Here is a 72089-nt window from a genome sequence, read left to right as displayed (position 1 = left end):
ATGTGTGAAACAAGGAATTTTGTCGAAATGGAGCGAAATGAAGAGGATAAGGGGCTTCTAAATTCTTGGGGAAATTTTGGGGAGTAGGGAGGGATGTTAGGAAGTAGGGGAAAGTGGAATCTCATAGATTGAGTGAGGGGAAGGGGTCCAAAAGGGCAAAACACAGGCCAAACCTAGAAAATTGCCACGTTGTAGCTAAAAACTAGGGTTTGTGAAAAAATGAGGAATTTGGGGGATCTGAGTATTGGGAAGTGTTTGATAAGGTACTTTAAGGATAGGGGAAGGTGTATGAACATCGGGATATGAGTTTTTCCGATTATTTAGCCGCCCAAGAGAAATTGCCTTCAAAACCCTAGGAGAGGGAAATGACCTTACCTAGGCACAACTGAAGCATGAATGAGTTGTAAAAAGACTCATTAGACACTGAGATGATAATGACAACCCTATGAATGATGATAAACTCAGCTGGATGGTGACATGGACCGACATTTTGACAACTTTAGAAGGAGTTAAAGCAAACCCTAGACCTAATGCCTAGTGACCAAATTTTGCTTGAAAACTCTTTGAAATGACAAAATTTGACCGTGACACTTCAAAATCACTTTGTAAGAGCACGTTTGATCACTGGAGGAAGGCTGGAAAGACTGACACTAACAGAGGTGAAGACATGAAACACCGAGAGCACACCCATCACTCAACAGCGTAGTAGCTCGACACAGACACCACAGCCATCCAGTACATGCCAGCAGTGTCATGTCGAGTTGTGTCATGAGTTGTTTCAGCCACATCACTACTGTGGGCCATACTTGTTGCAAACAAATGTAATTTAATGTGAAAGTCCAAGAGACACACATATGAAGTTGAAGATTCATGTAAGTCGAAGAGTCACAGGAAGTCAAACAGTCATGAAGGAACTCGAAGAGTGACAAGGGTCAGCTATTCTCCTTGGTTATATATACCCCCTCATTCTATAAGCAAAGGACTTTTCACCTTGGCTCCTCCCACATAGACTTGAGAGTTTGTAGTTTGTTCTTTGAGGAGCGAGGAGTGGCTCCAATGTCCCACTACTAGGGCTAGTGATGTATAGTGTACAGATGTGTCTTGGAACTTTTTCTTAATTCAGAAGCCTATCTCAGGACAACATGTTTTCACGCATGTTTTTTATTTGTTTGTAAGACTATTCTTTAAACATTTGTAATGCGTGTTTGGTTAACCTGTACTAAGATAGTTGAACTAATTTTTTTATTTTAGTACTTACATTTTTGAAGATGTGTTGTATTGTTTATCACTGATGTCTCGTCTGTGTGGACTACTCCGTCGAACATTAGACAAACCATCCTTGTGTTTTCTTGGTTTTAACGACTATCACCCTTGTGTGGACTAATCTATTGGATGGCGTACGTTTTTTTCATTGAAATTTGGTTTTAATGACTACCGCATCTGCTATGGACTATTCCCCTAGATGTTGGATAGACCCTTGTTGTTTTTGCGTGTGTCTCTCCCTAGGTGGTACTACTACCTCTCATCTAGAGGCTCACTTTTACCCTCTCCCTTATAGTAAGAGAACCTGGACACAAAGTTACAATACGCACTCACCAAGCATACTCACCTCACTTTCTTGAAGTTATAAGAATAACACTTTAATGTGCTGAATAATAAGAGTTAAGGAAAATATCTCAGATAATGGTAACGAGCCATCGTACTAGATGGAGCCCCTACACTAAACAGTGTGAGATCTAGTTGGGAATTCATACTAGGGAGATCTCCTGAATATTGGTGAGACCAACACCATCATCATTTCTGGCACTAAAAGGAGGGTCACCAGTAGCTTATGGTTGAATTTCCTCCCAACCCCACTTATCCATCATCTAGCTAATGCAGTAACATGAACTCCCTCTCTCACATGAGCAACTCTGAATTTGGTTACTCCTCGCCTCCCAGACCCAAACAGGAAATTTCATATCATCACATCCATGTTTTCCATCTTGTCACCTGTCAGTTTGCTAAAGTTGTTGGACTGGTTCCAAGAGTACACACTCTTCCCTCTTTGCAAAGGAAGAAAAATACTACACCCATAGGAGTGGTAGTCTCGTCTGTTTAAGAAGTAATCCTCTCCACTCTTGAAGAGTTGGCAGTAGTTGTTGAGAACGAAGAGGAACCTCTTGTTTTCATAGAAGGAGAAGAACTTAACAACTTAATATTGGGCTCAGGTTTTGGCAAAGGCAGCAGAGGGGAAGGTAGTGAAGGAGGTGGAGGTGGAGACGAACCAATAGATTCAAAGGTTGAACTGTCAGATTTAGAAGAAGAAGAGGAGGATGGAATAAAGGACAATATGGTTGATAAAAATCTAGAATGGATGACACAGGGCCCATTGGCACGCCCGGGCGCCTTGCATAAGATGCCAAGACACGCAGAGAAGTTGTTAACGAAGTATGACCCTGATAGAACAGTGAAGGCAAAAGACCATTTAGACACGTTCTACCTACATTTGCAGACACTTGAGGTATGTTATGAAGACATTGCATGTATATTATTTCCATGTACCTTGGATGGCAGAGTATTTGTATGGTAACATAGCCTTCCTATCAACTCCATTTAGAACTGGGGGATGTTCAAGAGAATTTTCCTTGAGAAATTTGTTGAGACAAAACCCCCCCATGTTGTTAAAAGAGTTGGATAGTCTCAAGATGGCGCAGAAAGAAAAAAGCGAAGGATTTTAACTATAGGTTTAACCATATCCTGAACAAGTTCACTGCAGACACTAAACCTCATGACTCCATCACAGTCGACTACTACACGTCTGCATTGCCAACTAGTATTGCATAGTTCGTCAAGTGAGTTGCGAAACTAACACTTTCAGAAAATTGCCAAGAAGAAATTGATGTGGAGAAAGACATACGCACAATTGGAGGTCTCGGGCTCTTGTGAGTAAGGTAATGGAAAAGGAAGCCAGATAAATTGACACCCTTACTCATCTTCTCAAGGCCTTGACAACCGAAGTAGAAGAACTTAAGCAATGGATGACTAAGACAACAGTGAGATGCAGACCTCCCAAATTTGCGCAGAGGAAGAATGTAACATCAGGTAGCAGTATTAGTCACCCAGCTAAATCTGCGCAGAGCTCCAATGTTGTGTTCCAAGTGGACCAGATTGTGAAGGATAACTTCTGTGTGATCCACGAAGAACGAAATTCTGAGAAGTCTTGTCCATAATGGAACCGAGTTATGGGAACTATGGCTTCAAGGCTAAATGATCATTTTAAAGCCAGTGAGAAGGTTCAGTGAGAAGATGAAGATGAAGAAGAGGATGTTGCATTTAATGAAGCTCCAAGCTTTGGGCATGTAGTTAACATGTATCAATGTCTTAATGTTTCCCAGAATAAAACAACCACTGAGAAGGAGCCCCCAAAGCATAATAGTTGATACAACTTGAGAAGTCAAGGGGCTCCCATTGTGATTGAGATACCAAAAGAAAATTTAAGCAACTACTCAGAACAGTTGATCCATCGGCATCATCAACACATAAAACATAAAGCAAGTCCAGGGAGATAGCTACAACGAAAGATATGTCCGTGAGCAGCAAACTCCAAAACACTCCACCGGACAATACAAACACAAGTATTCCCCCAGACAACTCGATGAGTCTTCCTGCTTTGAATTACAATATTGTTGAAGATATGAAAAGGACTCATGCAAACATTTCTCTGTATGAGTTAACCAAGCTCACAGGTCAGTGGGATATTCTTTTACATGCACTAGGGAAAACCTCCACAGACAATGTTTCCTCTTCCAGCAAGGGACCAAGCAAGTCTCTCAGATCACTCGCATATGTACTCAATGCGCTTCACATGGAAGAATCGAACTCACTTTTCCCACCATTTCTGTTATCATTCGAAATATTTAACTTCAATGTCCACAACTGTTTGGTTGACTCGAGCGCATAAGTCAATATCATACCACTTTCTATTGTTAAACAAATCAATGTGCAATGGAGCAACACAATTGCACAAATCATCCAACTTGACCGAACATGTGTACCATCCATTGGTGAACCTTGGGATGTGATCATCTGGTTATCATCAGATGAGCGAGTTCACCAGTACATTAACATTGTGATTATGGACATCTCGAAAGAATATGGCGTATTTCTCAGTAGAGACTGGTCCAGCAAGTTACAAGGATATTTTTCTACAGACTGGTCACACTTATGGCTTCCATACCAGGGAAGAAACAACCAGATCTGGGTGTTTTCGGAGAGATATATGAAACATAACGTTACTCCCTTGGATGGTCAAAATGAACCATTAGCTTTCGTAGAACTTCTATTCGGCAATTTCTTTATGGAAATGCAATTCGGGTGTTATCTTGCACAATCGAGCCCCACCCCACCAGATACACAGTTGGGTCTCCTTCTTTGCCCGACTGGTGGAAATGAAACTTGTACAGTACATTGTAACAGTGGTAGCAGTAGTGTTAGCAGTACTAGCATGGCAAGTGGTCCTTATACATGTGATTACTCTAAAATTTCCCTAGGGTTGTCATGAAAGAAATAATAGAGGTAACCACAAACCTACTTTTGAGATTAGGATCTAGCCTTCCTAATGCTCATAGAGGGCTCTCTCTTTATTATTTAGCTTTGTTGAGTTAATTGATTTTAGGCTAGTTATTTAAGCTTTATTTGGTTTTGAATTTGATTTGGTGGTGGAAACACTGACTTAGATGGATAGAGGGATGTCTTTTACCATTGGGCTATGGGGTCAAGTGTCAAGAAAACGGGACTGAATCAAGTTCTAAAGACAGTGTTCCCAGGGCAAGGTAGCTAAGTAAATTCAAATCTTTTGGGCTGGAAGGTAAAGTGGTTTTCAATCGGGGTCAAGGAGTAGTTAAGGATTCCTCAGACCAGATAATGAGGGAAATGATAGAGGTCAATCGAAACTAGGGAGCAATGAAGGATTCCCTACTCTGGATATCAGAAGAAAACATTAAAATGAATAATTGTTCAAGACAGAGTGTACTTAAACAAATTCTGTAATAATATTCCAGTGTTTTCATTCAATTTAGATAACATGTAAGTATGTGAAACACTTAAGAAGATAATAATTCGACAAACATAAAATACTTCACTAAAGTGGCCCAACACATGAATCCTGTAATGCAAATCCTTTATTACTCAGTCTAGTCTGTTGACTTGAAAAGTGGTACAATGAACCCTTAGGTTTCAGATCAATAAAATTATAGATATGTTTAGCAATCCATCTAATACTTCGAATTATGAAGTATTTATACAAAAATTATTACAAAATATCCTAAACTGACTTAATATTTATTCAAGGAAGAGGAAATATCTTCATGCAAGAAGATAGAGAGAGATATGTAATTGATGCAAGTTGTCCCTCTTTTATCATTTGCAGTTGGCTCTTCTTTGATATTATGCTGCTTTTTCTCTTTTGTTGTTTGTCTTCCACGCTGACTGTTCTTTTACTTTGCCATTTGACAGATACTCTTTGACTTAGTTGAACTGCTTCTTTTCTTTCAATTCTCTATATCCATTGTTTACCTTGCATTTTCACATTAAAGCATTTAATTTTTCCCAAGTCTCTGTATCTGGTAATTTAATATTTACCATTCTTCTGTAGACTTCATCAGCTTCTATGTATTTTTCAAAGGTGAGCTTGTTTACAAAAAGATGTTTTACCTCATGCTGGAGGTAAAAGAGGTTCTCAAAAGTTTGGTAAAGAACCTTTCCTGTAGGCATCCCTTTCATAGAGGAACTATTGGCTTTCTCCTTTGCCACTTCTCTGATTCTCTTGTCTTAGTCTTCATGTGGCATTAACCTGACATTTATTACCAATGGATTAGGCAAACCTTTCTACCTCAAAGCATCAAATTTGATCATGAACCTGCCTATAGCTAGCTCCATGGTTTGGCATTTGTCCTCAAGCTGCATAATCAAGTTCCTCTTAGTGATTACCTTCTTCACTTCTAGTATAGTGCCAGTTCTGTCAGCTATGCAAAGCTCCTACCATTCATATTTATTCTTTGAGTTAAGGAATTGGATTATTCTTGAGGCTTCTTCTGGAATATTTCCAAGTTCAACCTTAACCCTTTGAATTGCTTCACCAGCCTCTTTGATTAAATCATTTTGTTCAAATATAACATGTATAGATGGCCAAATATCATTGACAGAGTCAATGATATTGGCCCATAGCTGCTTTTTTGCTTGGGAAAGTGGCTCCCATTAGTGTCACTCTTTCCAGCCTTCCTCCAGTGATCAAACGTGCTCTTACAAAGTGATTTTAAGGTGTCAAGGTCAAATTTTATCATTTCAGTGAGTCTTCAAGTAAAATTTGATCACTAGGCATTAGGTCTAGGATTTGCTTTCACTCCTTTCAAAGTTGTCCAAATGTCGGCCAATGTCACTATTCAGCTGAGTCTACCATCATTCAGAGGGTTGTCAGGTTCCAATGGGTCATTTTACACCTTGTTCATGCTTCAGTTGCGCCTAGGTAAGGTCATTTCCCTCTCCTAGGGTTTTGAAGGCAATTCCTCTTGGACGATCAAATCATCGGCAAAACTTATATCCTGATGTTCATACACCTTCCCCTATCCTTAATGTACCTTATTAAACACTTCCCATCAGTGATATTCTCCAAATTCCTCATTTTCACACAAACCCTAATTTCTTGCTACAAACCCTATTTTCTAGGCTAGGCCTGTGTTTTTCCCTTTTGGACCCCTTCCCCTCACTCAATTTTAGAGATTACACTTTCCCCTACTTCCTAACATCCTTCCCTACTTCCCAAAATTTCCTCAAGAATTTAGAGGCTCCTTATCCCCTTCATTTCGCTTCATTTCGACAAATCTCTTGTTCCACACGTCGGGGTATGTTTTACTCAAATGATGTTTCTGAGAAAGGAAAGATGAATTTGGAAACACTGAGAGAGGTTTTTGTCCAAAACAGGCCAAGGAAGAAAAACCTCCTTCACTTTTTACACAGGTGTCATGGTTTTATAGAAATGTTAAAAATACAATTTCCTTAGGAGAATTGATGCACCTCTGAAGTGACCTTGGGAAAATCAAGTTTTCTCCTAGCTTGGTCGGCCAAATGACTTTCTTGATGAGTCAAATGATAACTAGACACAAATATATTTCCAATGAGCTATCATGATCTCAATTTTAAGTTGAGGAAGGCATTCAAAAGTTGATTGCAACAACACTCTGCCTTGAGGCAGCCTCATTTGGCACATTTTGACCAGTCTTGGGAGATTTGATTTTTGATAGGTAAAATGAACTCCAAATTGAAAAATTCTAGTTGGGTTGGAAACTAGACTCAAATACCTTTCCAACAAGCTATCCTGCACCCAATTTGGACATGAGGAATGCCTCCAAAAGTCACCTATTAAAAGGCATGGCGCACTGGGAGAAATTTTCCAGTGTAAATTTACACTGGCGCAACGCACTGGAGAGGCGTCGTGCATTGGGCTAAAAGGCCTGAAATTCATTGAAATCTTCCTCCAAATTTCAAATTATTCATTCCACAAGTAGGTATAGCCTCCATTTTTGTGTTTCATCCAAGTTTTTGCTAGGGTATGGTGGTTGATGGATGGTGAATGCCAAAACAAAATCTCAAACCCTACCATGTTAAAATCTTCATGTGAAAAGTGTTGTTTAGGGTTTCAAAAATTGTTTGCCACCAAGCTCACTCTTTTCCATCACTTTATTTTCTCCTTGATTCCATTTTTTCCCTTGATGTCATTGTTCCCTATCCCCTAAAATTACTAAACCTCTATCCCAAATTCCCTTTCCCAAATTTCTAAATGTAAAACTCCAAATCCTAACCCTACCATACCCTATTACTCTCTCTTTCCCATACCATTTGAAAAATTCCTAAATCCCCAAACCTCACATTCCTAAAACACAATCAAGTGACTATCCTCACATTGCAGACTTCACTTGATTGAACCATATCCTTACCCTCACTCCATTATACCTACTGTTCCATATTCCTCATAGCCCCTCATTTCCCTTTGGCATATTTGGCACTTGGAGACAAAGACATCAAGCCTTCATTTCTCATTTTCAACAAATCAAACATACACTTGACATACACCTTGCAGCACCATGGAGATGGACACTGACACATCATATGACCAAGACAACGACTCTACAACTAAAACTCCATACACCAGGAGGGTACTGAGGAGGCGCAAAACACATGATCGGCCCCAAGTCTTGACCGAAGCTTCTTTGGCTGAGAATGGCACTTGATGGGGGACCTACAGCCCAAATTTCAAGAAATTTGGAGCATTTTTGACATTTTGAAATTTTTTGCACTAAAAAACAGAGTTTTTCTCCCTGTGCACCGTGCCACCTGGCGCGCGCTTTTGCTAGGGAGCTCCAAATGGAAAAAAATTTATATTTTTGGATTTGGCATGAAAAATCATGACTTCTGGTGCATGTCCAAGAAGTTTGGGCAAGTTTTGAGTCACCAGGAGGTCAAAAACACTCAAAAAATGACCTCTCTGCTCCTATTTTGACACACAGGAAGCAGTCTTGGGAGATTGAAGTTTTGGAGGGGCAAATGACACCCAAATTCAGAAATTCCACTTGGGTTGGAAAGTAGACAGGCAGGGATTTCTAACAAGTACACTTGGGCTCAATTTGAACTTCAGGAAGTGCCTCAAACTCAGCCTCAAAGTGGCGCGACACACAGAGGATTTTTGCTCAATTTTTCACCTTCCAACTCAGAAATTCGGCCAGTTTGACTAGTTTTGCTTTGTGATGTAATTTTTGATCTATCTTGATGTAATTGGATAAACATGATGTAATTTTGGCACTTATTTACTTATTCTAGAGGATTCATTCACTAAAAAGTGAAAATTTAATGAATGAATCAGTTTCCTACCTTATAGAGGCAAGTTGTTTTGATTGCCTAGATTTTAGTGCTTTGTTTAGAATTGGTTGAAACAGCTCCTAGAAGGATGAGCTCGACCCCTAGAGGCAAGGGAATGGGTTTGGCTAGTCTATATCATGTAATTCCTAAGTCACTTTTAGGGTTGGACACTAGGGATTGCTTTGGCATATCATTGTACATTTTATCTCTGCATTTTTTGCTAAGGAAAGACCAGGGTTTTACAGCACTGTTTGGGATCCATGTGGCTTTATGTTTTGATGGTGTTTTTCTCTAAGTAATTGTAAGTTCATTAGTGCTATGTGTATCATTTTCCTGTCTCTTATTTTGAATTTGAACAAATGAGTTATTAAGGTAGAATCCATTAACTGCTATGCTCTGCCTTTGAATTTGTTTAAATTTCCATGTTTTCATCTATTTAAGGAGAATTCTTGAGACTCTCTTGCTCTCCTTAGCTCCTCACCAGTTTGATCTATCCATTCATCCACTTTAAAGCATCAAAATGATTTCCTTCCTTTCCCCAATCAGAACTCTGCAGAAACTGTGCCTCATCCCCGAGCCCAATTTGCCTTTCCCTGTTTCCAACACAAAACCCCCAAAAACTCAAAACAAACCCTTGTACTTCATACCTAGCCTAAAATTAGCTTTTATTTCAGTCATCTCGAGCCCCATCGCTTGTATTTTGTCGAGATCGACCCAGAGAGAGCCCTCTCCTGTCCTCGTAGGGCTAGCTACGAGGCTGAGCGTGGTTTGATGTGGACCTAGAACCTTGCCTTTTCAGCCTGAGGCAAATCTAGGCTGTAACAGCTCCTTCAATTTTAATTCCTTTCTAAGTTCCTTATCCTCTCAGTCAACCTGTTTGACTTCTATACTTCATTTTTGTGCATGATTTGATCCAGTTTCTTTTCATCCTCTAGAATTTGTATCTGTTCTTTAAGCCTATTTATTTCAGTGGTCTGAAGGGACATGTCCTCCATGGCTTTGACTAATTTACTTGCTTCATCACTTGGATGAGTTGATGTTGTTGTTGAACCTGTTGTTGATGTAGTTGTTGATGCAGTTGGAAGTGCTATAGCTACTGGAGCTATTGGGGCCAATGAAGCTACCAAAGTGGAAGGAACTGTTGTAGTGACTGTAGGGATAGCAGTGGCAGTAGTTGTCTCAATGATGGCTTGTTTCAGCTATACTAAATTGTCCAATTCATTCTCCATTTCTTTCAATTGAGCATTTAGTTGAAGAATGAGATCCATCATTTCATCCTACTAGGTTTGGCTCTCTAGGACCTCCTTGGTCTATGGATGTTCATAGGAGGTGTTATCACCCCAAGAAACTCACCTAGGTTGTATATCAGTGATGCTCAGGAACATTAAAAATTCAACGGTTTTGTTGGATAAATGGAAGATGTGCAGCACCTTTAAGCCAGATAACCACTCCTACTATGATTTACCCCAGACATGGGTGAAGACCCCCAAACTACAAGGCTTTCAACCACCAAATACTCATAGCTTAAAGTAAAAGTGATGATGGAGAAGACTGATTGCACCAGCAGATGCACAAGGCTTTGTGATGGCCAGCTGCAACCAGTTAGTAGGTCTGCAAGACTACTATTCCATATACAGAGAGGATGACAGCTCTCTGATATTAGAACAATAGCAACTTGCAAGCAATTTTTAATGAACCACTAATTTTAACATAGAGGTGGGATGACAGCCCCTCGAATGCCAAATATTCACATCACATCAACTAAATGCAAAGCAGGCAGAGCCTAGAACATAGAAGAAGTGAAAAGCGAGTAGCTGATAGCAAAAGAAGCTTGTATTAATGGAAATCAAGACCAGAAGCTGCAGGTCTCATAGTATTAACAGTCTCCAGAAGTTAAAAGGCTACAATAAGCTCTCATTCATCAAACACTCATCAATCTGATTACATTTTTGTTCTGAGTATATATAGTGTTACAATACAAAACATCTCTGTCAAACCATGCGTGGAGGAGCCCATAAATGGCCACCAACCATATTCATATTCAGAAATGAGCCTCTGATATAAATCTGTCTGAGTTTTAAATAGATTAGACCCTCTCTGGCTCTCTGCGGTCCTTCTTGGGCAAGTGGAAAGAAATATGGGTGAAACCCATAACCATTGAATGCTCTGTCTGGATCTGTGGCGTCCTCTCTCCTCCTCGGCCATACTGCTGATTAAATGCTGCTACTGAATCATTGAACGACTCCAATATGACTGCTCTGGCTTTTAAACAGGGAAACGCTGCCCAAACTATTCATTCCCGCCCATCACTGCTTCCATGTTGACTTTTTAAAGGTTTCAGGCATAGTTTTATTCACTATCGGGTCCACCTATTGGCTTGCAATGCACGTTTAAACAAGCCCTCCTTTGTTTTTTAACATTTGACCAATACATGAAAAACTGCCGCAAAACCACGAAAAATGGCTTTGGCGGATTTGAAAAATATATTTGGCCTTTAGAACCCTTTCAGATCCGAAATCCCATCGCAATCGGCGCTTGCCAACATCCTTTATATTTCCTCATATTTCACCATACACAGAAAACGCGCTCGAAACCATTGAAAATGGCTCAAGCGCGGACTTGAAATTTTATGAAATGGGGTGTTGTGCATATATCGGGTCCGGCCCATCGGCCCGCACCATAACTTATGTTAAAGCCCCGCCCCCTTGAAAGTGCCGATGCGATATCGGCGATCGTTGCGGACCCGAAATAATATAAAGTGCAGCGTTGTATGGCCGTCCGGTCCGGCCCATCGGCGATCGCTCATCGGCGAAGTCTTGTGCCCCAATCGCTGCGGACCCGATATTTTATGAAAAGGAATTAACACCACCATCAAGTCCGGCTCATCGGATCGGAACATATATATGCAACAGGCCCTGCCCCTTGGAAAGCGCTGATGCGATATGCCGATGTGATATTGGCGATCGCTCATCGGCGATACCACATCGCTGTCGCTGCCACTGCCATTCTCCGATCTGCAATATGCCGACGCGATCTGGACCGTTGATCGGCTAGATCCAACGGTTGAGATTGATGCGGATTCATAAGCCTGCAATCTTGGTTTTTATGTGGTTTTTTGGGTATTTTCACCTTTCGATAGTGTAATTCTGCCCTCCAAAGGACTCTCCTCTTGCAATTTTTTTGATTGGTGGAAGGCCTTTATGCACAATTTGAGGATTTGAACAACAAACATGGGTTTTGGGCATGATTATAGGCATATTTGCGGCCTTTGAGAGCATTTTGAATCCTTTTTTGATTCTTTTGCATAACAAAGCTAACAGGAGGTAATTTTAACTGCTTCTTCAACGCAGCAATATCCTCATTTTTCTTCTTTATGAGCTTTTTTGCTGCCTTGATGTCATTTGGATTATATCCAATCTCAATCACCAAGTCCTGTAGTACCTTGATTTTGTTATCCTTGGCCTGTGAGGATTCCTTTTCTAGCTTAAACTATGATATGATGTTGTCTAGATAACTTTGAAGTTTCTGCACAGTTATTTCTTTGTTAGTCATTGTCGAGTAAATCATTTCACCTACCTTCTTATGAAATTCAATTTGATCAATAGGGTGAACATCCCTGGCCAAAACTTCAAAATCTGATCTCCTATAATCTGCTAATGTTTTAGGCTGTTGGACAGTAAGCTGCAAAAAGGTCATTTGCATTTTGCTAGTTTTAATGTCAAAAGTTGACATCAACCTCTTCTGATTACCAGGAGTCTGTTTGAAGTATTGGGCATATGTTTCAGCCTTCAATGCCTCATTCCTCAACTTTATTTCTTTGTACTTCTCTTTTATATCTTTCTCTTTATCCACTAGTTTGCTGGATGAAGAGACTTCAATAATAAGTTGTTTTTCAATAATTTGAGTATTTCAAGTGGAAGGTTGATGAGTTTCCTCTGAAACTGCTGGAGTTGTATTCTTTTTAACCACTATGTCAGTATCAGTGATTTCAACTGTCTCAATGGTCTCTTCTTCCTCATTTATAGGATTAAGCTTGGCCTTCTTCATGTACATGATTTCAAACCTATCATCTATAGTATCCATTTTAGAGCTAGAACCTTCCTCCCTGGTTCTTTTTACATTTATGTCTTGCATGGATGGAGTCTATAGAATGGGACTAATACCCATTTGTTCCTGTAGGGTTGGAATCTACAAGGGAACTAGTATCTATCTGCGTTTCCACATATATTAAGGTATTTTCCTACCACTCTAACTGGTTGGCATATTTTTCAATGTGTGGCCTGGACTCATGCATAAAAGGGTTTAATTTGAATTTGAGCTTGAATTTGTTTATGACTCCATTAGGGTCATACTGCCACATGAAACTGCTACTAAACTTCATTTGTTGTAAAATTTTATCTGCTTCTTGTCTAGCTTCCTTATTATCACAAATAAAATGGCTCGGCTAGTTTTTGATCTTGAATTGTGTTTTCTTCCTAGCTGACAGAAAATTGACCTCATTTGAATTTATGAACTGCTTGAAATATTCTAATGCAAATATTCTCATGGGGAGATATCTAGGCATCTTGTAGGGAGTGAGTTGGCATCCATATATCCTGATTTAAATGTGGTACTGGTACATATACTAGTCTCCTACTCTATTGTTTTTAGACAACTGCAAAACTCTTTTTATCTCATCACTAATCCTGGGTTGATTGCTACTAGTTAGCATATTTACAACTGGATGAACAAAGGAATCAATGAACTCGTTATAACTAAAAACAATGGAATATTTTTGGATCAATGGTGTCCAAAAGATGACAGGTCTTGGTTGGCCCTTAGTGTCCAATTTTTGGATGCTAACTGGAAACTTGTCTGACTGAAAATATAGGAACATGTGGAAAAATACTAAAGAGTATTTGAATACTCTTTCATTTAGCAATATGATTAATTTATCACGGATTTTGTCTGCCAAGAACTGGGCAAAATTGAAAATTGCAACTAGAGGCTTGCCTAGGCAAAAAATAGAGAGGAAAGCAAGTATAGGTTCATCTACAAATTCATCAGTAATATACCCAACGATACAAGACAGCATGGTTATAATTTGTCTTTCCCTCTCAAAGAAAATGGTGGCAGAGTATGGAGGATTGTCTGCAGGAGTATGAGACTCTTCTAGGATGAATATCTGAAATATTTGAGCCCTCTTGGGAAGGACCAGCTTTATGTAAATTTCAAGTAGGTTTTCAATGGAAAATGGGGTTTTATTTGGGCTTGGTTGGACTTGCAGCATTTGATTTATTGACTCTGCAGTAATGGTGACTAAAATGTGTTGGTCAAGCGAGACTATGGCTCTTTGACTTAGGATATAGCAAGCTTGGCAGAAATGGAAGATTTCTGGGAACAGGTATACCTGTGGAAACAAGTATTTGGGCAAATTTGATTCCCATAGGTGAATGTCATCATTCTGGTTAAGGAATTTATCTTTACTCTAGCAGTGGAATTTTAATAGATGGCTAAAGGTGGATGTGTCTTTAATTTGGAAATATATGTCGACCGATGGGAGGTGGTCAATGTCCAGGTGAGGGGTTTCTCATTTAGAATGCTCTGGGAAGCCATAATTTGGTTTATTATATTTGAATTACTCTTTCTTTGGCTTTAGGAGTAGGATTAAAAGCTCTGGAACAGCGGGAAGGGTGAATATAGTCAACATGAAAGGGTTTCTTTGGATGCACAGTGGGTTTCTTTAGTTTGGCAAGGTTTTTTAATTTCATTTAATTAACCTTATATAAATAGTGTGCAAAGCTTAATTACAGGGCCATTCTAGTTCTTTCAAGAATACCTAGAAAAACGACAATTAGGTGCACAGACAAAGTTCTGTGGTAGCAGCAGAGGTTTCTGAAGATTGAATTGTATGTGTGCTACTTCAATTTGGAGTCGGCAGGGTCTTCAAGTTGCAAATGGGTAGAAAACGGTTGAGCAGGGTTCTCGGGGTGTTGGAATTGGTTAATAGAGGTATTTGCAACGAAAATGAGTGAAAAGAGTGAAAAGGGGGCTTTTTTGGTCTTTAACCAATAGTGGTTAAATTTAGGCGCAGGATTAATAAATGAACAATGGGCAGTTTCATTTTACCTGGGAGGTGGTTTTATGCAATATCACACCGGTTTTGGGTGGAGGGCGGTATTTTTTGAGAGCATGCGATACAACGTGGTGTTGCCACGTAGCGAAACAGTGATCGGCCAAAACCGCAAATCTCACATGTTTTTGGGATTTTAACTATTGGACGATGGGAGTACGCGATATGGATATGGGCCATTGGATCTAGGAGGGTTTGATCGGAGGGCTATTGCGCGGCAGAGTTACAAGGGCAGAGTTGGGATGTGGTTGGCGGGGCCCGGGGATAAATAATGCGACGGGTTTAATACATTCAAAGGTTTAGTGAGGGTCGGGGAATTATAACGTGGGGGGTTAAATACATAAAGCGGGACTATAGGTTAGGGAATAACTTAGGATAAAGGGGTTTTAGTGGGTTTTTAAGGAAAAAGGGAAATTAATAAAGGGGAGGGTATTATTTGTGATGGGAATGGTTTTCACACTAGGGAAAAGAGGTTTTGGGAAGGGGAAATGGGATGAAATAAGGGGGAAAGTGAAATGAAGGGGAGGGGATATTTTTACAAGGGGAAATGAAAGGAAATGGTGCTTAGAAATGAAGAAGGGGAAAAAGCATTAGGGAAAGAAAGGTAATGAAGGGATAATGAAGAAGGGGAAAATTAATAAAGGGTTTAGTGAAATGAGGGGAAATTAGTGAATAAGCTTTAGTGAATGTCCTTTGCCTTTGATAATTCCTCCTGCACATAAAACATAGGATTAAGCATGATGAAGGTGCATTTGAGTTGGCAACCTTGTATATTTCCAAAACTTCTTCTACCTACCCTTTATTTACCCTATCATTTTCTCTTCATTCATTGGGTACATTTGAACTTCTGGCCCTTTATTTCTTTTTCTTTGATAAGAAAACTATCTAATTCTAACCTTATAGCTTCCGATGGGTCAGATTAAACTGATGAGCTCATTATTATTCTCTACCTAACTACTGATCTGCCAAGATTAAGCAGTTTGGCTAAATCTTTATTCTCTATCTATCAACATGAAATTTAAAGCATGAATGAATCAAGATTAAACTATTTGACCATCATGGATTGTGGCATTTTTTACAAGCTGCACACAATATTATTTTGCAAAGTAAAGTAAAAAGGAGTGGCATTTGAATTTACACACTTTCATGGTCTATTCTTATCTCTTTTTGGGGTTCATATTTTATATCTTTTTGATCTTTTTCTTTCTTTTGGTCCTTTGATTATTCTTTTATGACTTCACCCTCTTTACATTTTTTATTTTAATACGGGAAAAAAATTTGCAGAAAGCAAAAGTATTTACAATATTACTAGACTAATCATAGTCAATTCTAAATTATGAATCCTATTATTATAGGACCCTAACAATGGCTCCACATGGGGATGGCATTTCCCGGTGAAATGTCAAGAACTTTAAGATCAGTAGCCTTTGAAACTTTGACTGTGGTTGCCTTGTAACTCCTTCTCTGTGACCTACTTTATTCATACCTATGATGCTACATCTTTCAAAGCTTAGGGCCTTCTCTTTGGGGTTCAACCTCAAAAGATAATCATCCAATTCAATCTAAATTTTGCAATGTTATGTACAATGAGCAAAGTAAACAAATGAACTAATGTTAATCTGGGGAGAAGTAATGCTTCATCATTCTACCATTGACTGGTCCACCTGGTAGATCTGTTCCATCTAGTTGCCTCAAGAAAAATGCATTGTTACCTCTGTAACCATAAATTATATAAGGGTCTTGCCATATGAAATCAAATTTACCATGTTTACCCTTTTCTTCTCTTCTAGAATCCCATTTGAGTACTTTGTCACCTATGTAAAAATCATCATCTTTGGTTTTCTTATCAAAAAACTTTTTGATTTTATCTTGGATCACTTGGGATTTTACATAGAATTCATCCCTAGTTTGTTGCAAATGTATTGTCTGATTTATCCTCCTTTGGATATCATTTGATTCTACTTGCAATTCTTGAATCATTTTCATCACTGGTACTCCTAAAGAGGATGGAAAAACAACATCCATTCCACATAGTAGTTGATAAGGAGATGTACAAATGGACTTTTTGGTAGTTAGTCTGTCTGCCCATAAGGCATTAACCAACTTTTTGTTCCAGGTCTTCTTATTAACTTCTAATAGTTTCTTGATGATATTATCAAGCATTTTGTTTGGAGATTCTGCAAGTCCATTACCTTGAGGGTAATAGGCAGTGGAATGGCCAAGGGTAATGTGATTTGTTACAAAAGTGCACCATTTCTTGGATTTGAAAGTAGCTGCATTATTAGTAATGATATTTTGTGGGCATCCAAACCTAGAAAGGATGTTGTTCTCAAGGAATGAAATGATGACAAAGTTTGTGGCTTGTCTAGAAGGGATGGCTTCTATCCATTTAGTAAAGAAGTCAGTGGCTGTCAAAATCCATTTATGTTGGGCTGAGGAGGATGGGGGAATTTCTCCAATCAAGTCCAAACCCCATTGTTGAAAAGGAATTTGTGTGGAGATGGGTTTGAGAGGTAATGGTAAGAGTTTCTTTTTGCCTTCAAATATTTGGCACTTGTGACATGAGGTCACAAATTTCTTGATATATACAAAAAGGGTGGGCCAGTAAAAACCTGCCCTTAAAATCTTATCAGCAGTTGTTTTCCAGTATAGGTGTCCTCCACAATCTCCTGCATGAAATTCTTGCATAACTTTGTCAGTTTCATCTTTTAATAAACAATTCAACAAAATTCCACCATTATTCTTCCAAAATAAAGCATTGTCTATGATACAATATTTCATTAATTTGATTTTCAAGAATATACCTCTAGTTCTAGATAACCCAGAAGGAGCTTGTAAATTTAGTAAAACAAATATGATATCTACATACCAGGGTGAATCTATGAAAGCTTCACTGATCTGTGGAGTCGCCATCTCTTCCTGATCATCTAGGGCAACAATGAAATTTATATATAAGGCTTGACAATTCGATTCAGCCATGAGTTTAGCTAAACCTTGGCCTTTGATAGGTTTTCTAGGCTTTATTTCAATGTCATATTCCAAAATAGTGGCAATACATTTGCCTCTCTTCCCTTCAGGCCCATTCTGTGTTAGAATGTCCTTTACTACTGAATTTGGAACATATGCAATGATGTGTGAGTATAAGATGTATACTCTGGAATTTTTAATAGCTTTCACTAGAGCAAGTGCTTGTTTTTCCATTATGTTGTACTTTAGTGTAGCATCTCTCAAAGATTTGCTGGAAAATGCAATAGGCTACTCATAACCTTGATCATTCTTTTGCAACAAGACTGTTGCAATAGTATGTTCTTAAGCAAAAGAAAAAATTATAAAATCTTTTTTGAAATCAGGACTTATGAGGACATGTGTTTTAGTAAGGGCTTCTTTGATTGCCTCAAAAGACTGCTTAGCCTTTGCTTTCCACTTAAGTGATGAATCTTTCTTTAACATGTTATTCAATTTTTTGATTAGTTCTGCTAAGTTAGAAATGAATCTTCTAAGAAATTTTATTTTACCTAAGAATGATTGTAATTCTTTAATGTTTCTAGGGTGGTTGATGTTTAGGATTACCTCTATTCTAGCTCGATCTATTCTAATTCCATATTTTAATATTATGTGTCCTAAGAGTTTACCTTATTCCAGTCCAAAAAGTGATTTTTTAGGATTTAAGGATATGCCAAATTTTCTACATTTAATAAGAACTCTTCTCAAATGATCTAGATGTTCATTATCTGATTTGGAAAACACTGTGATATCATCTTGGTAAACAACTAAAAAGTCATGGATTTCTTTTGCAAAAGCTATGTCCATAGCTCTTTGAAAGGTAGCCCCTGCATTCATCAATCCAAAAGGCATTTTCAAATACATGAAAGTCCCCTAGGGAGTGGTAAATGCAGTCTTTGCTTGATCCTCTGGTTGAACTAAAATTTGGTTGTATCCAGAAAACCCATCAAGTAATGAGATTCTAGATGATCCTACCACCCTCTGTAGAATATGGTCCATTTTAGGGAGGGGATAATTATCCTTCAGTGATACTTTGTTCAAGTTTCTGAAATCAACACAGAGTCTGATTTCCCCTGTTTTCTTTCTTGTGGTGACTAAATTAGAGACCCAATCTAAATATCTAATTGGTGCTATGATTTGTGCATCATACATCCTTTTTACTTCTTTTTCAGTTAATGGCATAAGAACTGGATTAATTCTCCTAAGCTTTTGTTTGAAGGGTTTCTAATCTTCTTTGATAGGTATTTTATGTTGGATAATGTCGGTGTCATCAGATTTGAGGTCTTCATAACTCCACGCAAAGACATCTTGAAATTCTTTAAACAAAATTATGTATTTCAGCTTTTTAGTTGGAGGTAATGCTTTGGATATTTTAACAAGCTTAGGTTTTTCTTCTGTTCCTATGTTACATCCATTTTTGGTTTTCTAGCTACATCATTTGAATCAAACAAATCTTCTAATGGGACTAATCCCTTAGGAAAAAAGTTATTTTTAAAGTTTAAAATCTTAGAATCATCATTGATTATTTCTTCTATTTCTAATTTTTCTAAGTTATCTATTTCTACTTTAGTGAATTTAGCGGATTTATTTACATCTAAAGCATTTATATCTATCTCACTATTTATGATGTTATCTAATGTACAATCAGTATCTATGTTACAGTTTTGGAATTCTCCCTCAACATTCATGAAATCGTAGATTTGAGAATCTTGTGAAAAAATATGCCAATATTTCAGATTGTCAGGTATAACAGGTCTATGTCTTACTTCTACAGTGTACTGGTCGTTGAGATGATAAGGTAATCTACAAGTGCTAGCAAAAGTAGTCAAATTGTGAGCTTGCATGTTCTGTTTCCTAGGAATAGCAACAAAATCAGTTTCAAGAAGTTCCTTAATCAGATCTAGAACAGTTTCTCTGTATTGGCTAAGTCTAGGATTATTCACAGAATACTCTCCTTTAATTTGTTTTATGATCAATTCCAAGTCTCCCATGATAGAAACTCTCTTGGCTCCAAGTTTTCTTACAATTTGCAGTCCTAAGATTAAAGCTTCATACTTTGCCATGTTGTTTGTGCATTTAAAGTTTAATCTAAAGGCATGACCTTCAGAATGATTATTTTCCATGTTATGAATCCAAACTCCTGCACCTACTCCTAACCTATTTACAGAGCCATCAAAATCTAAATGCCATAGAGACTCATGTGTTATGTTTTCACTATCAGGTGCTTTGTATTTTTCTTCTACAGCTGTGATTTCATTTTTTCCATTGTCTGAATTATACAAGATAAATGAGTCCATATCAGAATGCATGGAGTATATAGGGTAATTCTGTGGTTTTTCTGAACTACTTACCATGTATTTCATCAAGGTTTCTCTATAAATCTTTCTTTGCTAACCAAATACAGAGATGGTAGCATATGACATGTCTAATTGTAGATATCCCTGCAATTTTTCTCCCCATGAGCGAGATAATAGCATTCCATACTTAGGTGGGATATCAGCAACTACTATGTCCATAAAAATACTCTTTGTTGAGCACTGGACTAGAGTTACACACAAATATTTAATCAGGCCAAGGCATTTAACTTGACTAGAATCAAAGGAAAACGGGTCCTTGTAGGGTCTGGTGATATCTAAGTTTAATCTTTCCATGATTGCTTTATGCATTAGGTTATGGGATGCCCCTAAATCTAGCATAGAATTATGTAAGATTTTATCATGAAAATTTTAAGCTAATGTTGAATGGAGGGATACCCCCTTGTTTATGTTTTCCATTTACTTATGGACCAAATAATAACTCGGGTTGATCATCATTATGGTTTACAGCATCTTCGCCTTCACCTATGTTTAGTGTTTTAGTGATTTGTGCTTTGTATGATTCATTTTTCACTAGCTCTATCAAAGGAACATATATTTTCAATTTGGCTATCTCGGACTTAATGTTGAATGGCAATTGAGTTTTTCATAATTGAATGAGTTCTTCCTTAGCAATTGTGCTTGTGGTCTGTGCACTTTTATCTTCTTTATCAGCACTTGGTAACTCAGTTTGTGTACCAACAGTTTTGTTTTAAATTTTCTTATTTGGAATAGTTTGAACAACAGTTGAAGTTTGAGTTTCAGCTGAAGTTATGTCTACAATTTTTGGGCTAGAAGTCTCCTGAGTTCCTCTAGGGAGAATTTGTAGAACTTTGGTCACAAGAGCTTCTACTATTTTTTTAGTTTGGGTTTGGACTGATTTCTTAGTGGGAACTTCTGTATTATTTTTGCTTCTAAGGCTATACTGTTTGTGAACTTCATAGATAGCAGATTCATAGCCTTGTTTGTAGTCAAAGGACTCTCCAGATTCTAATTGTAATTGTTGTAACATGTACAGTTCCTGTTCTTCCTGAGTAAGAAAAACAACATCTTCGTTTTTAATCCCCAATATGTTTATATGGGTGTCCTCCTGTTCTTCATGGTTTTGTGAACCTTCAACATAATTTTCCTAGAAAGGTGGTCTAATCTGTTGATCAGGTATAGCATCTCTTGTTTTTCCAGTATTAGGATTTTTCCTAAAGTTGGGGTTTCTAATTGGGGGTCCTTGTTGATTTTCCCACTGAGATTTTATTTCCATATTTTCTAATCTATCCATTATCCTTTCTACACTTTTAGTTAAATTGTCTATCTTACCATCTGAAGTGGATGGTTCCTCTTTAATGGTAACTCTTTTCTCATTTCTCATCCTAGCTCTCTTAGCTAATAAATTGGCTTCTACACTAACTGCATTACTTTGCATCTGTTCCAATGTTTCAAGGTTTCTTTCTCTCAATTGGTAAGACATATCAATGTCAAAACCATCAGGAAATTTGATTAGTGACAAGTCTGGTGGAGGTTTGATATTTGCAGGGATGCATTATTGTTGAACCTAGTACAATAGTCCTGAACATACTCATTTGGAGCTCTTTTAATGTTTTCATATTCAGACAATATTTGTAAAGGGTTTTTCTTTCTTTCCCATCTATTGATAAAAAATCTATAGAAAGTAGCTAAATCAGTAATATGATTAGTAGATAAACCTTTAAACCATTTTTTGACATCTCCTGCTAGTGTTTGGGCAAATAATCTCATTTTCACATCAGACTCATCAATCTCATGTAACTCAAAATAATCAGTGATTTTATTCACATGTTGTTGGGCAGTATACTGACCAGTAGCATCAAACAGAAAGATTTTACTCTAGTAGTCTTGGGGCATGGCATGTAGTTGAGCTGGTAAGACCAAAGGTGCATATCTATCTGCCATGGCTAAGGCTTTGGTTTGACTGGGGGGTAAAGTAGTGGTGCTTGAAGAAGCACTTGAAATGGTTGTAGATGAACTAGATGAACTTGAGATGTTCAGTTGGAGAGGAAGTTGAGGTATGAATGGTTTTGGGGAATGAAATGTGGTGGATATTATAGGTGAGTTGGTAGTAAATGAAGTTGTGTTTACAGTTTTTTAAGACTCCGTAGAAATTTCAAGGGTAGCAACAATTAAGGCAGCCTATTCAACTGATTGTTGAAGATAGGCTTCGTCTATATGCCTTATCAACGTTGAGGTTAAAGCTTATAGTTTGTCAAAAGTATCCAAAACATGTTGATCTAAATCATGATGTATAGGAACCTTCTTTCATTCAATAAATTGAATAAAATTGGGGTCTATTACAGTATCATGAATTGAATTTTCAAATTTGGTACAAAACAAAGAAATCTCAAATGATAAATCAAATTGAATATCCTCTAAACTTTATAACTCTTTAGGAATTGAATTTGCTTTAACTAACTGACTAATACTTCCTTGGCTTTCTACCTTTTTTGGTTTTCTTAAAATTCTATCAAGATCATCAACTATTATAGCAAGGTTTGGATCTGGATGTGCCCTGGTATAGTGTGTTCTTTTGGAAGCTAGAATTTTAATTTTTAATTTTTTTAATGAAACTTTTTAACAACCCTAAGATGATCTTCAGACGAAGAGATTAGATTTTAAGATTTCCTTTAAGGTTTATTTGACTAAGTACTTTCCCCAGTGTGGTCACCACTATGTTATCACTCTAAAATTTCCCTAGGGTTGTCATGAAAGAAATAATAGAGGTAACCACAAACCTACTTTTGAGATCAGGATCTAGCCTTCCTAATGCTCAAAGAGGGCTCTCTCTTTATGATTTAACTTTGTTGAGTTAATTGATTTTATGCTAGTTTTTTAACCTTGATTGGGTTTTTTATTTTGATTTGGTGGTGAAATCACTGACTTAGATGGATAGAGGGGTGTCTTTTACCATTGGGCTATGGGGTCAAGTGTCAAGAAAAAAGGACTTAATCAAGTTCCTAAAGATAGTGTTCACAGGGAAAGGTAGCTGAGTAAATTTAGATCTTTTAGGCTGGATGGTGGAGTGGTTTTCAATCGGGGTCAAGGAGCAGTTAAGGATTCCTCAAACCAGATAATGAGGGAAATGATAGAGGTCAATCGAAACTAGTGAGCAATGAAGGATTCCCTACTCTGAATATCAGAAGAAAACATTAAAATGAATAATTGTTCAAGACAGAGTGTACTTAAACAAACACTGTAATAATATTTCAGTTAATTCATTCAATTTAGATAACATGAAAGTATGTGAAACACTTAAGAAGATAAGAATTTGACAAACAGAAAATACTTCACTAAAGTGGCCCAACACATGAATCATCTAATGCAATGCCTTTATTACTGAGTCCAGTCTGCTGATTTGAAAAGTGGTATAATGAACCCTTAGGTTCCAGATCAATACAACTATAGAAATGTTTAGCAATCCACCTAATACTTCGAATTATGAAGTATTTATACAAAAAAATTATTACAAAATATCCTAAACTGATTTAGGATATATTCAAGGAAAAATAAATATCTTCATGCAAGAAGATAGACACAGATATGTAACTAATGCAAGTTGTCCCTATTTTATTGTTTACAGTTGGCACTTCTTTGATATTACACTGCTTTTTCTCTTTTGTTGTTTGTCTTCCATGCTAACTGTTCTTTTACTTTGCCTTTTGACTAATACTCTTTCATTTGATACTCTTTGACTTAACTGATCTGCTGCTTTTCTTTCACTGCTCTGTATCCACTGTTTACCTTGCATTTTCACAGTAAATCATTTAATTTTTCCCAAGTCTCTGTATTTGGTAATTTAATATTTACCATTCTTTTGTAGACTTCATCAGCTTCTGTGTATTTTGCAAAGGTGGGCTTGTTTACAAAAAGATGTTTTACCTCATGCTGGAGGTAAAAGAGGTTCTCAAAAGTCTGGTAAAGAACCTTTCCTGTAGGCATCCCTTTCATAGAGGAACTATTGGCTTGCTCCTTTGCCACTTCTCTGATTCTCTTGTCATAGTCTTCATGTGGCATTAACCTGTCATTTATTACCAATGGATTAGGCAGACCTTTTTGCCTCAAAGCATCAAATTTGACCATGAACCTACCTATAGCTAGCTCCATGGTTTGGCATTTGTCCTCAAGCTGCATCATCAAGTTCCTCTTGGTGATTACCTTCTTTACCTCTAGTATAATGTCAATTATGTTAGCTGCCAAGCTCCTGCAATTCATATTTATTCTTTCATTTAAGGAATTGGATTTTTCTTGAGGCTTCTTCTGGCATATTTCCAATTTCGGCCTTAACCCTTTGAATTGCTTCACCAGCCTCTTTGACTAAATAATTTTGTTCAAATATAACTTGTATAGATGGCCAAATATCATTGACAGAGTCAATGACATTGGCCCATAGCTGGTCTTTTGCTTGGGCAAGTGGCTCCTTCAATTTTAATTCCTTTTCTAAGTTCCTTATCCTCTCAGTCAACCTGTTTGACTTCTGTACTTCATTTTTGTGCATGATTTGAGCCAATTTCTTCTCATCCTCTAGACTTTTTATATGTTCTTTAAGTCTATTTATTTCAATGGTCTGAATGGACATGTTGTCCATGGCTTTGACTAGTTTACTTGCTTCATCACTTGGATGAGTTGCTGCTATTGTTTTTTTCCCCTGGAAAAAAGTCGTAATTTTCATTAATGAGGAAAATTACATTTTTCAAATGCCTATGGCATATACTGTACTTTGGGCTAGAAGCCTATCCTGTTTGAGATTTCCAAAAAAGGTGTACTCCACACAGGGAGACACTACTCTGTTATGTGATTGTCAATATAATATATGTACTTACTCTACACAGAGAGTATCAAAAAATAACTGTCATGTATAAGACTGCTTGATGATGCGATTATATAATATTATATGAGCAAAAATATAACAAAAAACTATTTATCAAGCTCCTTTAGAGCTTAGCTATTCTGGTATGTTTATAAAAGGTCGATGATAATACTGATGGAAGGTTCCATCCGTTTGCTCCAGTATGCTCCATGTTCCTATAGGCTTGTGTGTTGCTTCCTTGGATAGTAGATTGGTTGCCGTGTTCCACTCCCTGTATATATGTTGATAATTAAATGTGTCAAATAAGTTTATGAGTCTATGGATTTCTTCCATGATGTGTCTCAGAGAATAAGCATTACAATTTGTAATTTTGTTTATCCAATTGCATATTTTTTTTGAATCTCCAAAAAGTTGTAAGTTTCTGCAATGTTTTTCCAGTGCAAAATGTATGGTGTATTTTGTTGCTGAAAGCTCAGCAAAATTGTTCGTCCCTCTGCCCAATCCCATTTGGATTTTGAAATAATGATTTGTTGTGAGATGTAGGACAGCGCCCCCCACCCCCCCCCCCACATCCTATGTCTTGTGCTAAGCCGTCAAAGTATGCCCATGGGTGAGATTGGTTTATACTCTCAGGTATGATATTCCTGGAGTTGGAGTTTGGTTCCTCATCAAGGATCAGATGATAGTCAACTAAGATTTGAGCAGTGATGGCTGGCCAGTAGGGGAGGGAGTTCTGAAAAATAATTCTATTCCTAGCAATCCATATGGCCCAACGAGTAAGTAAAGGGAGGTTCTTTGTTTTTCCTGAGGATACAGTGGACCACCATCCCTCCCAGGCTTCCCAAACAGTTGTGCCCTGCCAAAGAGGGAGCGAGGCTATATGTAAGTGAATAGTAGTCCATAGTTCTTTTATGGGTGGGCATGTAAGGAAGAGATGATCCACTATTTCATTTTCGGATTTGCAAAGGCCGCACCAAAAGGGTCCATGAAAATATCTTTTGATAAGATTTTCTCCTGTTGGGATTTTGTATCTCAGGATGGTCCACATGAGGAGCCTTGTCCTGGGGGGTGCTTTTAATTTCCATAAAATTCGCCACCAAAGTTCACACATCGAGGGTTTCAATGGGTTCATAAGAGTTATATCACCCACTTTTGGAGTATATTTCCCATGCTTCGCATGTGCCCAAATTAACTCATCCTCCCCTTCCTGTATCCTGATATGGGATTTCATGAGGGCCTCTGTGTATTCTTTCTAATGTTGTTTTCATGGCTGAGGGATCTGTAATGCCCTCCCGGATTTCCATGCTTGTTGCTGGAAGGTGGATCGATCATTGTTCGCTATGTAACTAAGATGGGAGATCCCTCTTGTATTGATGTGTGTTCTAATCTCCTATAGGAGTCTGTGAGCATTCCCACATCCAATCCAGGGATCAATCCCTATTCGAACAGCCTCTCCCAACTTTATTCTCCATGTAAGGCCATCCCTGATAAGGGGCATTGCTTGCAGGACTGCTTTCCATATGTTCGATCTCCCAGACTGTATCCACTGGGGTTGTCAAAGCCAATACATGAGGTTTGAAGGAGCTATGTATTTAGATATAGCCACCTTAGTCCATAGGTTGTGCGATGTGACATGTTGCCACCCCAGTTTTGCCACCAGGGCTGTGGAGAAAGTACCAAGGATTTTTATTCCCCATCCTCCCCATTTCTTTGGGAGTGCCAGTGATTCCCATTTGGTCCAGGCAAATATCCTTCCCGAATGTTTCCCTTTCCATAGGAATTTGTAGCAAAGATTTTTTATTCTGGCTAGTATTCCCCTTGGAATCCATGCTAAAGACATCTAGTATACTGGGGTTGCTTCTAGGACTGCTTTTCTGAGTATTAGCCTTCCTGCTCTTGATAAATATTTATGGTACCAGATGTTTAGCCTTTTTTCCAATTTGGTTATAAGCCATATTCAATCAGCATTCTTATATCCAAGGGGCTTTAATCTAATTCTTTGAGCTACATGAATATACAGAGAAAATGAAGGCCATAATAGCTACTTTCAGTCTCGAAGGGAAAGTGAACATTTGGTGGGAAGATGTGAAGTGTGTCGGAGACATCAAGAGACTCTTCCAAAAGTACTTGTCTAAGAGGTAATATGACGGAAAGGCCAAGGAGGTTTATGAGCTTAAGATGGGATTTATGATAGATGAGGAGTACACGACTAAGTTCCTAGAGTTGTTGAGGCATGTGCCTTATCCTAAGGATGGGAATACACAAGTTCAAAATCTCAAAAATTTTGTTGTCGCTCCTATAGACAACCCACCGAGTTGAGGTGAAGGGTCAGTGCCTAGGACATCTTAGAGTCTCTTGTAGATAATTCGTTATTTCTCAAGAGTTAAAAATATAAAAGGATTTGTATTTGGTTCAATAATCATACTCAGAGACCAAACACATTATACACGGTGACAACATATTGTTCCAAAGAAGTAAAGTTCAGCGATGGTGGCTTACACACAAACAATGAAGCTACTTTAGATGTTGTAGCATATGTGAGGGAAGATATAAAGGAGGAAAGTTGGTGTAGAGGGCTAGAAATATAATCTTGTGCACTAAACTTCATGAAAATAATGTGTAGAGAAGGGAATTGAAGTTAGAGACTGTGGAGTGCATTTTAAGGCTTTCAATCTTACATTTGCATGTACCATCTAACATTACATGACATAGATAAATATGACATACGAGATTGAGTTCCAACAGCTACAATTACATGATTTCTAAGAGGAAAGAAACACATATGGAAATGATACACATAGATAAGAACACATACTTCACATATTAATGCTCAAAATCACCAAAAACTTATTCATTAGTCTTTCATAACAACATACATGTCCCTAAATAGATTATTTCTAGCACATGAATTACATAAGATAAGTAATAGTATCACTGACTATTTATCTAATAATTCAACTTAATTAATATAAGGAAAATAATTTCTTTAAATTGTGGTTTATTATTAAAATAAGTAAACAATTTTAATGATTAAATAAAAAATTTAACAATTAAATAAACAACTAAATTAAAATATTAAAGATTTATTCTTGCTATATAATACTTAAATTAATTTATTTTAAATATATATACATATGTATTAAAATAAATATACCTTTTATGTAAATTTACTTTTAATTTAATAATAGTATAACTAACTATTAATTTAATAATAACCTCAACTTAATTTATAATATGGTTTTGCCCCCTTTTCCCTATGTCCGGTCCAACTCGCTGTTTCCTAGTCTAATATAGCCGTTAGTTAGTCAATTTAGCCATTGCCTGGTCAAAAATTATAGCCATTGGAAGTTCTGCTCTGACTATTTAACATGCAATCTGGATCTGATTCTTCAACTTGTCCTGACAATGAACCACGCTGGTTGGTTTGAAACGTATCAACAAACATACTATCATGTGATTTAAGTCGAAGAATTCTCTTAATCTAAAAATACATGTCATTAAGCCTCAAAACTTGCAAACTTGTAGAATATTGCAACCTCTAGAATAGAAAATCGAACACCTACAAATGTGTTCCTCTACCCTCTTATAGGGAGATTCCTAACAAAAAACAGATACAAAAATACCTTCTAGTGTGATAGCTGGCTAAATTAATCAGTTGTTCCAGCATGTTGAATGCGTAACTGCTCTAATAATTACATAACAACTTGATTCTTTCTTGAAAACAAAATATATACAAACTTGTTGAAATGGTAGAGACATGATATGATTTTGGATCAAGAAGGATCTTTAATGTTGGCTCGCTTAATCCTTAGAGGTGGTCCTGGGCTCCACCACCTAGATTCATGGTGGGTTGATTAGTTGGTCACACCTTTGCCATAAAACTGGGTCTACTATGGGAGTGTGAACAAGGGTACATGTAGGTCATCCTCGGTTTGTGAGCATTGTGTAGTTCGGCTTGTCAATGAAAAAGGTCTTCACTAGCGATGGTAGTTGGAATTCCCTTTTCAAATAGTTTACTATGGTCCTTCCCTCGAGAGTGACATTTTTCTCATGTGATGATTCCACCTTTCTCTTGGCCTTGACTAATAATTGTTCATACTACTCCTAAGGTAGTAGTTTTCCTTGGAAATCCCAACAACTGGGTAAGCCTGCTCTGGTCTTATGGTCAAAATTAGAATTGAAGGTTACAATTACCCTTGTCATCTCACTCACGCATCCTTCAGCCTTATCCCTCGCTTCTTTCTTTTGAATCACTTTGGAAATTTCCATGATTACCCTAGTCTTGTCAATGATGTTTATCACCCTTAATTCATCAACTGATTTTTCATTAAGGAGTTTGATAAATCTCTCAGCAATGCTAGCCTTCTTAGCATTCTCCTCTTTGGCTGATGGGACAGAGAACTTGATGGTTTTTATTGTAGCCTTTTTTTCTACAACCAATTTCATATGTTCCCAAAGTTTCTTCATTTATGAGATGATGTCCTCCCATATTATGTGTCTAGCTTCAACAGGGGCCATATTGTTTTTCAATTTGTTCATTAGCACTTTTATATCATCCTACACTACATGATACTTGTTGTTGATTTGATCTACACTTACCTGGGTGGATTGGAGCTATTTCTCCTTATCTTCCAGTGTGTGTTTAGTGTTTTCCAAGTTGATTGAACCCTTTTTAGCTCACTCTCTGATAGTTGCAGTTTTGTGAGAGCCCTAGTTAACTGCTCAATGGAATTTTATGGGTTGTCTGACACAACCACGGAACATATATGGGATTATGTCTATTGTTTCACCTCTGTCACCCGCATTTTGAGGGCTATTGCCTCATCATTCCTCTCAATTAGCTCCCTTGCTAGAATTTCCTTCTCGTTTTCAACCTGAGCCAACTCCTTGGTCTGCACATGCTGCACAATAGGCATTTTAAGTTGTTGCCTTAGTTATTTTATTTCTAATTGTGAGCCCATAATAATGGCCTCCATAATGGCCTTATTATTGGGATCCACCACTAACTTTATGATCAATTCTTTATAGCCTTGATTTTGGAGATGGAGGGCTCTTGAGTTTGGTTGTTCTTGTTTTACCTTAGTGGTTGTTTTCTCTAGCAGTTTCTCGATTTTACTGATGGTAAAGGCTCCCTTGCTTAACTCGCTATATATCATCTCCCCTGCCTACCTGTGTAAATTAATTTTGTCCTACAAAGGGACATTGTTCATGTCTAGAGACAAATTCATTGTTCTGAACTATTGTCCAAAGGGGAGGGACTACATTGAGCGATGATATAGGGAGAGCTTCATTTGGCTTCTTTCCAGGTCGATAGTGGCCAAGAGCCTGGTATGATATAGCACTGAGTGTGATGTCAGCTATGATGAGGTGTCATCCCCAAATTTCTTGTTTCTTTCCTCTGTTAGCTTCCCTTCCTCCCATTTAGGGCCTATTGTTGATTCACTTCCAACCGAACCCAGGATTGCCACCTCAATTGAACTGGAGGTATTAACGTGTTGGGGGTCCTCTAATTATACTTGGAAGTTGGGGTGATCCAGCCTCTTTTTAGTAAATCTTACCTCAATTTCCTCTATAGTTTGCTCCTGGACCTTCGCTTTCTTAGTTGAGGATGCATCCTCCATCTCAATGTCCCCTGCCTCATCAATTCTCCTTTTCTGAGACTTAGCTTTTTTGCTTGGTGTCTCAATATCCATCTCTTTGTTAGTAGGCCACGAATCAAGATAAGCCTTCCATTCTAATTCCGTCTATTTTCATGTTCATAAGCAGAAGCATTGATATCTTTCCTCCTACTAGAAATAACACCATGAGGATCATAATGCCATACTTCTCCTAACTCCATGTTCAACTCCTTTAACATGAGTTCCACCTGCTGGAAAGCCTGTCTAGAGTTTACAACAAAGGGGCCCGTCATCATGGGAAGCTTAAACATGAAGCCCTTTTTGGATGGGAGAAAATGGATATGGTTTGTGTTTAAGCTTTGCCTGATGAATTCCAATTCAAAAATTCTCATGGGCATAAATATCGGCAACTGGTTAGGGGGGGATTTAGACCCATATATTCAAATTTCGGTGTAATGTTCAAACAAATACCAGTCTCCCACCCTGGTGTCCTTGTTGAGTTGAAGGATCCTCCTCTATTGGGGTAATATTCTAGGAGGGGAGATTTTGATGGTAATTTTGTAAGCAGTAGCCATGAAAGTAGAGATAAAATGGCTAAACCCCTCATTATCAGGCTTCTTATTCAAAGAGATTTTCGAGTCCACCACATATTTCCTTTGCTTATGGGAGTCTACAACATTGAGGCCTAGGTACTCAAATTATTCCATATGAGTATATAGAAACAGGTAAACAAATATAGAATAATAATTGAAGTTGGAAGCAAGATGGAATTTTTTGCACTAGAACTTGATGGCTTCAGCCAGGAAAGAATGCATGTCAAGGAAAATATATGATTTCATCATTTTATGTAAAATCCCTAAGGCTTCTTTGCAGACATTTGTTGTCTCGTCATCCCTGGTTGGCTACTGCACCAGGTTCATTTCCCCAAGGATGTCCCATAAAAATCCTCAATTGATTCATTAGGATTCATTCTTAATTGATTAATTCATTTAAGAACATCCCGGTAATCATACCTGTCAAATGCTTTATGAAGCTCCTTCGTAAGTTTGTTGAATGAATGGATCGAAGAAGTTGGTAATGTATGATACCATATCTTAACATGACCTTCAAATGTGAGGGTGGGCAATCTAGCCATAACATCCTTGCAATGTATTCCATTAGAAAAGTAAAAACAGACAAATCGAAACAGTTGTTCACGAAGATTTAATTTACCCTCACCATCAAACTTAAATTGGGACAGGTCATGGACAACTTCTGTAGGGTTGGTAAGATTAAGCTCTTTAGAAAAACATACTAGGATTATGATTTGAGGAAGACCCATTTTGGATAGGAGATTCAAAGCAGACTCAATGGGCACAGCATGTCGTTTGTCCCTCCTTCTAGCGCCACTGTCAACGATGCTGGAAATCCATCAACCAAGGGCTCTCCCCAATGTGAAGTGTCAATTATACCTCACACCATTTGGAGTAGGAGCCCCATCTAGAATATCAGTCTGGTTTCCATATATCTTAAAGACATGCCTTGGCTGTAAATGTCAGCAAGAGAGAGGAGTGCATGGTGCCTTCGAAAAGCAAGGGAGGTGTGCCTAATGAGTTTTTGATCGTATGTGTGTCAAAGTTATTTCACTGCGGAGGGGAGGAAAAGTGAGACTCTAAGAAATAGGTAGTAGTAGCACCCTATTAGAGACACACATGAACAATAAGGGTTCATGCAACATCAAGCAGAATAGTTTACAGAGATGCGACAGTTATTGAAACCAATATAACAAGGAAGATATATATGATAACCAACATAATATTCCATGAGGATGCGACATCAATAATAGCAATTACATCGTATTCTCACTATGATAAGTACCAAAATAACCAAAATAGTTCAACTACTTTAGCACAGATGAAAGCAAACATGAATTACAAACATTCACAAAATAGTCTTACAAATATCCATAATCCATGCATGAACAACGTGCTGGCCCATAGGGATTTTGATATTAATTAAAAGTTCCAAGACACATGTATACAATGAACATCACTAGCTCAAATAGTGTAGCATTTGAGCCACTCCTTGCTCCTCAAAAGAACTAATCTGTCTCTCTAATGCCTTGCGGGAGGAGGCAAGGTGAGAATTCCTTTGCTCATACAATGAGGGAGTATATATAACCAAGGGGTGATGCTTCCCATTCCTTGTGACTCTTTGACTACCCTCATGATTGTTTGACTTCTTATGACTTTCCAACTTACATGACTCTTTATGTTATATGCCTGTCCTTTGGACTTACACTTTAAATTACATTTTGAATACCATTTACATAATCCACAATGACAATGTGACATATAACAACTCATGACATCACATGACATGACACTATTGACATGGACTACTTGATGATGTGGTAGTGTCAAGCCACTGCTACTATTGTGTGTTAAGTGTTTGCTTGAAGATGCTCTTCTTTCCACCTATGTATGACTTGGTGATAAGGAATCTTTGATGATCTTGAGTCTTGATTTACGATCACAAATTGATGTCCCTTTTTCTTTTCTTGATTGATCAGCTTGTGTGGTTAGCTACAAGTGTGTCCTTTAGCATGGTTCCCTCCTTCATCTCCTTCTTCATCATCTTGCCATGGCCTGATAGAGTACCTACATTTGCAATTCACTCATGAGGAGACGACATCAGTCTGAAAACCCCCTAGTCTAAGATAGTACATTTTGATCCATTAACTAAGTCGGAACCAGGTGAGTGTTTAGGAGAGAGGGCTCAGTGACTCTGCAATGCGTAGTTATAGTAGTGAGGGGTGAGGCTTGAGCTCTGAGACTGCAAAGTGCGTAGTTCAAGCAAGACTAAGGGAAACAACTGTGAAGTTCTAAGAGCCAGTGGGACATTCTAAGGGGATGAGCACTGGGAGGACATACTGCGTAGTTTTGGGAGACAAAGGAGGCAGGGTAGAGCCTTAGAGGTTGAGCTTGAGGCTTTTGATTACATAGTACAATGTGAATGTCGGGTTGGGAGGAATGATTACGCAATTCTAGAGGTTAAGGCAAGAGCTTGAGCACATAAATTGTGCAATGCAACAATCTTGAGAGGTAGGAACTATGCATTGTGCAGTATCAAGGGGTAAGGTCTTAGCCAGAGGACTGGAATTGAGCAATACGCAGTTCAGGGAGGCTAGGTGAAGCCAAGTTGCTTAATAGAGAAGCCTTCTCATAAATGGTTAAGTGTAAGACCGGTTAGACTGATGTGAGTAGTGATAAGACTTCGATTGTGATATCAAACTTAGAATACTTGATGACACAAAAACATAGATCACCCAGAACAAATGAACATTACATTTCCCTTCGTGTGACCACTTTACGACCAGTTATGACAAGTGCGACACTTAAGATAGACTTTGGGATGACCATGATGACACTTGTGTGGCAGTGCTCAAAACTTTGTGAATGAGTGTGACAATTGTTTACATAGTTAGAACAACTCATATACACAAAGATAGACCCTTGAAACCATCAAAACATGCTTTTACACATTGTGAAACAACTAATCATGTTGAAAGATGACAGTTAACCCATCTTGCAAAGGGGAGAAAAATACTTCAAGAAAGCTCATGAAATAAGCTTCGGTGTTTGTGAAGACAATATACAAGAACAAGGAAGGCTTTGAAATTGAGTGTAAGCCAAAATTTTGGAATGTGTTGTAACAACTACAATAGTTTGATGTTGTTTTTGTTGTTAGCACGAGGTACAAAGCCCCTACCTTTGCGGAGTTGAGAGGGCCTACTCTTCAAAATGAAAAGTTTGATTGCACTGCTAGATTGGAGGAGTTTAGGGCATCATGGGAACACATTGGATGCACAATCATGTCAGATGCTTCGACTGACCAGAAGGGTAGGACCCTTCTTAACTTCTTTGTCATTTGTGCCAAGGGAACAATGTTTATGAAAAATTTTGATGCATTTGCACAAATTAAATATGTGCATTTATTATGCGAGTTTTTGGACACCTTCATTCAAGAAGTAGGTCCACAAAATTTTGTCCAAGTCATAACGGACAACATTGAAAATTATGTTGTTGCTAGCAGGTTTCTTATGGAGAGGTATTCTAAATTTTTTTGGACACCTTGTGTTGCAAATTGTATTGACTTGGTGTTGGAGGATATAAGTAAGATTCCTTTTGTAAGGGATATTGTCGAATCATTGAGGAGCATAATTTTTTTTTATATATAATCATGCATTTGTGCTTAGCTTGATGAGAAGTTTCATTAATAGTAAAGAGTTGGTGTGTCCTTCCATTACATGATTTGCCACTAGTTTCATATCTCTTTAGTCTCTGTTGAATTATATGTGGGATGTGAAGAGCATGTTTCTTTCACAATATTGGTATACTTTATCTATTAGCCGCAACCCAAAGAGAGATGGCATATGCAGACTAGTTTCATACAATCAGATATTTTGGGAAGGAGTGGAGGAGGTGTGTGCCATTTCAGAACCTTTGGTAAGCGTTCTTCAGTCGGTTGATCGAGACAAGTTCACAATGGGCTACTTGTATGAGGCCATGGATAATGCCAAATAAGCCATTCCTGCCTTTTATAAAGGTAAGGGGGATGAGGAGTTTGAGAAACAACAATTGGTATGGAGAGTGATTGATGAGTGATGGAAAAATACCCTCCATCACCCCATTCATGTTGCAGGTATCTACCTCAACCTCGCATTTTCTTACTCTCGTGGTAAAAGATTTGATGCCGAGGTGATGAATGGATTCCTATCTTGTGTTGAGAGGATGGTGGCATTTGAGTAAGAACGTGAAGAAAATTCTAAAGAAATAGAGATATATAGGATGAAAGGTGGCACATTTGGTTTTACCATGGCTATTAAGAATAGGATGACCAAAATACCAAGGAAGCTTCAGTTTGTTTCAACTTTCAAATTTCATAATTCGTTGTCTCTTCATAATTTGCTTCAAGTTTAGAATTTCAATTTTTTAACTTTTTTCTTTTTTATGTTTTCCATTTTTCTCTTAACTTGTAGATGCTTGGTGGACAAGCCATGGTGGATAAGTACCCCATCTCCAAAAGCTTTCCATTCGAGTGCTCAGCCAAATATGCAATACCTCTGGGTGTGAGCACAATTGGAGTGTAATTGACAAAATATACAACAAAAAGTGCAACAAGTAAAAAAAATCAAATTAAATTTTTTAATTCATTATAAATTATAAATTATTATTTTTAATATTTAATTTTTCTAGGTGCTAATTTGAAATCTATGACCCTAGGACAAGTTGGAGTCCCGACGCCTCAATGACATGGTCTACGTCTACTACAATATTCGATTGTGGGTGAGACAACTTCAAAAAACCCATGACATGGAAGCCCTGTCATTGGACAATATTGACACCACTACTGCATGGAGGGTTGAGATTGAGAGGCTTGTCATGGAATCAATCCTGGATTGGTTAGAGGTGGATCTATAGGCACTAGAGGTAGAGGAGGTAGCAGTTGCAGGGGGAGAGAGAGCCAGAGGTAGAGGAGGAGGAGGAACATGGTCAAGATGTAGAGTAGGAGGAGGTGACGCTATCATGGATGGGCAGCATCAAAGGATAGAGGCCACCTCTTCTTTTTTTTGTTTCTAGAGGATGACAAAGTCCATTTATAGCCCCATGAGCAAGGCCTTCTTACTCTAGAGGAAAAGGCAAAGCCATTCCCTATTCCCATTAAAGGGGTAGAGGATCTCAGTGATTGATTACTTTATGACATGTAGATGAATTGTGATGATGAATCATGATATACATTTATTATATTTTTTGTTGATATTTTTACTCTTGAGAGTTGAGACTAAGTCAGGACTCGGGATTCAGGACTTGATTCACTATTTTGATATGTGATGTAGCACTAGACTTCTTATACATATTATATATTAGTGTTATTTTCATATTTACGTGGAACTGCATTTATTTGATGTTGTGGATACTTTAGATGCTATTTTTTTTGTTAAATGAATTTTTTGTATCTTTTTAATTTTGCCGATTTTTTTCAAAAGCCTCTTGACTTTAACAACTTTTTCAATTTCTAGACCCTTGTCGATTTATTCCCAAGGTCGAATTTTTCCACATTGATCACCATGTTGTTTAGTGTCCCAATAAAAAGAATAAGAAGTAGGGAGTTGCAGCTTCAGCAGAGGTGGACAATTTCACTTCCAGATTGACATTGATTTTGCCTTATCAGCAGAAATGGATGAGTTTGCCTTGATGGTGAGTTTAGCCACTCATGATCCATATTCTCGTGCATGGTTCATTGATAGTGGAGCATCCTGCCATATGACTGGTGAGGGAGCACTTAAAAAGTCTCTCAAAGGATGGCATGGACTTGGAGGTTGTGCTTGGAGATAACTCCTAGGTCAGAGCAACAGGAGTGGGGACAATATCATTTCAAAGGGATAGCCAAAATCTTTCTTTTCTCTAGCTTTTTGAAGTCAAATATTCTCTTGTTTCTAGCTATCCATATTTGCCAACAAAGGAATTATGGAATACTGAGCCAAAAATGATTGATCGTATTTATCTTTTTAAGAGGGAAGGCTTGACTAGTATTCCAATAGGAAAAGAAATATGCCAAATTCAAATCAAAATTTGGATGGACTAGTAGTGGTTGGAGTAGGGACCTCCAACTTGTTTGAGAGAAGGGAAAAGAAAGAAACAAATGTTGGATTGTCTCTTTTGGGTTCATGTAGAGGGGACATCTAGATGGGCCTTGTATATTATGTTTCTTTAGATTTTTTGTTGACAGGATCTTCCCTTGAGAAGATTCCAAATAAATAGTTTGATCTTGGGCAAAATTTCAGCATTCCATACTATTTTCTTATGTGGCCAAATGGGTTGTTGGGTTTGCTCTTCTTAGAATGAATTGTAGCCACTTTTGAATGTATAATATTTCCCTTGCATATTCCATTTTAATCCATTTTTCTGAGTTAGTTGGATTGGGGCAACACCTTTTAAATGTTCAGTAAGTAAGTTCCATTGATGGAAATTCTAGCTAGAAGAAGTGGAGGTTTCCAGGCCCTCCAAGTTGATCATTTTTCTCCTAGGATGAAATTTGTGACAACTTTGTTATACCTCTTTTTGCACAACAATTCCTTGGTTGTTGAAGGTCAAGGATGGAGGAAAAAGTTGGTTTTCCTAGAATGTTGTCATCCTAATCCCATTTACATTCCTTAGTAATCTAGAGGTGTGATATTTATAAGAGAGAGGGCCTTTTTGCACATTTTTCAAATTGAAGAGAAAGTTCTGAGAGGTATCTAATTCTTGAGAAGATTATGTCGAGATGTGTTCAAATATTTTCCTTTTGTGACATTTTTCCACCATGCTAATCCCTTAGTGATTAATCTCTAGAGGATTTTCACTCCTAGGGCTATATTCATATGTTCAAGTTGCTTGATGTCAAGCCCCCCTCTTTCATAGGGAGTTATGACTTTTTTCTAGTTGAGGGTGAAATTCCTTTACATTTGTCTTACCTACTTGCCACAAAAACAATCTTAATAGAAGTTTGATATGATTTTGGATGTTGATTAGGGCTTGAAGGATCACATATTGATAAATGGGAAGAGTAGATAAATATGGAATTTATTAGGATGATGCAACCTGCCAAAATTTAACCATTGTGTCCCCCAATATTGAAGCTTTTTCTTTATCTTCTCTATTGTTTCTGCCCATACCTCAACCTTCATTCTTTGCTTAAATATTGGTATTCCTAAATACTTGAAGTGAGTCCATTCATATTTTTTAGGAATTTCAAAGATTTGAGAAATTTGCCTAAGAATTATTTTATTTTTTTTGTTGGGGGGGGTGGGGTGTTCCATCCATATACATTACTCTTGAATTTCTTGAGTAAGCTTCTTAATGCTTCAAGAAATAGGTCTAGGTCGATCTTGATTCTTTTAGCCACTGCTGGTGAAGATCCTCCTATTAATATTGCGTCCTCATTGAATTGAGAGTGGTTTAGGATTTTGACTCCTCTGTTGTAGTGGATCCTGAAGATCAACCTTATTTGTGTATCTTAGTCAAGATTTTTGTTGAGGGATTTTTCCATAAGGACATATGGGAAGGGTGAAAGGGGTCACCCTTTCCTTATTCTGCTTGTGCTTTGGAATAAGTGGCTTTGTCTTCCATTTACTAAGGTTGTTATCCATGGCCTGCTAATACAAGCTCTGGTTAGATCAACAAATTCTTTAGCAAAGCTAAATATTTTTAAACCAAAAAAGAGGAATGAATGCCTTACCATATTAAAGGCCTTGGCCATGTCAAGCTTGAGGATGAATTCTTTCTTTTCTCTAGAAATACATGAGTTAATTGCTTCTTAATCTAAGAGGATATTGTCCATTATCAGTATTTTCTACATGAAACCACCTTTGTTTTCAAAGATCGAATGGGGGAGGAGGATCCTGAGTCAATTTGCAAGGATTTTGGATTAAATTTTCTAAGCATAATTACATAATGAAATAGGTCAAAATCAATTGAAGGAGGAGGGTCTTGTTTCTTTTGGAATTACTTCAAGAAAATTTGAATTGGTGTTACCTACAACTTTGAATTTATGTTGTGCCCAATGGATCATTTTAAGGCTATATTTTTTTATGAGCTCTTAATAAGATTAGTAAAATGCGATGGTGAATCCATGTGGACCTGCCATTTTTCAGGGTGCAAACTCCATATTTCTCATTAAATTTCTTCTTCGTCCACTAACTTGGTTAAAGAAACATTAGATTCATTTGTTACTTCTTTTGGGATCATTCTCATAATTTTCTCATAGTTGGCTAGTTGGGGATTTGTTGTCATAATTATGTTGAAGTACATATATGCTTCATGTTTTACAACTTCTAGCCATTTCGATGAGCACATTCCCTTCTCTGTAATTGAGTCAACACTATTTGTACTTCTTCGAGCCTTCGTTTGATTGTGAAAAAAGGTAGTGTTCTTATTATTTGCTTGGATCCATATACTTCTAGATTTGATTATCTAGTCCTCTTCTTCTTTATGTTAATTTGATATGTCTTCCAGTATAGCTCCTTCTCTTTTGATTGGAGCTTTGTTATATCCTCCTTGTTTTAAAGACATTTTTGCACTTCTATCAACTCCCTATGTCACTCTTTTTCTATTTTGGTTCTCTATAGCTCGTTTTTTCCCAGCTCTTGAGAGCGGATTTAACAATATTTGATTTTATCTCTGAAGCAAAGCTCGGTGAACCATCTATTCTTGTGTTCCAATCATGTTAAATCAATTACTTTTCTTCTTTGTGTGTGGACTATAAGAGGTTGTAATGGAAGGGAAGAGCATCGAGATGTGTTCTCTCATCCAAATTTAAACTGATGGGATTATTATTAGATACTATTATAGAGAGTATCTTGGAAGATACAATGTCAATTCCTGTAATGAGGTCCATATGGACAATTAATTCATCCAAAAAAAAATTCATGTTTCTTCATGACATTTGTCTATTGCTCCACGTGAATTTGTTGTTCTTTCATTTGACATCTGTAAAGTTGTGATCAACCATAATATTTTCTAGCTTGTCTCTCCTCAGATTTGGGAGGTAGAGACCACCTCTTTTTTCTTCAATGCGCATAACAAGGTTGAAGTCACTACCTAATATAATAGAATGGCCACCATCTGCTTCTATATTAGTTATTAGAGAGTTATGACATTCCTCTTTGTCCCTATAGTGCACAGGGGCATGAATGTTGTAGATTGTGTAATTTTTCCAATTACTTTTCTATTAAAATTTGTCTTGATCCATTGCTAATCTTTGTGGATATTTTGGATGTCCATAATTGCGTGATTTCGCACAGTGCATATTCCTCCTAATCCACCTTTCACATTGATTTAATTTTCTTGATTATGGTTGTAATTTATTCCTCACTTGCTTTGGTCTCTTAGATTAATAGGATATTCGGATTTTCTGATCTTATTAGATCTTTTATTGCATTTCTTTTTGTAACATTCATAAGGCCTCTATAATTCCAAAAGACCATATTCATTATTTACCTTGTGAAGGGATGGCAGAGGCCCTGACCTCCTTTCCTGGTTCTAAGATTCTTTCGATGCATACCCTTTCCCTAATAATGTGTACATTGTTTTTTGGATGCCCATTGCCATATATTTTTGTGTTGCTTCATCACAAACCTCTTTGTTTTAATTGTTTCCAATTTTCCTTTGAAGTGCTTCTAGTGGTACTGTAGCTTCTTTTTATTTTGTTCTAGTTAGGATTCCATCAAAGGAGGGGGTTGAGGGATTCGAGGAAGCAGAGGGTAGACCAGAGAGGAGGAAGATGGGATCATCGTGAGTCAAATCTTGAGGAATTACTGGATTACCTTAGGGGAGAGTGGGAAGAGGTCTGATTTGTTCAAGATCTACGATTTGATGCTTAATACAAGGTTGGATTAAGGAAGGTGGAACTTCTAATACCTCCACAAGACCAGTGGAGATTTGAATGTCACTTGGGGAAGAAGGGAGATTGGCTAAAATCCCAAAGGTATTAGAGGATTTGGGCATAAAGGCCCTAGATTGAGGCAATGGGTTGGCGTTTGAAGAAGAAGGAACATAGGATGCATGGTGAGGGTGTGAAGGCTCAAGTTGTTTAGAATATTTGTTGGGGTTTTTATTTTTGCACCTGATTTTTTTCCCATTGTTCATCTCAGGCCTCTTAAGATTGAGATGTGTAATGTTTTAGACATCTATTGGCGAAGTGACCATATTCATGACATACCCTGCATTTGAAGGGTAGTTGTTTGTAGTCTAGTTGTTGAATATGCATCGAGTTATCAACATTGAGCTTCACTGCTTCAGGAATTCCTTTGGTTAGATCGACTTCTACGCATATCCTTATGCATGTTCTCCTTTATTTCACTTTGATCTGTGTATTTTCCAATTGCATTCCCAATGGTTCTTACTTATTCATCCCCCTAGCCATGGAGAGGGAGGTGAGGGAGACAAACCCAAAATGGCACAACATTAGGGATTTCAAGTTCAGGATTAAAATATGGGGTCCATTTATTCAAGTAGATCCCTCGAATCCATGAAATATGGTCCATTCCTAAAGATTAAGTCTTTGTCTTCCTTGGATTTTAAATAGAAGATGAAGTATCCTCTTCCGCAAAAGCGAGCTGAGATTTTTTCTTTGATTTTTGAAGACCGGTTTCACTCTATCCATTTTTGCACAGATTTTGGAGAGGGCCAGAGACTAGTGAATTTACGAACTATTCTTTGCTTGGTAAGGGAGAGATATGCCTTGCGAGGAAGAGTCAAGGGTAGATCAATCTCAAGTATGGAGTTCAATCATTTAACAAATCTGGAAATAGAGGGGTGATAATAAGGTGGGCCGAGAGATGACATATGGGATAGGAATGTGATTGCAACTGGATCAAGTGGAGGATGAGGGAGTCACCCCCCCAAGTAGAGGATTCCAGAGGGGTCATGGGAACCAATTGAAGCAGCAGACTAGGAGCATAGCGACCTTAGAGCCCAATCACGCATAACATAAAGTTTTTTTATTGTTGTAATAAAAATACATATAAAATAAAGATATAAAAATATTAATTTAAATATTTAAATTTAAATATTATATATATATATATATATATATATATATATATATATATATATATATATATATATATATATATATATATATATATATATATTCTCATTTAAAATATTAAACAATTTTATTAATTATAAATTTGAAATTATTCATACCCTAAGGAGGGTGCTCATGCGGTGGGGCATCCACCACTAATTGAAATGATTGTGAAGCAATTAATGAAAATGGGCAAAGTTGCATGGTTAAAGCAAACTTATGACTACGACATAACCCGCATTGTGTGTGGGAGAGGTTGAAGGTGATGGTTGTAGATGCATGGGAGTCTTGAGAAGGACAAATACTTGAGGAGCCAATGAGTGGTAATCATGAATGAATTTGGATAAACAATAACGTATGATGAAATTGAGTTAGGTGAAGGTTGATAAGGAAAGGTGACCTACAATTTATATAGTTGCATGGGGTTTTCCATTTGTGCAAATCCAGTGGGAAATTGTTGTCCTTTGTAGACTTACCATTCCTAGGAAAGGAAAGTTTAGGAATCAAGTGAACTAATGTCAGTTGGCGGATGGAGCTAGCTTTCCATGTAGGGTTGGTAATTTTTCTCAGCTAGTAACTAGTCATCCTAGAACATGCCACTTTAGGTGTACTACAACCACAAAGAGGGAGTCATAAGTTCACAATTTTCTTCCTTTCCATCTTGAACTTCTCCTTAGTCATAGATATGATGATATCAATGTTTTCTAGGAATTATGGTTTCATAGAATTTTAGTTATATTTTCCATCTCTAAGCTTACTATTCTTGGTGGGGATTCATTACATGGGGTTCTGAGTTGGTTTTTAAGCATTAGTGTAGCCTTCGTTTCCACGTGGTCTCCCTTTTTGGACTCTTATCTTCCCAGTTTCTCTTCTTGCATTTACCTTTGTTTTCCATGGTCCCTTTGTGTGGTTTACCTACTGTTCGACCCTGACTCCCACCCCTATCTGTGTCATTTTATTTTCAACTTTCCACTCTTATGTCTCTTGTACCAAAGTGGTTTTTTATAATTGGTCTAGCCTCATGGCTAGGAGTTGTCTTTCAGCCTCCCATTGTGGAGGGAGAAGAGGTCAACTAATCTCCTCCCTGGTCTCCAACTCCCCTCCTCCTATTGCTAGTCAAAGTTGTGCACATGCCACTATTGATAAATATACAACCATTGTCCTTTAAGTAGTACAAATAGTCTTTTCTGACAAGGATAACGAACAACAACCACCTCTCCAAGTGGATTCTCCTCTTGAGGTTTGATAAAGCAACTAGTTATCTGAAAAGAAACACAACTCAGGGAGTCGTTAGGTTTATGTTTATCAAATTATATTTTCTGTCAGTTCATAGTTTTAATTTTAGTTTGAAAGGAAATATGGTTATCCATAATACTTTTAATAGGAAAATTTCAAACTTATACTACTAGTCTATTTTCCCAAGTGGAAAACCAATCAACGATTTTTTTTTGCTATGTATATTTGATTAGTCATAATATAAAAAAAGTTCTTAAACTATTTAATATATAAGTTTATACTAATAATAAAATTTAAAATCACTATAATAATATATATTAGTAGTGTCAATTATAAATTTAATTCCTTAGTTATTTGTCACTTACTAAAACAAAAATAAAGAAAAAGAATGCTCTTACAACTACTCAAACTATATATATATTGTTCCTGGAACACGCAAGAAATACATTAGAGTGACTACTGCAATGAAAATTTCTTCCATGAATCTAAAAAGAAAGGAGCTAAAACTCGTACTTCGCTTAAAAAAAGAAGGGGGAAAGATCCAATGCTAGGCCTTGCACTTTTTGTTTCTTGAGAACATGAGTAGATTCTTACAAATTGGTTGCATAGGATGATGCAAGAATAAAACATTTCTAAGATTTTAGAGAAATCGACTCACTGCTAGACCCATTGGAGGTGTTGACAGTGCTAGACCCGCCAAAATGTCAGGGGATCTCCCTGGTAAGAAGTCCCAACTAAACCTCAGATCGTTTGGTGTAGGAGTCCCAACAGTGGGTCATACAGTATCGCCTTGACAACGGTTGTGCACAGAGGTAAGTAAGATGTCCTTGTTGGTGGCAAGGGCGTGACAAGTGCAACAAGCAAAGGAAGGTGAATGAACGGTTCTAAAGCACGGAAAGTGAGGTGAGTGCGCCCCTTGGAAACCTGTGGAAGCATGTGGCTTTGAAGGGAACACACGAGCGAAGATGCATCACAAACTAGAAAGAAAGTAAGCTAACAATCCAAAGTGATGGTTAAACTAACAACACATCTCAGTAAGATTCATCCATACTTATACAGAAAGCATCCATACATGAAATACAATAACAACATATGCATGAAACGTGTTGGCTCTGTTATATTAAGAAGTGAAAGTTGCAATCATACAGTACAACCATGACCAACAACTAGTCCTGATAGCAGAACGTTACAGTCACTGTCGCCTGCTCCTCCAAAGATATGTACTAGCTCTGCACTATGGAGAAGCCAAGGCTCGTTACAATACTCTCCAAGCTTTCTCTAAGATAATCCTATCGAAAGCTTGGCTGACCAAAAATCTTGTACAATGAGTTATGAGGTTCTATCAATAGAAAAGGGTGGGGTGACCCTTGACATTCCCCTTTGTGACTCTTCACCTACCCTTGTGACTCTTCACCTACTACATGATTGTTACAGTCAACTATCGATACTTGGACTTTCTCTTTACAAGACGTTACATACAATCTGCACATATACCCATGTGAGACAAAATAAGCTTAAGCAAACCATGCAAGATATCACTAACACTCGGACAATTGTGATAAGACCAACTCTTTGACATCCTTGCGATGATAGACGGTGGTGAACTGATGCCAAGCTTGGTCATCTGTGATGGTGTCCATGCGCTCAATGGTGACATCCTGCTGAAAGCGAACTCTTACCTCTGTTGCATCCAAGTACACTGATAGGCTCCTTTGTCCAACTCATCTAATAACATGTGCATCATCGTCTTGAGTGCAACTGGACTAGCAACATACTAATGCATAGTGTTTGTGATGATCTCCAAGTGTGTGTTGGTGACCATGTGCATCAACTTGTCGAAATACATGTTCAGCTCCAGTCGGAGCTGCTTCTTGTATTCGCTTTGATGAGTGTGCCAAATGGGTGGGATCGCATGCGTGCGCATAATGACATCCATGCTCTTGAATACCCTTGCATGTGATCGACATAATTGCTCACCATGTTTGCTCCATGATAGATGTTGGATGGGTCCATAACCTGTATGGGCGTAGTTTCATCAGTCTGTGCATGTTGTGCCTCATGTTGTACCTGTTCCTACTGCAACTCCTTCTCTCGTCTATGCAACTCATGTTCTCCCTTGAGTTGCTACTTCAGCACCTTCAACTCCTTCTCTTCTTCTCTCTCTGCCTTCGCACGATCCTCATGTTGTGTTGTCACCTCATAGCCTCAATCTCCAAAGCTACTTTCATCACAAGTGGATCTGCTTGAACTTGCAACTTTGCTCCGCCTCTGCGTTGTCAACAACCTTCCTCTTGCCTTTGTCGCATGCAAGTCTGCTACCTTTTGCTGCTACTACTGGTGTTGCTCATTGTGATTTAGTTGACATTCATCTTGATATTCTTGTCTATGAACAACTTGATGTCTTCATAAATAGGCAAGTTCATAGACACTTGATCGACTGCATCCCTAGTTGCACTCTCAACGGTGTCTTTAACTCTGCTCTCCTGGAAGCCATTGTACCTATGCTGCTGAGAGGCAAACAAACACTTGTGATACCTGGAGACATAACAACACTCATGGAAATAAATATGTCAATTGAAAACCAAAACAAACTGGAGGACTGACATGCAACATACATGTTTGACTGATTGTGAAGATTGCACAATTTTCACGGGGAGGCTGGGAGACTGCCTACCAAAACTGCGCAAGGCACAGTCCAGGATATCGAGAGGCTGAATGACTACTAGAATTATGCAATGCACAATCTAGCCTAGCCTCCTGAAGACTGAAACTGTGCAATGCGCAATTTCAGTCAGTAGCAACATGCAAACCAGCAAACTGCATTGCACAGTTTCTGGGGCTAGTAAGGCATTTTCTCCCAGAATTGCACAATGAAAGCCTAGAGGTCAATGCTGGGCCAGACTTGTGCAATTTCTGGAGGGATGGCAGAGCTCACTTCCAACAATTCGCAACGCTAGCTGGGCGACTAAAAACATGAGAAGTCTGAATGCATGGTGAAATTGAGTGTAAACAAGAGAGAATGATCATGCATGCAAATAGTAAGTGTAGGATTCAAAAAACTGGAAAGAATGCATGTGTGTGAAGAACGTCACCGCAACGGTGACCGTCGGTGCAAAAACAATGTCATGCATGCGATAACAGTGGGATGCAAACGAAAACTGAAATGATGCTTCTACAATCTAACATACATCAAAATGACAAAAAACACTCATTGGAATCAAGCAGACAACACCTACACAAGGAGAAACACAAAAAGTAACATAAACGCAATGCAAGACATGAGAAGTAGACTTACCCTGAAATAGATAAGCTAAAAGTGTCGAAGACTCCTGGATGCGATGTGGGATGTTAGAGTTGCAAGGTCGATGTGAGGAATGAGCTCTACAACATCTGGTTCATAAGTTTTGATAAGATTGAGGTTATGACGTGCATGCCACAAATCTAGGACAAAGCGACACTTTGCGAGAGGTTTCTAAAATGAGCTTTGCATGCAACCTCCCGCTGCTAAGAAGAGATCCCTAGGTCTAGGGATGCCTTTTGCATGCTGCCTTTTGCTATTTTGGGAAGAGCAACCCATGTTTGACTAAGAGAGGGATTTGCGCAATTTCTGAGAGGAACTAAGTTGGTTGTCCCAAAGCGATTGCGCAATTTTTGGGAGGAGTAGGTGACTGTTGCCCAGAATTCCGCAATTTCTGGGCTGAGCTGCAGTGTTGGGCTAGATTGCGTAATTTTCCCAAGGAAGACTGTCTGATTGTATTGTGCAATTTTTGAGCCCAGCAGTATGGCCAACAGATTTGCGCAATTTCTAGGCTAAGCTACAATGTTGGGCCATATTACGCAGTTTTTCCAAGGAAGCTTGTATGATTGTTCTGCGCAATTTTTGAGCTCAGCAGTCTGTCCAGCAGCTTTGCGCAATTTCTGGGCGGGAAGGCTAGTTCCCCTCTAGAATTACGTAATTTTCTTAGGGAGATGCTCAGCAACAACTAGCCCAAGTCCAGAATGGCAGCCTGTGAGGGGAGTGAAGAAAACTGACATGCACAGGCTGGAAAGCTACTATGAAATCAATGAAGCCTATGTACTTGACAGTGCAAGACATGCTACTGAGGATGGTTGGTAGCGAGGCTCCAAAGCAAATCTAAGGCAAAATTTTGGAGGGTGGTTGTAGCCGCTACAACAGGAGGCAAGAGAGTTTTCGCCACCAAATTTTGGGGCTTTATTATTTCGATTATTCATACTTCTAGTTAAAGGAGGGGAAGAATGCATATTATTTTTTAGCACATCTGAATAAGAGGGAGAAGAAGAGGGGTTACGTTTCCTCCTCATCCTCCATTCCAACTTCTTCTTCTTTCTTTTCTATAATAGGGTTTTGTCAGTTTCCTTGGATGAAGGCTTTTCCTCAATAGATGAATTAATATTCATTGGAGACACTTGATGTAGGAATGATTGGTCATATTGGGCCTCATCACCCATAACTTCTGCGACTCGAGACTTCAAAACTTCATATCTACTACTGACGAAAGGATGTTGATGAGATTTAGGCTTGCTAGTATGCTGTCTCTTAGTCAATTGCTTCGTGTGTTTCCTTGTGATCTAGGGGATCCGGAAAATGCTCAAAAATCAAATTCTCTTGAAACCAACGCCAAGTCATAAATCTCATAGCATTGATTCCAACAATGCTTAAATCGCATCAATCTGACACCATATGAGAAAGTTATGGTGTTCTAAAGCTTTGGTCAAACAGTAAAAATAGTAAACTTGTAGGGTTGACTATGCAGGGTATGGATGTTGACATGGTAGTTCATATACTGATGTGGTCGTCGATGGTTGGTGGTATGGATGGAAAGACAAGCCAATCACACAAGGGCATGTGGCGCTAACATCAGCAATAGGTTATTGAGGTGATCTAATTATAGGCTACCACATGGTCCAATCATAGGGTGCCACGTTGCCCTATGAAAGGCCACCAAGTGGTCTCGATTTTTCACGCCAAAATTTTTTGGCGAACCAGCCTCCGCAAGATTCGAACCACTGACCTCCTGTCCATGAAACCAATGCCCAACCAACCGAGCTACATTATGGCTTGTTAAATGGTGAGAGGATGTTTTAATTTACTGTCATATTAATTAAAGGTTGGCATTAAAATGTCAAACTGACAAGCTAGCCTTACTGGTTTGACGCTTGGTTATATGGCATATACGTGACTAACAGCAGGTGCTACAGGTGGAGGTGGCCTAAATAGTAACGTGCTTAGTTGTATGAGACTCCACATGATCAAAGCCAATGGAATAGGCACAGAGTTATGGTTGAACACCAACACAGATAGGTGTTACACCAAGGGTTATATGGTAGCGACATGACTGAAGTTGTGGCTGATGGTTTTTGTTAACCGCCAATGGTTGACCACCAAATATGACTGGTGCACACACTACTCAGTACATTTAACGATTCGAACCTGTGACCAATGCCATAACAACGGCCACACCCATCCATTCAGGTTATGAGCCCCTATTATTGAATATTTTGCAGAACAAGGCCTTTTTGTAGAGTTTTTTGACAGTCTTATGTTGTAAGGGGGGTAATTTGCTCATTTTTAAGCCTTTTTGAGCTTCATGAGAGCCTATATGGGGGTTTTTTAGCATTCTGAACAACATGGACAAGTTAATTTTTTAGTTTGAAGCTTATAAATTGATGTATTAAGAACTTGATAATTTTAATAAAGCGGTCACCAATGGAAGTTCGACCTAGAGACGTGGCCCAAGATGGGTGAACTCCATTATCAAGTTATGTCTTATATATGTTGTGTTTTCATCCTCTTTGCTTTGTAGTTTTCTGTCATTTTACTTACATTTATGTATTTTCACAATTACGATTTGTTGCACAAAGAGACATAAACTAGCTTGCAAATTGTTCAGTAATACCTGCACTTTTGTTTTTGGGATCAAATTTGGTATCACAGCATGGTTGTATGAAGATTTGATAGGATTTGCAAGGTTTCATATGCTCATAAGATCTAAGCTCCGTAAAGGAGACACTAGTACAGAACGGCTAATTAGTTACTAAAAAACAACTAAAATTTGCATATAAATGACAATTTTTAAGTCAGTGACCAATAGTGGTTAATTTACAGTATCTTATAATGCGACAAATTTTTAGTCGTATTTAACTTAATCATTAATTGGTTCTCTCAATTTATCATCTAGTAGTATATTTATTCATTAATTTGGTCATTAATTTAGTCATTAATTAATGACCAAATAAATAGGACCAAAATGTTATTGCATTATAAGATACTATAAATTAGCTACTAATAGTCATATATATGCAAATTTTAATCATCGTTTGGAACCAGTTAATGACCAAAGAAATATGACTATATTTTGGTAGTGTTATAAGATATTGTAAATTAGTTACTAATAATATATATATATGCAAAATTTAGTTGTCATTTATAATCACAAATTTATCATTTACAGTAGTCATTTATCTCTTTTTGGTAGTTTCATATTCATTATATAAACAATTAATTTAGTAGTTTATATTCATTTCATTTACTTTCATTAATAATCATTATAAGCGACTAATTTAGTCATTTTATTTGTGCTCATCATTAATCAATATAAACTACTAATTTAATAGTTTTAGATTGATTTTATGTGTTCATTATTAATCAACATAAATTAACTAGTATGAATTTGCAATTAATTTAAAAAAAAAATGTCATACAATATGCATGTTCATCTTATATGAAAACGCAAAGTTACATATGTTAATTATAAAACTAAATAATATCAAGTACAACTATAAATAATTTCAACCAAATAATTATATTATTTGAAATGTCAAGTATTACAATAGGAGTTTCCAACTCAATATTGGTTGGACTACAATTCACAAATGAAATATTGTTTCATCACTTTAAAACATTATAATTGTGTTGCCAAGGCATTGCATGTGAATTCACCAACTCTAAAGACTTGACCATCAGTTTGTATGTGTGTGTCTCATGCGGGATATTGGATTTGGGATATTACTAGACTGGTTATCTTTTCTCTCTCTCTTTGCATTTGTCGCTCCAGTGTTATTGTTCTTCTCTTTCTTTAATTCCTACTTCTTACCATCAATATTGAGTTCCTCCGCTGAAAATGAAATAAGATACAATGCAGAGTATAAGAAATGAAAGACAATGAACACTGGAATATAAACTAAAATAGACTATAAAGGATTTATACGATATATATCACAACATTATTAATGCCAATGCCATTTTCCCTATAAAAGCAAGAAACTCAAACAAGTTTTCTTTAGTTGGGCGATAGTAACAAAGCAAATAAAATGTCACCATACAAAAAAATACCTTGGGAACTTAGTATTCAACCTTTAGGAAAAGCTTAGAAACACTCATGCCAACTAAGTTACATGTTGAAAATCTCAAGTTGTAGATAACTTGTGAAAAGAAATGAAAAGAAAAAGACAACATATAATAAATAATGTATGACAGTTGGCTAGAAAATTGCATCATAAAAGAAAAAATTGCTCTTATGGTCATCCATATATGTTGGTGGGTAACATGCCCCAATATTCCATGATCCTTAGGGTCCAGAGGAACCAATATAGAACCATCGCATTCCTCTCTCATCCACCTTCTCCAACAGAAAACAGTGTAGGAGTTTAAACCATCTATATAATTATTATTATTTTCAAATAAGTTAAGCCCCGATGTTCAATCACCTTATAATACTCATTAGTTTTCTCTTTGTTCTTAGGGACCACCAATAACTATCTCTCCTCGTGGCATTGATGAATTTGACGTCAAATACCCACCTCCTTCCCAATCAATTAGCTACAAATGTAAACAAGATTATGCAACACAAAATCAACCTAGAATAATATATGGTTCTATAATAATTGAAATTGTCATAAGAGAGTTAATTATAAGACAACTATGAGCTTCAGAAGGCAAAAGAAACAAGAAAAACAAGCAGAGAAAGTTAGAACAACCTGAAAAACTGCATAGTGGATTTTAAAGGCATTACATGACCAAAAATTACCAACATGTCCATACCTCAGGGAAGGAACATTAAAAATAATAAGGATATTAGTAATTATAGTCTTTGCCATAAAATATTTGAAAATTATTAAGGAGATGATCATATTTAGATATAATATATTCCTAAATCTTATAAACTTCCAAATCCATGTTGATAAAATTCAACATGCAATTTTTAAATTAAAAGAGACGCAAAATTTTGAGAACACTTACATACAAAATGGATATCTACTAATTCTGGTTTTCGCTAAAACCTAACCTAGAAGTAGCATGACAAATAATAGTGGATCATATCACATGTCACTACCCTTAAGGGGGGATCTGGCCTCGATAAACCAAAAAGGGAAAGTGGAGTAGTTATAATAGGGAAAAGTAAGTCCATTTTGGTAATCCATCAAATAGATATAGAAAAACATTTACAATAAGCATGGCTTTTTAAATTAATTTTCTTTAATATTTTAATAAGGAGCTTAGAAAAAACTCTATGATTATTATTTCTATGTAAAGCATCACACTGTGGAGACTTGTTTTAATATTCTAACTTTTCAAAGCCATACCTTAGGAACCCAAACATATAGTTCCCAATTTAGTGGATATCTTCAGTAGTTGCATTCTCAACTCCATATTTTGATTTTTAAATATAAAAATTGGGATCTTGTCACACTGAAACAAAGATTTTTCAACTCTATTTCTAGTTTTCATGTTTTGGGGTTTAATAAATAAAGTAGTATCGCAACCTTATATCAAGTCATATGTTCCAATTAAATAATTAATTTAGCTCCTCAACACTGAAGTAATTATTCATTGAAGGCTAAATAAAATCTCAACAATTTAATCCTTCTTGATAACCGTTGGAAGCATCAAAGTGCTCCAAAGTGCAACTTTGGCAATAATAAAATCAACAACAAGTAGTAAGGACCTTCCTTGGTAATCACTCAATAGTGATTCACAAGGGCTTTCCCTTGTATCTACTTGTAATAGTCTATCTTGTTGAATTAAATTCCTTACTATTGAACTTCCTCTACAGTGTAATGTTTACACAAAACCTGTAATCTTTGTGCTTATCCAAAAAAAATATTAAGGCATGTATTATAGTTTGCAGTGGTAGATCTAAAGAGATGAGAAATTCAGTAGTATACAAGAACACGAGAAGGAATAGATTCTCCGAAACAGGATGTTTGTCTAGGGAGTGGCCACAAATATTGAACTAGACTGTGATGTCCCCCTACATGTAAAGAGACAATCAACATTGGTCATGGTATCTAAAGAAACTAGAAAGTGTCTGTGACTCTTGAAATAGACAATGAAATAACTCTTGGATCTCATACTAGAGGCGGATAAAATGAAATGCTCCGCAATATCAACTGCCTAAAGATGGCCCAATTAGCAACCCACGCAGAAATGGCTCAAGGGGAATGTGGAAAGCATGCATCTAGTGATGGTAGATGTATGAAGGTTGGACAATCAGTCCACCCCTCAACTCAATGAAATTCTCTCAATAAAGGGGCATCTTTTGCATAACCCAATAAAAATTTCTATTACGTATGGAACTCCCATCGTATAACTAACATACAAGACAAGGACTAGCACCTATAAGTTGATTTTATAATTTTCTACAAATCTGCAAAAAAAACAAACTAAACGTTAAATCTCCCACGACAAGTAGTAAGGACCTTCCTTGGTAATCACTCAATAGTGACTCACAAGGGCTTTCCCTTATATCTCCTTGTAATAGTCTATCTTGTTGAATGAAATTTCTTACTTTTGAACTTCCTCTATAGTGTAATGTTTACACAAAACCTATAATCTTTGTGCTTATCCAAAAAAAATACTAAGGCATGTATTATAGTTCGTAGTGGTAGATCTAAAGAGATGAGAAATTCAGTAGTAGACAAGAACAAGGGAAGGAATAGATTCTCCGAAACAGGATTTTGGTCTAGGGAGTGGCCACAAATATTGAACTAGACTGTGATGGTCCCCTACATGTAAAGAGACAATCAACATTGGTCATGGTATCTAAAGAAACTAGAAAGTGTCTGCGACTCTTGAAATAGACAATGAAATAACTCTTGGATCTCATACTAGAGGCGGATAAAATGAAATGCTTCGTAGTATCAACTGCCTAAATATGGCCCAATTAGAAACCCACTCAGAAATGGATGAAGGGGAATGTGGAAAGCATGCATCTAGTGATGGTAGATGTACGAAGGTTGGACAATAAGTCCACCTCTCAACTTAATGAAATTCTCTCAATAAAGGGGCATCTTTTGCATAACCCAATAAAAATTTCTATTACGTATGGTACTCCCATCGTATAACTAACATACAAGACAAGGACTCACACCTATAAGTTGATTTTATAATTTTCTGCAGATCTGCAAAAAAAAAATAAACTAAACGTTAAATCTCCCAAAACAAGTAGTAAGGACCTTCCTTGGTAATCACTCAATAGTGATTCACAAGGGCTTTCCCTTGTATCTACTTGTAATAGTCTATCTTGTTGAATGAAATTCCTTACTGTTGAACTTCCTCTACAGTGTAATGTTTACACAAAACCTGTAATCTTTGTTCTTATCCAAAAAAAATATTAAGGCATGTATTATAGTTCGCAATGGTAGATCTAAAGAGATGAGAAATTCAGTAGTATACAAGAACACGAGAAGGAATAGATTCTTCGAAACAGGATGTTTGTCTAGGGAGTGGCCACAAATATTGAACTAGACTGTGATGTCCCCCTACATGTAAAGAGACAATCAACATTGGTCATGGTATCTAAAGAAACTAGAAAGTGTCTGCGACTCTTGAAATAGACAATGAAATAACTCTTGGATCTCATACTAGAGGCGGATAAAATGAAATGCTTCGTAGTATCAATTGCCTAAATATGGCCCAATTAGCAACCCACTCAGAAATGGCTCAAGGGGAATGTGGAAAGCATGCATCTAGTGATGGTAGATGTATGAAGTTTGGACAATAAGTCCACCCCTCAACTCAATGGAATTCTCTCAATAAAGGGGCATCTTTTGCATAACCCAATAAAAATTTCTATTACGTATGGTACTCCCATCATATAACTAACATACAAGACAAGGACTGGCACCTATAAGTTGATTTTATAATTTTCTGTAAATTTGCAAACAAACAAAAAAAAAACATTAAATCTCCCACAAAGGTAGGGAATCCCAAAACCAAAAAGTATATGTTCATTGTAATTTCTGGAACTTGTGCAACAACATATCGCTATCTGCTTTCTTATTGCTATATTTGTGATTTTTTATGCACTTAGCTTTTAGAGGAATTAGGTATTGCCTTAAGATGTAAATCACAAATTAGATAGTACCATTCACTGTATCTTTTATTTTCAGAAGTCTTGTTAAAAATATAAATTCAAATGGCTTTGAATTGAAAGAAGTTTTTGTAATGATGTTTTGTTTATCTAGATTTTACTGCATCAAATATTTTTTCATGGCAATTAGATATATCTACTTTCGAGATTTGCTTCTTAGACTTCCGAAATCTAAAAAATTATTTTCTTTGTCAAAATCAATTTGACAACTAATAATACTCCAACTTCCAACTTCCAATATGTTCTAACGAGAGGTTCAAAGCAAGGGAATTAGCAGAATGAATAAATTCAACAATTTCAGTACTAACCATTATTAGTATTAGTACTAAGTGTTTTCATAATTAGGAAATGTATCAATATCTCCCTCCTTCCCCAACAAAAAATGTGATGTTATGTATTTAATTAGGGTTCACATGATGTGGAGAAGAAAATGATTACCCGATATAAATTAAAGATCAACTAGTTACAATTATTCTTTTTATCCTAGTTACAATAACTTCTCTTGTCAATTATTTTTGCATAAGAGGGAGGTACTAAACAGCAAGGCTGCATATTATACTTGGTTGAGTTTGTTTAGTGCATGTAACTTCACAAAGTAACTAAGAAATAAGGACTAAAATCATTAAAATGAACAATGAAATTAGGATATTCATGGGCAAACCTTGGACACATAAAGTTGGCATTGTTGGCACCACATAAATACTCCTGTAGCATCTTAGGATGACACTCTAAAATCTGTCAAAGATTTGAAAAACAGGAAAAGCAAAGTGATAGTCATCATAAAGTTTTAGATTTTTCCCAAGTAAATCAAGAGAATAAGACAATTAAGCCACGGTGGCATTTTAATTATAAGCAACAATAGCATTTTAATTGTCTATTTACCTCTCGATATGTAAGCTCTCTCACATCATCCTTTGTTAATATTCTCCTTTGAAACTCAAACTCGAACTTAGAAGTAGGCTGTGTTGAAGGTTCACGCTCAATTTTTGTCAAACCATTGAAATATGGATCAACTAATGCCTAAAAATATGTGCAACAATAATAACTAAGTTGCAAACCACTTCCCTAAGCTAGCATTATAATTGAAGATCAAACAACAACTCCTCAAATGTAGGTCGGTCTTTTGGATCAAACACAAGCATACACTCAAGCATATGAAGGGCAAGTGGATCTACATTTGGGAACTTCTATAAGAAGGGTGTTGGATGCCTTTTCCGCACGTTACATAAGTATATTCTGGCCTTCTCATTGTGAGTTTGAAATTTTCATAAAGAAAAATTACTCAAGAAGAGTTATAAAGGAAAATAAAAAGCAAAATTTGGACATCTATATTGTTTACATCTATTATTTCTTCACAACTTGCCGGAAGTAAAACATGTATCACATGGGCTTTCATGGGATGTAACAGCTACCACGAGTATAATATTATTTTTGAATCTATTATCACTAAAATGTCATTAACGAGTCACACTAACAAGTCAAACGTGCATGAGGAATGTGTAATGCCTCGTAATAATAATAAAAAATAAGTAAAATAAAATAATATTAATATACAAGTGAATAAATAATAAAGAATAAAGAAAATATAATAATAGTACATAAATAATAAATAATGAAGGAAATATAATCATAGTAAATAAATAATAAATAATGAAAAGAGTGTAATAATAGTAAATAATAAACTAGAGTATATATATATATATATATATAACTATGAAAATAAGTAAAGTTAACAAAAAGTTTAAAAAACAAAATAAAATAAGAAAGAGTTAAATTAAGAGAAATATTGTATTAAGTAAAACTTAGAATAAAGAAATAAAAGCTAGCATGTTGACACATGTAATGTGTGGATGCAGGTCCCTTTCCATTTTTGGAATTGTTTGTTCGATTTAATGGACGATGAGGGGGATGAGATGATTCATTTCTTCCATTGGAAGAAAAGTGTTGTGAGACAAAGGATTCCCTAGCAGTAATATATTGATTGAGGGGTCGGGGTGGCCAGTTGTAGAAAGATTATGTGCAGTTGAGCCTATGGGTGGAGATTCATCCCCAAAACTTTTTTGCGGTTAGCATGATTCAAATAGCGTTCAACTCCAAAATCAAAAGTAAGGAATATCGTCGCTATAGGTAAGTCATTTCCACTCATGTTTTCTGAAAATTCTATGCTAATTAGTTGAACAGTTGGTGTGTTGATTATTAATCTCATAATTGATATAATTAGTTGTGTATTTTAATTATGGATTGTTCAGAATGTCTGTGTAGCTCTTTAGATAAATCCACTAATATTCTTCATTATTGCAAATGTGATTAGCAAGAAGAAAGGGTCAACCCTAAAAAGTGTTTATGGTGACTAAGTTCCAAGCAAATGAGTGGTTATATCCAGTTGATGTACAACGCTCTTCCCAGGAAACAATGGCTTTCCTATAAACATTTAAGCAAATATGCATCCTATGCTCCAAATATCAATGGCAGGAGTGTACTGCAACATAAATATAACACCAAGAACTTAAGTGATAGGCATAGAATTATTTCCATAATTCTAACAGGGAAAAACAGATTAATGTCATTCTAAATGATAAGAAATGATCAAAGCAATAAATTATAACAAATATAGATCCATGCATTAAAAAGAAATGTTTATGCTAAAATATGTGGAATTGATATACAATAACATCTCTAAGAAAACATTTTTAGAAAACATTAATGTTATGACAATTAAGAAATATATTTGCTTTTTTTCGTTAGCAAATTCTAAGAATCACACCAACAACATTTTATCTTCATTCTAGACTTTATTCACTCGTAGAGAATAAGATTTTGTGGCAATTCCAAGTCTGAATCTGAAAATTTAAAACAATAGTTTGAAACACCATTTTTTGCAATGAAACAAGGCCATAACAAGCAAAAAACATTGGTTGGGATATTATTATCTTACTGGCTGAAACATCTAGATGGACAATAGAAAAATTCCATGAATACTCATAAAACTGCCACCAGTGACATATCTCAGTGATGATTGTAACACATAATGTTGATGGTGATTAGGTATTATTTCGACTCATTCCCAAATGGAAGTTTGTCTCAGCAATGACTCTTATATCACTGCCGGGTCATGATCTCTATTGACTAGTGTGGTGTGCCATGACACAATTTTCATGAAATACGACTTCTTTACACAAGAAAATGTCATTGTACTCTTCTCAGCGAATATCCTCTTAGAAAGCATACCCAAGCGTATCTAAGAAAACTTGCTAAATGTTAAATGATGTCAAAGTAGGAAAGGTTAGAACTTATCAAGGGTGCAATCAATGTTTTAAAATATGGATATCTATGTATTTTTTTCTTATATCTATTGCAACTTGCACTCAGTACCATTTTGATATATCCACCCTTACATGGCATACACTTAGACCGGCTTTGCATATTTTGTATCTAATGGTTTGGAATGTAATTTTTCATTATAATCACCTTCGAATATGAAAAATTATAAAATTTCATGTCATAAACATCTTCAAAGCTAACCCTTTTTGTGATAATATACGTAAACAAATTAGTTGAATGCAATAAAATCAACATGATATAAAACAAGGAAGGATATTGGAATTATCCTTGGGCCCGAACTGTCTCAATTTTTATGAATCAAATTATTTTACCTCTCAGTATATGGGCTTGCATTTTTGTTAGTTTTATGGACTTTTATGATTGATAGGTTTTAAACCTTAAAGACTCAATTTACTTTTATATGCTTTCATCCCTGTTAGTTTTTGAATCTTCAAAACTAGGATTTTCTTGGAGTTCTCATAAAATGTTAAAGATGGAAAAGTCTTATTATTTTGGCTTGCATTGTGAGTGGTATGCCTGATTCTTAGTGGCCTCTGCCTCAACTAAATTGTACTACTTACCTGTATATATTAATAAAGTAGAAGCTAAAAACAAAATGACATTTTAAGTTCATAAGGAAATGTCCCAACACGATAGTTGTAACAACTAACAACCAACAACATGTTTTCTCTTTTTTCTTTAAAGTTTAAACAATGTACAAACAAAATTATGTTAATCTTATATAGAGTTATCATTAGAAAAATTTCCCTTTAAGCATGGGGTAAAGCACTAAAAAACAAAAAACAAATGACAAGTATGAAAAATGCAACTCAACTATAAATCAAAATATTCACCTTAGTAAAGAAGGAACCACAAAGCTCAGGGGTTCAATACCACCTGGTTGCCCAATAATCCTGCAACAAGGTCCACTCAATATCAACATTTCGTGAAAAGAGGGGGGGGAAAGGAAAGAAAAGTAAGCAATTTTCTTTTAAGTATCGCCCCATAGTCAGACTTCACTACTTTCAGAACCTAATTGCCCTCTCTAACGTTGACTAAAGTATATGCATCATTTAGCATGTTTAGTGACTAGAGGATCTCATCTTATATTAGAGGATAGTCAACAAGATGATAAACACTAATATGTTTGGCCCAAAATCCATGCAAAGCACTCCACACACCTAAGAATTGGTTGCTCTCACACGAAATCTATTACCATCAATGCTCTCCTCGGTGATAGAATTGAGATGCTAATGAGAGATCATATCATAAAGGAGATCAAATATTATAGACGAAACACCCCAACAAATAATATTAGCTAGACTGAGAGAAAGACTCTACACATGAAGAGAAAATGAATCCCTCTCTTCACCATTCTAGGTATCTATTCACATGCAATCCAGGGTGAGAGAAATTATCGTCTAGAAAATTGCAGATGTAGCATCATTGAAGGAGACACGAGCAAGCGCAAAGTCACATATTTTCAATTTAAAGTCAACATTTGCCAAAATATTTTTTGGCTTCAAGTCATGATGAAATACATTTGCTGTAAGAAAACCATAAAAACATTTCATCAAGTAAAGCAATGAGACTTCCAATAGAAAAAAGCCCAAATAAAATTGTTTTACTAGGACTGGAAGCATATCTTTCAGGGGAGATTTTCAAACCTATATGAATGTACTTTAGGGCTCTAAGAAGTTGATACAGAAACAACTAATAGTGTTCAGGTGTGAGATCATCATTTGCTTTAATAACTTGGTGAATAACGGACTCCATAGACTCAAATACAACAGAGAGATAGACTCATATATATCTTTGAATTCCCATCAAGATAGAGGAAGCATAATGTGCTTAATTTCAACAATGTCTGGATGGTGAATCAGTCTAAGGAGCTTGATTTCTCTCAAAATACGTGTGGCATCAGACACATGTTCAAATACATCATTAATCTTCTTAATTGCCACTTTCTCACCAATATGAGTATCAATCAGAGAACTTACTACACCATAGCTTCCCTTGATAACAACCTCTTGTATATGGTATTGGTTTTCCTCACCATATTCGGTGAAGAACTTTGTCTCTAGAGAGATTTGGAATATCAAAACAACATCATTAGCATAGGCACATTTACACAATGTTTCAAACCAAAATATTTTCTCAACAGAAAACCTAGTTGAATTCCAACATAATAAGATCATTATTAGTAGATGACATTTTATTCAATCTTACAAACAAAATTATATCTATACTTAAGGGGTAATTCACACTCTTTCCTTCTAAGAATTTACATGTTTAATCTCCAAGGCCCGACATTGTGTATCACACAAGAGCATATATCGTGAATGTTTGAAAAACTAAATGGGTTACAAAATTTTAGGTCAAAAAAGTTATAAAGGAAATGAAAATAGGCATGCCTAATTGAATGTGAAATTTGAATCTTAAGTCATGCTACAAAAATAAATAGCCATATGGTGATAAAACACCCCCCTCCACTTGAGATAAGTCATGAGTGTATTAATGTCCAACAAATGAACAAACGAAGGTCAATGTGACTGTTCAATGCATATGTTGCAAAATAAAGTGGGAGTGCCAAAAAAAATGTCACTCCTATAAAGGCAATAAACAAAGTTGATCTCTAATATATGGATGCAACTAACATAATGAAATGATCTAGAACCAAATACGTGAGAGCCTCAAAGCTTGAAGACCAAGTTCCTATTATCAAATTGGGGAGGGGGGATCCTCCTCTGAAGTTGAATGTGAAGGCCTTCTGACATCTAAGGCAATAAATTTGATATATAAATATAGTTAGAGAAGTTTAATATGCCTTAGATAATGTCTCTAGTTCTAGAAGAGGTGACCTACTATTAATATTATAGCCCTAGAAGGATTCTTGTTTGTTAGATGTTCATGCCTTGTAGCATGACATATGTCACCTAGAATTGGAGAGATTTACATGTAGGGCTATGCTCTTTTTTTTAGGTTGCTTATAAAGGATTGGATCCACTTTGTATTGTTGGTCTCCCTTAAATTTCATAGAGAAAGAGGAAGGAGAGAGTGTTTTTGTCAAATCAATCATCACACACTTGTATTATGGATATGAGTGTAGAACACTTCTTTCTCTCTCTCCCTCTCTCTCTTGTACTTTTATTCATGTATAGTTGTTATCGTCTTCGGTGCTAGGTTATTGGAGGAAGTTCAAAAGAAACTCTAGGGTTAGGGTTGTATTGAAAGGAGACAAAGAAGATAGTTTTTTTGATAAACCTTATAGAGGCAAGAGAAGTATCTTAAGTAGTATCTCTTGTGAGAGATAAGACTAGGGTTTTGTGTCATTCAAAAACCCTAGTGCTACTTCACGTGCTTATTGTAGAGGGGAGAGAAGGAGACTCCTTGTACACTTATGTGATGCAAGTGTAGGTTCTAGAGGGGATCTTTGGTAGAGTAACTAACTTTGTTTATCAATGATTCCTAACTATGAGGATTTGTTGGAACGGGTTTTTCTATGTTTTCCCTAGTTGGGGATTGAAGAGCATGAGTTGTTCCAGCTTGTGATAAGTTATTTGTTGTAAAATTAGATAAGGTAACATTTAAATTTATCTTTTCCATTCATGACAATTATTTATGATTTATCTTTTTCTTCTTTTTATTATGCTTATGCTCTTATCATCAAATAAAAGCCAAAACATGAAGATGACAACCATGCAAATGAACACAAGATATAGGCTACAAGGCAAGGCAAAACCCCTCTAAGGGGAAAACCCAGAAATAACTTTTCTTCTTATAGAATCAACTTTAATGGAAACTTCTGATACCAAACCCTAAATGCAGGCTACCACCAAGAACCAAGTCAACCAGCCAATATCCAAAGATAGCGAAGAAATATCCCTTTATAAATGAAGGTTCCTCTAGAATATCATTCATGCCAAGACAACCTGAAACTCTTTCTGCAATTTAGACCTAAGGTAACCCTGGAAACCCTACGGTACTCTCATGTGTGAGCAAGAGATGGAAAGATTTAAGACCTTCGCTTAATTATGGAGCCTCTTCCTTCTTTTCTAGCCTTCCTTTTCTCCTATGACCCTCACATTACTTCTTCCTTTGTAGATAGAACCAAGAATGTGCTTGCTTTATTGTCTCACAAATGAGGTCAAAACATTTCTTTATATAGCCTTTATTAGGGCTCAAATATCCCTCACAAGGCCGACTTCATGTAGGTTGGACGACTTGGTTCTTAAGAGCCTTCTAGACCTTTCCATATATTTTTTTTTTTCTTTTAATGATACAAATGCCTGAAAGGGTCTTTTACAATAATAATGACTCTTTGACTCATGATAAACCTAGGAGACCTAATGACAAATAACTTGTGTATGAAACCCATGCTCCAAAAATATTTTTTCCTTTTTATCATTTTCTTTCTCCAAATAATATTTACATCATTACATGAGTCAAATGACAATTATGAAGACCAAAACTAGTTACATTCTTCAACACTCCCTCTAAACTAGGGAGGTATTCATAATTGTTCAACCGGTACAAGGACAATACTCCTTTTGAAAAGTTATTATAAGAAGAGTCGGATTGATAAGTCAACTATAAGCATCAACATTATGATCAACCATCATTGTATTTGAGGCCTAACTAGACAAGCTCTACTTTATTCAAGAGTCTTATGCTGGGAGGCTTTACGTGTGATACCACACTACCTCTAGAAGGCACATTCCCCATCTAGATGTCCACGAAGGATGTCCTTTTAGGACTATTCTTACCTTGGATTCTTGGACTTGAATCCTTAAAGAATATAGACCCTCTTCACCCGCTCTTATCTTGGATACCTGTGACATCCTCAAATAGTGTCGATTCCTTTACTTTCTTGGATGTTCTATCCTTAAGGAAACCATAGATTCTTATTAAATCATCTACCATTCTCTTTCCAAGGCCTTCACTTGGACTTACGATTATTAGTCCTAATCAGATGCTTTACACATGAAGCAGAGAATGCATATGTGATGTTCAACACCACTCCCTCTCAACCATAGAGGATATCCCTATTCTCCTTTTTAACTTAAGAATAGGTCATGGCTCCTATCCAAGGAGACTTCTTTACTCCCTCTTAAATTTAGAGGAGATTCATTACTTCCTTTCTAATTGGGAAGTCATATACACAAGCTTTCTAGCTTGTCTTGATAAGAGTATCAACTACCAAATAATTCATAGTTGCATGGCTCCTTGTTTTCTTTGCATCTCATCATATCAAGCCTACTTTCTTTTAAGGTATCATGGAGCCATCTTATTCATTATTGTGATAGGTTTCAGGTCATTAATTCTACACATCACTTTCACCTTGATTATATTGAGCCTTCCCAAGTTTCCATCTGATCATATTTTCCTCAAGAAAGTGATCTCCCTTGACCTTCAGGTTATATTCTTGCACTGCTACCTTTCAATCCCAAGATGAGCGTATCTTGACTTCACAGTTTCCAGGTACCAGATATTAAGCATTCCTCAATAGTCCTTTGTCTTCCTGCAACTTTCCTCCAGGTGACACAACAATATGTTAACCATATAACCGACAATAAAATATCAGAGTTACCTTATCATGAAAACTTTCTCATCATCAACATCCTTATGGTCCATCTCCACTTGAATCTTCCTTCATGCATCAAAGTGCCCAAGGATCGAACTTGATTACCAAGTTACCATTTACTTCCAGAGATTGTATTTGATGTTGATCATTAGTAAATATATTCTAGTGAGAAAGTCTTGGCATTCTATCCATTCTAGAGTAAGTCAAATTCACTTACTTATGCATCAATGAAAAATTCACTATGCATATGACCAACCTTTCTTCAGGGATTATATGAATCCTTACCCAAAGTTTACATTTGAACATGCACTCCAAATCTTTCACACATTCATCTAGCTATTTGTATTTCACAATGAAAATGCAATTTTACCAGCTGGATTCCTTCATCCTTTTAATGTATTTATTACATACAATATGGAATATGTACTAATCCTATCATAATGCTTCTTCCAAGAGCCTCCCAAGATGATGACTCTTACATGATCATGATTATCCACCTTAGCAAAATGACTTCCTCTAACATTATGTTAGATAATGTATGGATGAACTGATCTAGACTTATACAGGAATGCAACAGAATACAAATACAAACATAAACACCGAGATGCAGCAGAAATAAAACTTATTTTCATTAATATCAAAGAACTAAAATATGCTTACATATAGAATGGAAATAAACTAGCTCGGGCGATGGTAGCTTATCTCTGAGAAGATATGTGGCAGCTACATGCCTCTGAACTGTGTTACAAGGAGGCTCGGTGGCCTTTTTATCATTGAGAAACAATGAGAAACCCTAAACATCCAAAAACCTAACCCTAGGAGATGAAGCGCCAAAGCTTGTGGGCCTCGTTGGAGTAAGTTGGAATGTCAACTTCCCGAGATCGTAACTTTGGAATATGATCTTCGTCTAGCTATCATAATATGTTGTTTTGAAGATCTTGAAGAGGGGGTCAAAAACAAATAGATGAATTAGTTTAGCACTTTTTTGGTCTCTCCATTTTCCCTAAAACATCTTTTAGTCCCTCAAAACTACTTCGAATGTTTAGGACTCGAAAAACTACCAAAAATAGTAAGTTATGCTACAGTTAAGGAAACTAAAAAGAAACAATGGTGGGGGTCCAAGAGGAATAGGCGGGTGGCCACCAATATCCACTTGGGTCAGTCCTCCCCCCTTAGCAAGAAATGGTCCCCATTGCGTTGAGTGCCTCCATGAGATGGGGAAACTTCTACTGAACTTGGTCCCTGGTGAGCCACTTGCCTTAGTGCAGGAGTTGGCCAACTTTGACAACTTGATATAATTAGATCTTTTGCTGGTAAGTGTTCTTGATTTGTGTGTCCATGATCCGATCAGTTGTGTCTTGTTCCATGTAGTTTTGGTTTAGCTTTGTTGGTGTGAGATGTTCTGCAATGTCTGATGTGACCAATAATGGTGGAACATATGGTCGAAGGCAGTCCACATTGAACACTAGGTGCAGGCCAAGGAATGGGGAAATGTTGAGCTCAAAAGCATTGTCTCCCACAACCTTAGTGATGGTGTAAGGCCCATATTGGAGAGGGCGTAACTTGGGGACCCTAGTGAGACACTCCTTCTACAAATGTAATCAAACTTTGTTGCCCACCTGGAACCTGTGTGGCGCCCAATGTTGATCATGACGCTGCTTATACTTAACATTGGCTCTATCCAATATGTCATGCACCTTCTGGTGAATGTTCTGAATGTGCTCAATGAAGTTGTTAGCCTTGTCAGCTTCAGCTTAAACATGAGCCGATTTTATCTAAGTAGTTTCAAATGGTATAGCCACATCAATGGGACATAGTGGTTGAAATCCCAGTCCCACCTGAAAGGGGTTATGGCCAATTGAGATATGGAGAGCTCTGTTGTAACTATGTTGGACATAAGGTAGGATTTCATCCCATGTGCATGGATGCTTCAAGTAGTACATGCACAAAATGTGCATGATCATCTTGTTGATGACCTTTGTTTGGCCATTAGTTTGGGGGTGGAAGGTCATGGACTTAGTTAGCTTGGTATCCAGCATCAACCAAAGGCTTCACCAAAATGTACTAAGGAACATGTTGTCCTAATCTGAGATAATAGACTGTGGGATCCCAAAGTGTACCCACACTCGTTCTAAGAAGAGATTAGTAATGGCTTATGCTGTGATACTTTTTTTGCAGGCCACCAGAATGGCCATCTTAGAGAATTTGTCGATGACCACGAAAACGCAGTTGTTGTCATGCTTAGTAGAAGGAAGGCATGACATGTAACCCATGGAGATGGATATCCAAGGTCAACTAGGAGTAGGCATAGGAGTATATAGGCCTTGATTCTTGATGGTCGGTTTGCCAATGGCACAGGAAGTGCAGGATCTAATGTACTTCCCAACATCCTGTTGAAGGTTCAGCCAATAAAAATGCTTCTACAACATTGCCATTGTTTTCTCTACTCTGAAATGTCTTGTGACTTGACTGCAGTGCGCCTCCCAAATCATCTTGGCATGCTCGCTTGAAGGAACAAAAAAGTGTCCCAGGTGGCATAATAGTGCACCCTGGAGGTGAAAATCAGGAACTTGCTTTCCTTCTAAGAGCATCTAGTATGTGTTGTTGAATTCTGGATTGCTCTTGTAAAGATGTGGCCACCTCGAAGTATCATGTCCACAATATTTGAGCACAATAGTTAGCACCATTACCGGTGGCTAGCTGAGGTAGTCTACAACATTATTAGTGCTTCCCTTCTTATACTTAATGATGTTTAAATGGAACTGTTGCAGGTATGTGGACCATTTCTGATGGAAATAGTTCTGCAACTTTCCTTGTGTCTATATGAACTACAAGGGTCAGTGGTCTATGTGGATGACCGTTTCCTTCCCCATAATATAATTATTCCATTATCAATAGGCCTACACAATGGAATACATATCTTTGTCATAGGTCGAATACTTTCATACTGTTTCTAAAAGTGTCTCACTATGATATGCCACTAGATGGACCTGCTGAATAAGAACTCCACCAATAGCATAGTTAGAGGCATTTGTCTCAATCTCAAATAGTTGTTGTAGGTCTGGTAATGTGAGCACTGGTGCAGAGTAGAGACAATGCTTCAACTCATAAAATGCCTTTTGTTGGGATTCAAACCAAAAAAGAATTGCTTTCGATCCACCCTAGGTGACTTGTCTCAAAGGCCAAGTGATATGAGAGAAACCCAACACGAACCTGCAACAAAAATTGGCAAGACCTAGAAAGTTGTGAAGCTGTGTTAGAGTGGTTAGGGTTGGGCCAATCTCGAATAACTTGTATCTTGGTTGGGTCTACATGCAAACCCCGCTCATCATTGATGTACCCCATATATTGAACCTCATTCATACCAAAAGTGCATTTCTCCACATTGGCACACAATTTGTGTTGTCGCGGGGTTTGGAGGACCTGTCGAATACAGTGGAGGTGTTCTTCCCAGCTTTGGATGAAGATCAGGATGTTGTCTAAATACACTACTATAAATGAGCTGGTGAAGGGCCGCAAGATGTTGTCCATCAAACTCATGAAGGTTGTGAGGGCATTTGTCAACTCGAAAGGCATGACCAACCATTTGAAAAGGCTTGGATTTGAAGGCAGTCTTCCACACATGAGAGGGTTCGATTGGTACCTGTTGATAACTGGACTTCAAGTCAATCTTACTGAAATATTTGGCCCCCTTGAGCTGGTCCAGAAGGTCATCAATCTATGGGATTGGATACCTATTCCATATAGTGATCTTATTCAATGCCGAAATAGTCAAGACAGAGTCTTCGGGTCCCATCCTTCTTCTGTACCAACACGATCGGGCCCCCACAAGCTGATGAACTCGAACTAATGTTACATTTCTACAACAGATCCTATATCTGCCTCTTGATTTCATAGTTCTCCATAATAGAGCATCGATATATCGACCCGTTAGGTAGCGACACACCCAGGGTCAGATTGATGGAGTGCTTGACCTAATAGTGTAGGGGTACCCTTGTGGATGAGGTGAAGATATCCCTATACTCCTCCACGACCTTGTCCATTTGTTGTTTTCATACAGAGGATCCTTGTCTGGAGGCCACAGATGTGGCCAAAACCTTCTTCTTACCCTAAGGGTGAATCATAAGGAAGAAAAAAACCTCGGTCTAAGAAATGATCTTACTGAATTGCTTCGCAGAGATCAAAGAGATGGTGGTAGGCAATGCTACCTCTGATATCTTATATAACTTATTGCCCAAAGAAATAATAACAATGTGAGGCCTAGACTCATGCACAACATGACACTTTCAAAGGTATGGTTGGCCTAATAATACATCACAAACTTCAAGAGGAGCAACATCACACAGTACATCATATGTGAAGGGGTTGATGTTGTAGGGAAGGCGACATTGTTGGCTAAAGCAGAGATATCATCCTTGGTGAATCCACCCGATGGTGTACGATTGTGGGTGTGGTGTGGTTGGTAGGCCCAACCGCTTCACGACCTCTGCTGAAATGAGTTTCTTATGGCTTTTGTTGTCGACAATGAACTAGAACGAAGAACCCTTCACCCATATCTGTGAATGGAAGAGTCGCTCCACCTCTTATGGATCTTCGGGCCCAATCTTCTGGAGTTTGGTGGTGGTGACGGTGGCACTGGGATCCTTATCAATAATCAGCTTCCCTTTTTTGTTCCCCTTGTCAGGTTCTAACTCAAAGTCAGAACATGCATATGATTCAAAATCTTTCAACTCAGCCACTAGTGACTTCTTGGCTCCACACTCACTTGTGTTGTGAGTAGGGCTCTTATGGAACTCACGCCATTTCCTTGTGTCCTTCTTTGTCTTCGTGGTGTTGTTTTTTCTTACAACTTTGGTGGGTTTCCCTAGGTCACCCTGCCTTGGCTTTGTCCTTTGTTTTGCGGTTTGGGGGCACTCTTTCCTTGCTTTAGATTCACAAATCCAAAGTATCGCTTCTTTTGTTTAAATTTACACTTGATCTTGACAGCGTATCAATAGGAAGCGCTAAGAAATGAGATGTCCAGGAATTCCATCTCGTCCTGGATGTACTTGTGTAGGCAGGCACAGTACTTGAGTACCAAATTTTGCTTAGAATCCTTGATACCCAATTTCGTGTGAAGGGTATGAAAAATATTTGTGAACTCCGACATGTCTTGGTCCCTTCCCTACCTCAACATGGTCCACTTTATGTATTTATCTTCGTAGCTCCCAACAGGGTAATATTGTTCCTCGATGGTGTCTCATAAAGAATTCTAAGTGGGTGCAACTGAAAATAGTGAGGATTCCCTCTCATCCTTCTGTTCAAAATAGGTTTCCCACCAATCCTTGACATGGGGGAGGCTTTGAGGAGTGCAAAAGTAATATTTTCCCTATTGGAAAAGTCATGAACCGAAAAATGTCCTTCCAATAGATTTAACCAACTATCTATGACATTTGCATATATCTGTCCTTCAAATATGAAAATTTCAAAGTTGACTTGTACCATAAAGGGAGTGGTGCCTCCAGAGTGGTTGCTCGATGAAGAGGCGTCGCCTGTGGGCAGTCGTCGAAGGATATGGGAAAATTTATCCATCATCGTGTTCCTCTGTCGCTCGAGGGCTTCCTTGAGCAATATTTTGAAAGAATATCTTTCTCCCTTCTCTTTCTTTTCTTCTGTCATGGGAGTTCATTGGGGTTTGTGAGGTTGGTCTTGCAAAGGTTCAACCAGTTCGAGCCCTAACTCCTTATACCCTAACCTCACTGGGGACATGCAAAGAAAAACAGAGAAAGAGAAAACTACTCTAATACCATTTATCCAGACTTATACAGGAATGAAACAGAATACAGATACAAACATAAACACCGAGATGCAGTAGAAAAAAAATTTCCTTTCATTAATATCAAAGAATTGAAATATGCTTACATATAGAATGGAAATAAACTAACTCAAGCGATGGTAGCTTATCTCTGAGAAGAGATGTGGCGGCTACATGCCTCTCAACTATGTTACAATGAGGATCGGTGGCCTTTTTATCATCAACAAATAATGAAAAACCATAAACATCCAAAAACATAACCCTAGGAGATGAAGTGCCAAAAGTTTGTGGGCCCCATTGGGGTAAGTTGAAACGTCAACTTCGTGGGGTCATAACTTTGGCATATGATCTCCATTTGGATATCATAATACCTCATTTCGAAGAGCTCAAAGAGGAGGCCAAAAAAAATACGTAAACCATTATGGAATTTTTCTGATTCCCTGTTTTCCCTAAAAACGTCTTTTAGTACCTCAAAATGGCTCAGGACTTGAAAAACTGCCAAAAGTAGTAGGTTGTGCTACAATTAAGGAAACTAAAAAGAAACAACAGTGGGGGTTAGAGTTGAATATGTGGGTGGCCACCAATATCCACCTCGATCATGAACGCTTATGCAAAATGGTTCCCAAGCCTTTCATTCTCGAAGGAATATATGATTTCAAGCAATTTAAACAAGTACACTTAAATATGCTACTATCACATGCTTCTATCTATGATGCCATACTAAAACAAGATTCCATAATGATACATGCTTACTCCTTTGACGACCTTGTTAGCATTAGTTTCTTCAGGATCCTTATAGTTCCCTCCTTCCATCATGCTTATCATTACCAAGCATAAGGACTACTTTGCTTATCCATACTTCCCATTTTTCTTATTTTGTTATGTACTTGCAACATTCACTGACAAGTACGACCAAGCAAAATACAAGTACAAGAGTATGATAATGAACTAAGATTTCATGGTTTTCATACAGGGTATTCTCCTAGGATTCTTAGACACAAACCCTAAATTCCTTTAATATTTCTCATAAAAACATCGACCCTAGGGTTTTGATGTCATATCTTAGATTTCAATTCCACCCTCTCTCAAGATTACCATATACCTTAGATTATCTATTGCAAGCCCTAGATAACGAAATCCAGGGCTTTTATGAAGGAACAAACCAATTAGGGTTTTTCACTAGGGTTTTCAATTCAAGTTTCCTCTGGGGTTTACAATCCCTAGATACCAAAAGACTCCAACAAGATGAGGTCTATGAACCCTAGATGCAACAAAAACCTAATGCATACTTTATATAGACCCTTAAGCAAAAACAATGTAAATGAGTATTTACTACCTTGAGATCACACATACCTTCTTACAGCCTTACCTCATCCTTTCTTGTAAAGGATTTTGTCTTCAGTTTATTTGAAGGAGACTGCTTCCCAAGGATTCAATCTCACTGTTTTTAAGAGAGGTATTCAAAGATGTCAAGACGAGATGCTTTTCTCAAGGTGACTTAACTCCTGCTCATCTTGACTTTTGATAGGGACATGCTACTACAGATTCTTAAATTGGATGTCTACCACAGTTCCTTGCTTTAAATGAACTATTGAATGACATGCCCTTGTTGATGGTATCAAGCTCACACTATCATAGTGCAACGTCGGCCCTCTAGTAAGGGCTTATTACAATCCATGTCAACCCTTATTATAGGCTCCAAATATGCCTCTCCTATAGTTGTGACCTTCCTTCCATAGCCTCCTATTTCCATACGTTGATACCTGGGCTAATATCCAGTCTAGAAGTAGGCTTTTCAAAATCCTTCTTTTCTATTTAACAAAGTTAGGCTCTTATTTAATTTATTCCAACAAATTTTGGCGCATAACATAAACAGAGTGACCATTTGTACCATGCAAATATAGTCCCAAAATCATCAAAAATTTGTCCTTCAAATCTCGACCTCTGAATAGGTCATGTTGTAACTATTGTTGCAACTCTTCGAACTCAGCCTAATTCCTTCTCAAGTGACTGTGGCAAGGCTTCCTTAACAAGGTTCTTGTCTCTTTATTTTCTTATCAGGCTACTGTAGGCTTTAAGAGGACACTTTCATTACTTGTTTTGGGACTATTTGGACCTTTCTAATAACCATTACAGAAGTTTGACCTTTGGCTTTTATTCTAAGTATGTAGTAGCTCTTGACGTGATCTCATAGACTCTCTTTTCTTTGTGTTATATGACTCAACCTTGCCTTTGAGGAAGATTTACCCCAAACCATGCTTATTTATATTCTTTAAGCCTGTGGCTAGCCTATGCTCCTTACTCGGCCCTGTAATAGAGACAAAATAAACCCAAAATC

At 37.2% G+C, this 72089-nt stretch overlaps 1 pseudogene; it reads right to left on the bottom strand.

The window, feature by feature from the left end:
- Positions 1-30929: 30929 nt before the first annotated feature.
- Positions 30930-60571, bottom strand: LOC149164567 (mitogen-activated protein kinase 9-like; annotated as a pseudogene).
- Positions 60572-72089: the final 11518 nt, after the last annotated feature.

This window comes from Pinus tabuliformis, chromosome 5_1 (assembly GCF_031772625.1).
Source record: "Pinus tabuliformis cultivar Carrire ecotype Pingquan chromosome 5_1, CPIR1, whole genome shotgun sequence".
In the NCBI taxonomy this organism is placed as follows: domain Eukaryota; kingdom Viridiplantae; phylum Streptophyta; class Pinopsida; order Pinales; family Pinaceae; genus Pinus; species Pinus tabuliformis.
This window is presented reverse-complemented; position numbering and strand designations above follow the sequence as displayed.